The following is a 70,530-nucleotide window of genomic DNA, read 5'->3' on the forward strand; positions in this document are numbered from 1 at the left end:
TCCTCCAAACCATCGTAGCAGATATCTCCTGGTACTATCCCCAATCCTCCACTCTTGACTCCCTCTTGGAGTGGATGGATGATCTTTGCTGACAGGGCACACTCCAATACCTCCACCCTGATGAAGTCCTATTCTTTACTTTTATACTCACTCTTTTTTTTTTTTTTTTTTTTTTTGAGACGGAGTCTCGCTCTGTTGTTGCCCAGGCTGGAGTGCAGTGGCGCGATCTTGGCTCACTGCAAGCTCCGCCTCCCAGGTTCACGCCATTCTCCTGCCTCAGCCTCCTGAGTAGCTGGGACTACAGGCGCCTGCCACCACGCCCGGCTAATTTTTTGTATTTTTTTAGTAGAGATGGGGTTTCACCATGTTAGCCAGGATGGTCTTGATCTCCTGACCTCGTGATCCACCCGCCTCGGCCTCCCAAAGTGCTGGAATTACAGGCATGAGCCACCGCACCCTGCCTACTTTTATACTCACTTATTCTTATTCCTGTTCTTATGCCAACCTCTACTCTCCCCCAGCTATCGCCACCACACTATCAATCTCACTCACTCTCTCCTAGCCGTTTCTAATCCTTCTTTAACAAACAATTGCTGGCTTTGCCTTTCTCTTTCCTCCAAAATCACCGAGGCCTCGACTTACTCATTGCTAAAAAAAAGGGGACTGTATATTTTTAAATGAAGAGTGTTGTTTTTACCTAAATCACTCTGGCCTGGTGTATGACAACATAAAAAAACTCAAGGATAGAGCCCAAAAACTCACCAACCAAGCAAATAATTACACTGAACCCCCTTGGGCACTCTCTAATTGGATGTCCTGGGTCCTCCCAATTCTTAGTCCTTTAATACCTGTTTTTCTCCTTCTCTTATTCGGACTTTGTGTCTTCCGTTTAGTTTCTCAGTTCATACAAAACTGCATCCAGGCCATCACCAATCATTCTATATGACAAATGCTCCTTCCAACAACCCCACAATATCACCACTTACCCCAAAATCTTTATTCAGTTTAATCTCTCCCACTCTATGTTCCCATGCCGCCCCTAATCCCATTCGAAGCAGCCCTGAGAAACATTGCCCATTATCTTTCCATACCACCCCCAAAAAACGTTCACCACCCCAACACTTCACCACCATTTTGTTTTGTTTTTCATATTAATATAAGAAGACAGGAATGTCAGGCCTCTGAGCCCAAGCTAAGCCATCATATCCCCTGTGACCTGCACGTATACATCCATATGGCCTGAAGCAACTGAAGATCCACAAAACAAGTGAAAATAGCCAGTTCCTGCCTTAACTGATGACATTCCACCATTCCTGCCCCACCCTAACTGATCAATTGACTTTGTGACAATACAACCTCCCCGCCCTGTGATAATGTACTTGGTGATATTCCCCCACCCTTGTGAATGTACTTTGTAGATATACCCTCCCCACCCTTGAGAAGGTACTTTGTAATATGCTCCCCCGCCCTTAAGAAGGTACTTTGTAATATTCTCCCCACCCTTTGTACTTTGTAAGATCCACCCTCTGCCTGCAAAAAATTGCTCCTAACTCCACTGCCTATCCCAAACCTATAAGAACTAATGATAATCCCACCACCCTTTGCTGACTGCTTTTTGGACTCAGTTTGCCTACACCCAGGTGAAATAAACAGCCTTGTTGCTCACACAAAGCCTGTTTGTGGACTCTCTTCACAGGGACGCATGTGACAGTCAGGAGTTCGAGACTAGCCTGGCCAACATGGTGAAACCCCCTCTCTACTAAAATACAAAAATTAGCCGGGCATAGTGGCCTGTGCCTGTAATCCCAGCTACCTGGGAGGCTGAGGCAAGAGAATCACCGGAACCTGGGAGGCAGAGGCTGCAGTGAGCCAGGATCGCGCCACTGCATTCCAGCCTCAGAGACAGAGCAAGACTCCAGCCTCAGTGACAGAGCAAGACTCCATCTCAAAAACAAAAACAAAAACAAAAACAAAAAAAACGAGAGAGAGAAAATATATCATTTTTCTTGGGATGACAGTAATAGTACTAACATGATCATATTAACTTTTCAGGCCAGGCGCGGTGGCTCACGCCTGTAATCCCAGCACTTTGGGAGTCCGAAGTGGGCGGATCACGAGGTCAATAGACTGAGACCATCCTGGCTAACACAGTGAAACCCCATCTCTACTAAAAATACAGGACATTAGCCGGGCGTGGTGGTAGACGCCTGTATTCCCAGCTACTCTGGAGACTGAGGCAGGAGAATCTCTTGAACCCAGGAGGCGGAGGTTGCAGTGAGCTGAGATGACACCACTGCACTCCAGCCTGGGCAGCCTGGGTGACAGAGTGAGACTCCCTCTCAAAAAAAAAAAAAAAAAAAAAAAGCCGGGCACGGTGGCTCACGCCTGTAATCCCATCATTTTGGGAGGCTGAGGTGGGTGGGTGGCTTGAAACCAGGAGTTCGAAACCAGCCTGGCCAACATGTTGTAACCCTGTCTCTACAAAAAAATACAAAAATCAGCCAGGTGTGGTCATGCACGCCTGTAATCCCGGCTACTCGGGAGGCTGGGGCAGAGAATCCCTTGAACCTGGTAGGCGGAGGTTGCAGTGAGCAGTTGTGCCACTGCACTCCGGCCTGGGTGACAGAGCAAGATTCTGCCTCAAAAAAAACCGGGCTGGGCACAGTGGCTCACACCTGTAATCCCAGCACTTTGAGAGGCCGAGGCGGGCAAATCACAAGGTCAGGAGTTCAAGACCAGCCTGGCTAACATGGTGAAACCCCTGTCTACAAAAATACAAAAAAAAAAAAAAATTAGCTGGGCATGGTGGCTGGCGCCTGTAGTCCCAGCTTCTCGGAGGGCTGAGGTAGGAGAGTCACTTGAACCCGGGAGGCAGAGGTTGCCATGAGCCGAGATGGCACCACTGCACTCCAGCCAGGTGACAGAGCGAGACTCCATCTCAAAAAAGAAAAAAAAATCACCTGAGAAGAGGATAATATTTATCTTAGAAAAAAGAAATAAAAAAATAGGCCGGGCGCAGTGGCTTACACCTGTAATCCCAGCACATTGGGAGGTCAAGGCAGGCGGCTCACGAGGTCAGGAGTTCGAGACCAGCCTGACCAACATCGTGAAACCCCATCTCTACTAAAAATACAAAAATTAGCCAGGCGTGGTGGCCTGAGCCTGTAACCCCAGCTACTCAGGAGGCTGAGGCAGGAGAATTGCTTGAACCCGGGAGCCACAGGTTGCAGTGAGCCAAGATCGCGCCATTGCACTCCAGCCTGGGCGACAGCAAGACTCCATCTCAAAAAAAAAAGAAATTAAAAAATAATAACGTATACAATTCAGTGGATTTTAGTATATTCACAGATATGTGTATACAATTCGGTGGATTTTAGTATATTCACAGATATGTTTAACCATTACCAGTCAATGCTACATTTTCATTACCTCAGAAAGAAGCCCTGTACCCTTTAGTTATCACCCCCATTTCCCATCCTGCCAGCCTTTTTCTTTTCTTTTTTGTTTTTTGTTTGTTTTTTTGTTTTGCCAATTGGGAAGTCTTTCGAGCCAGAGTAGGCTCGGATACTTATTTTTATTTATTTTTTAAATTTCACGTATTTATTTATTTTCCTCCCAGGCTTAAACAACCACCATGCTACTTTCTATCTCCATAGATTTGCTTATTTGGGACATTTCATATAAATAGAATCATATAATATGTGGTCTTTTGTGGTTGCCTTTGTTCACTTAGCATATTTTCAAGGTTCATCCACATTGTAGAATGTACCATTAGTTCATTCTTTTTGTGGCTGAATTATAGTCCATTGTATGGATAGACCATATTTTATTTATGCATTTATCAGTTGTACATCTGGGTTGTTTCCACCTTTTGGCTATTATTAATAATGCTGCTATAAACATTTGTGTACAAGTTTTTGTGCGAACATATATTTTCAGTTTTCTTGGGTAGATAACTGAGAGTGGAAACGCTGGGTCACATGCTATATTCAATTGTTTGAGGAACTGCCAGACTGTCTTCCAAAATAGCTGTACCATTTTACATTCCCACTAGGAAGGTTTCAATTTCTTCACATCCTCGTCCACACTTGCTACTATGTGACTTTGATTCTAGCCATCCTAGTGGTTGTGAAGTAGTATCTCATTGTAGGTTTGATTTGCATTTCTCTGATGACTAATAATGTTGAGCATCTTTTCATGTACCTTGAACCTTTTGTATATCTTCCTTGGAGAAATGTATATTTAAAATTTTGTCCATTTTTGAATTGGGCTAGTGGTCTTTTTTTTTTTTTTTTTTGAGACGGAGTTTCACTCTTGTCACCCAGGCTGGAGTGCAATGGCGCAATCTTGGCTCACTGCAACCTCCACCTCCCAGGTTTGAGTGATTCTCCTGCCTCAGCCTCCCAAGTAGCTGGGACTACAGGTGCACGCCACCATGCCCGGCTAATTTTTGTGTTTTTAGTAGAGACGGGGTTTCACCATGTTGGCCAGGCTAGTCTCGAACTCCTGACCTCAGGTGATCTGCCCGCCTCGGCCTCCCAAAGTGCTAGGATTACAGGCATAAGCCACCAGGCCCAGCTTATTTGTCTTTTTATTATTGAGTTGTAAGAGTCCTTTGTATATCCTGGATACAAGCCCCTTATCAGATGTATGATTTACAAATATTTTTTCCCATTCGGTGTTGAAATTTTCATTTTCTTAATAATGTAATTTGAAGCATAAAAGTTTTAATTTTTTTAGGACACCCCCCTAAAAAAGTTTTCATTTTGATGTGGTCCAAGTTATCTATTTTTTCTTTTGATGTCTTTGCTTTGGGTGTTATATTTAAGAATTCATTGCCAAATTCAAGGTCATGAAGATTTATCTCTATGTTTTCTTCTAATAGTTTTATAGTCCAGGCGCGGTGGCTCACACCTGTAATCCCAGCACTTTGGGAGGCAGAGGTGGGTGGATCACTTGAGGTCAAGAGTTCGAGACCAGTCTGGCCAACATGGTGAAACCCCATCTCTACTAAAAATACAAAAATTAGCCGAGAGTTGTGGTGCATGCCTGTAATCCCAGCTACTCAGGACTCCATCTCAAAAAAAAAAAAAAAAATAGAAAATGTGAGTCCTTGGCCTGACAAGAGCTGTTAAAAAAAAAAAAGAGAGAGAGAGAAAGAGAAAAAAAAAGAAAGTGTGAGTCCTCCAATTTTGCTCTTCTTTTATCAAAGTTGTTTTGGCTAATCTGGGTCCCTGGGAATTCCATATGAATTTTAGAATCAGCTTGTCAAATTCTACAAATAACTTAGGATTCTGATTGGGATTGCATTGAATTTGTTGGTTAACTTGGGGAATATTGTCATTTTAACAACATTAGGCCTTCTGATCCACAATCATCAGGTGTTCTCCCATTTACTTAGATCCTTTCCTTTACCCCTAAAAAAAAAAAAGACCGGGCGCGGTGGCTCACGCCTGTAATCCCAGCACTTTGGGAGGCCAAGGGGGCAGATCACAAGGTCAGGAGTTTGAGACCAGCCTGGCCAACATCGTGAAACCTTGTCTCTACTAAAGATACAAAAATTAGCTGGGCGTGGTGGTGCATGCCTGTAATCCTAGCTACTTGGGAGGCTGAGGCAGGACAATTGCTTGAACCCAGGAGGTGGAGGTTGCAGGGAGGTGGAGGTTGCAGTGAGCCGAGATTACACCACTGCTCTCCAGCCTGGGCAACACAGCAAGACTCTGACTCTGGCGGAAAATTAAAGAAAAGAAAAAAATGGCCTCTCAAAGCCTTGCTTGGACCTTCTTTCTCTGTTGCTTTGGCTGGCTCCTCTCCATCACCTGCCTCTTAACTGTAGATGTTTTGCAGGCTTCTGTCCTAGGTTTTTTGTTTTTTTTTTTTGAGATGGAGTCTTGCTCTCGCCCAGGCTGGAGTGCAGTGACGCTATCTTGGCTCACTGCAAGCTCCACCTCCCAGGTTCACGCCATTCTCCTGCCTCAGCCTCCCGAGTAGCTGGGACTACAGGCACCCGCTACCATGCCCGGCTAATTTTTTTGTATTTTTAGTAGAGACGGGGTTTCACCATGTTAGCCAGGATGGTCTCGATCTCCTGACCTCGTGATCCGCCCACCTCAGCCTCCCAAAGTGCTGGGATTACAGGCGTGAGCCACGGCACCTGGCGGTCTTTTTTTTTTTTTAACTTTAGTTTTCTCATTCCCTTATGCCCTCAGCTTCCACTACCAACATTAGGTTGACAACTCACACATTGTCTATGTCGATAATCCAGACCTCTATTTTGACATTTAGACCTACATTTCAATTGGCTTATAGCCAATTACATGTTATCTCCACCTGGACATTCTGCATACACTTAAACTCAACATGACCAAAACTGCACTGATTGACTTTCACCAAATCTTGCTCTTCTGCCTCTATTTACTATCCTGGTTAGTGGCACAACCAGACTTCCAGGCACCCAAATCAGAAACCTGGGAATCATTCTAGTCTTCTTCCATTCCTTACCCCCTACATTTAACTGGTTATTAAGTTCCCTTGATCCTACCTTCTAAATATCTGAATCTGGTTTCCTTTTCTTTACCCCTACAACCACTGCCGTAGTTCAGTACTTCCTGGTCTCTTACCTGAATTATCATCATTGTATCCTAATTGGTGTCCCTATCTCCTAGCATATCTCCTCCAATCTATTCTACACTCTGTTCCCAGGGTTATATCCATGTCCTCTTCCCTGGAACCTATCAGTGTTAATTTATATGGCAGAAAAGAAGGACTTTGCAGATATGATTAAGTTAAGGATCTTGAGATAGAGAGATTATCCAAGTGGGCCCTAAATGCAATGACAAACGTCCTGATAAGAGAGAGAGAAATTTGACACACAGAGACGAGGAGAGGGCCATGTGATGATGGAGGCAGAGACTGGAGTGAAAGGGCCACAAGCCAAGGAATGCCAGCAGCCACCAGAAACTGGAAGAGACAAGAAACAGATTCTGCCCTAGAGCCTCTAGAAGGAGTATACCCCTACCAACACCTTGATTTCATCTCAGTGATAATGATTTCAGACTTCTGTCCTCCAGAACTGTGAGAAAATACATTTATCTTGTTTTAAGCCACCAAATTTGTGGTAATTTGTTACAACAGCCTCAGGAAACTAACACAGTGATTTTCTAAAATTCAATCCTATCACAGATGGAAAAAAATGACTTTCTCTGTCTCTATGTCTCTGTCTCTATATATCTATCATTCTATCTATGTATTTATGTATCTATATATGTATGTATGTATGTATGTATGTATCTATCTATCTATGTGTGTGTATACCTGGAAGAAAAAATACCAAAATGTTAAAAATTATTTCTGGACAGTGGGATTATGATGATTTTTATTCTTCTGTGCATTTTCCAATTTTTCCCTCAAAAAGCATATATTACTTTTATAATCCAGAAAAAGCAATATAAATTATTTTTTAAAACCCTTCCATGGCTCCCCATCACTTACAGATTAAAGTACAAACTTCTAAGCATAGCACAGGGCCTTAATTTTTTGGTCTTTGCCTATTTCTCTAGCCTAATTTCCTATCACTCAGCCTCCCCACTTCTCTTCAGCCATGAAAAACTACCCAAAACATATATCATTCTGCCTCTGACACTTTGCACATTGACCTTTTTGACTTCATCCTCTTGGTCAAGAACCAATTCATATCAGGCAAGGTGGCTCATGCCTGTAATCCCAGCACTTTAGGAGGCTGAGGCAGGAGGATGGCTTGAGCTCAGGAGTTTAAGACCAGCCTGGGCAACATGGCAAAAGCAAGTTTCTACAAACAAACAAACAAATTAGCCGAGTGTGGTCGTGAGTGTCTGTAGTCCCAGCCACTTGGAGGCTGAGGTAGGAGGATTGCTTGAGCCCAGGAGGTCAAGGCTGCAGTGAATCGTGTTCATGCCACTGCTCTCCAGCCTGGGTGACAGCCAGATCTTGTGTCAAAATAAATAAATAAATAAATAAATAAACCAATTCAAGGGTGTTCTTTCCTGCGAAGCCATTCCTGATCTACTCAAGCAGATCCATGTTACCCTTTACTGCTACTGTACCTCCAATATGCTACTATTATTTTATTTGTGTAAGGTATTGCAATTATTGGTTTACATGAACATCTTTACACTTATTTTATTAACAACGCATAAATTCATTAAAATTTTATTGAATCCATAGTGCTTTTTTGTAATTATGTATTTTCTCACTCAGCAGATACTAAAAACTATCATGTGGCAATCTGTAAAATGTTTGATATTAAAAAGTAGTCCTGGCGAGGCACAGTGGCTCACGCTTGTAATCCTAGCACTTTAGGAGGCCGAGGTGGGCGGATCACTTGAGGTAGGAGCTTGAGACCAGCCTGGCCAACATGGGGAAACCCTGTCTCTACTAAAAATACAAAAGTTAGCCGGGCGTGCTGGCAGGTGCCTGTAGTCCCAGCTACTCGGGAGGCTGAGGCAGGAGAATGGCGTGAACCCGGGAGGCGGAGCTTGCAGTGAGCTGAGATCGCGCCACTGCACTCCAACCCGGGCAACAGAGCAAGAATCTGTCTCAAAAAAAAAAAAAAAAAAAAAAAATTGGCTGGGCATAGGCACGGTGGCAGGCACCTGTAAGCCCAGCTAGTCAGGAGGCTGAGGCAGGAGAATCGCTTGAACCTGGGAGGCAGAGGCTGCAGTGAGCCGAGATCACACCATTGCACTCCAGTCTGGGCGACAGAGCGAGACTCCGTCCCCCCGCCAAAAAAAAAAAGTGGTCCTCCACTGGGTGCCCTGGCTCATGCCTGTAATCCCGGCACTTTGCCAAGCGGAGGCGGGATTCCTTACACCCAGGAGTTTAAGACCAGTCTGGGCAATATGGTGAAACCCTGTCTCTACAAAACATACAAACCCCCCAGGGCGTAGTTGTGCAGTCCTGTAGTCCCAGCTACTGAGGAAGCTGAGGTGGGAGAATCGCTAGAACCTGAAAGGCAGAGGTTGCAGTGAGCTGTGTTTGTGCCACTGCACTCCAGCCTGGGTGACAGAGTAAGACTGTCTCTAAGTAAATAAATATAAACAGTACATACATAGAAAATAGAAACGCAAGAAAGTGGTCATAATTGCTATCTCTAGAGAATGAACAGAGCGGGAGACTTTTCTTTTTTTTTGAGACAGAGTCTCACTCATCGCCCAGGCTGGAGTGCAGTGGTGCAATCTCGGCTCACTGCAAGCTCCACCTCCTGGGTTCACGCCGTTCTCCTGCCTCAGCCTCCCAAGTAGCTGGGACTACAGGCGCTCGCCACCACGCCGGCTAATTTTTTTTTGTATTTTTAGTAGAGACGGGGTTTCACCGTGTTAGCCAGGATGGTCTTGATCTCCTAACCTGGTGATCCTCCCGCCTCAGCCTCCCAAAGTGCTGGGATTACAGGCGTGAGCCACCGCACCCGGCCAAGACTTTTTATACTGTTGGGTATTGTTTGATTTTTCTTTTCTTTTCCATGAGTATTAGTTTTCTTCTTCTTTTTAATTGAGACGGGGTCTCACTCTGTCACGCAGGCTGGAGTGCAGTGGCACGATCTCCACTCATTGCAGCCTCTGCTTCCCGAGCTCAAGCTATCCTCCCACCTTAACCTTGACCTCCTGAGTAGGTGGGACTACAGGGACACTCCACCACGACCGGCTAATTTTTGCTTTTTTTTGGAGATGGAGTTTCGCCATGTTACCCAGGCTGGTCTCGAACTCCTGGGCTTAAGCGATCCTCCCGTCTCGGCCTCTCAAAGTACTGGGATTATAAGCATGAGCACTGCACCTAGCCAGAATTAAAAATTCAGGTTCTCAGTTGCATTAGTCATATTTCAATGGCCACTTATAGTTAGTAGCTGCCATATTGAACACAGCAGACATAGGACCTTTCCATCATTGCACACAGTTCTATTGAACAGCCCAAGTCTAGATCATTGTGTCCCCACATAAGGTGGTGCCCATTGGGATACCCTGCAACCCTGAGTGTGAATTAATTATTGGGAATTAACAACACATACTTATCAATTGATCCTTGGTTCACCACGGGGGCGGGGCGAGTTAGGCATTACTGAAACAATGAAGGTTAGTTACTGATAGGCCTCCTATGGACTATACAGTCTGATCTAGAGGCCTACAATATATCCATGGCAATGATGACACCTGTTGAATCTCTCAGTAAATCATAGGAACAATAGTGATGTTTGGACTGCTAGGTTTTCTGGTTACCATGGAAATGAGGGTGCTGGTTACAATTCTGTGTAATCACGCAGAGACTAAGGTATGATGCACCCCCTCCTCCCCCACCCCGTCTGTAACCATGACCAAAGAGTTGACTATTTCAGTTGCGTTTCCCGAGTAGCCCCAGCAACAGGAGAAGCATCTAGAAATATGATTAAGTATGGGGTGTCAGGATGCAAGCCCTAACAAGGAAGTGTGAAAAAAGAAACATGGCGGGGCATTTTTTTCAGTAGGAAAAGGCCAAATCTATTACATTGAATACAATGACATTGTTACTCTTGCTTCTTGCACAGGCGCAGTGCAGGACTGCTCCGAGCACGCCTACGCGCGCATTTTCTCCCCTTCCTCTCCCTCTTTCCACTTTTCTCTCCCTTTTTCTCCTCTCCTTTCCCCCTCCCACCACTTGGTCTTTCAGTTAGTTCTTTTAGGTCTCTCCTTCCGACCCCCACCCCCAGCTCCTCTCCCTTTCCTTTTCCCCCTCCCCCTTTCCTTTCCCGTCTCACGCGCCAGGCCGCTTGCACATGCGCATTAGGTGCAAAGCCTCGCTCTTTGTCCCCATCTGTCGTTCACACGAACTCAAGCCTTTGGCATTCGGCAGCCAATAGAATCTAAGAAATGGCGGAAAAATGATTCCGCCTCGGGAGCTAAACCTTGATTGGCAGTTCAGCTAACCAATCGAGAACGCCATTTTGTACCCCTTGGGAGGCACCGAGCTCCGTCGTCTCGTTTCCGGCGGTCGCGCGCTCTTTTCTCGGGACGGGAGAGGCCGTGTAGCGTCGCCGTTACTGCGAGGAGAGACCAGTCGGTAGAGGGTGAGTTTTGGGACGGCTTGGTTCTTGTTTGGGAGGATAGTGGGATTTCTTGGAACAATCAGCGAAGGAAGAGGCTAGGGCGAAACTAGGTTTTGAAGGTGGATGGCGCTTCCGAGGCCCCTTGAGGCCTTGTCTCTGCCGCCACACTGTCTTCTCAGCCCACCCGCGGGGGCCCACCTCTCTCAACTCGCTTCGCTTCGGGCTTTCCCCGTTTTCGTTCCCGCCCTGTTTCTTTGTGCAACTCATCTCCGAATCTTACCCGCGTCAGTAAGTTGCCGGCCTCTGAGCCGCCCTGGGCCCGAGGGTGTGGGGTCTATTATGAGAGATCGCTGAAGTCGTGGTTGGTTGGAGGAGGAGGCGCTTTGTCGGGCGCTCCTCCTCTCGGCCCCGCGAGGCCATTAATTCAGAATGGGCAAGTGGGGCCCCTCAAGCGATATTTCTTTGTCAAAACTCTTAGCTGGAAAGTTCCTCTGCATATCCAGAGCGCACCGCTTTCGTAGTCAGATTTCTGTATGCCCTTTTCCTAAGTCTTAGCCGCCTACCTCCTTGACGCATTTATATAGCCTCACTTTTTAAAATGAAACAAATTTATGGATTTCGCATCGAGTATTTTATTTTCCAGTTTGAGAAACTCTTACCATAACCTGACACGTTTCTTTGTGTTTTTAACAGAGAAGTCGAGGTTAGAGGGAACTGGGAGGCACTTTGCTGTCTTCAATCGAAGTTGAGGTAGGTGTAAGGGGATAGGGTTGCCAGACAAAACACGGGGCACCCAGTTGAATTAGAATTTCACCTACACAACCAATTATTTTTAAGTATATGTTGCGTAGTTTCAATTAAATTTCAAATTTAATTGTGGGTTGTGTATTTTATTTGCTAAATCTGGCAACTGTAGTGGGGGGGGCCCTGGCTATATTTATACTGTGTCTTTGTCCACCTTCCTTGTTATTAAATGAAAAGCCCTAAGAAACTCTTAGAGAAGGACCTTAGTTCATTTTACAGCTTTCAGGCTGGCCATCCAGGCGGCCATCTCAGTCTTGTAAATTTATATCAGATTTAGATTTCAGATATGTGTGATGTAGTGTTTGGTCCTCTACCTAAACATTTGTTTAACTGTAGCATGCCCAGTGGTTAGAGTCTTTCTCAACCAGCAATAAGTATTTTCTCTCAAAATTCTTCATCAGGATTATTAGTCTCAGGGACACAAGTAGACAGTAATCTTTGCTGCCGATCTTCGCGCTGTGTTCTCTTTTCAGAGGCCCAGTATTTAGGCGACAGTGAATTTATTACTCTGAAGAGGGTTCTCCACATATTTCCAAATTATATTGGTGGTCATCAAAAGTAGGTGATAGGAAGAAATACTTCTCAAGGTACTTGCTACTTGGTGGGCACTGTTATAGGTGCTTTATTATGACAGTCTTCACTAGTGCATTCCATCCTGGGCCTCTCCGGGGCCAGGGGAAGAGAGATGTTTAATACCTGGAACCCAAATAGGAAAAGATTTGATTCTGATGCCCACCTTGCCCCATCCCCAACTATTTCCAGGGTGAACTTTAGATTTTGTATGTTTTAACTTCCTGCTTTTATATCTTATTTTTTAAAACACTATTTCCTTTTTTTGTTTTGTTTTGTTTTTAAGGTATCTCATTTGCCTTGAAACTGCTACACCTGTTCATGGCATTTAAAATCCTTACAACTTTCTGAGAAAACGATGTTGCACTATGTGGCAAGAGTCACAGGATAAATTCTATTTTTAAGAATTTATCCTATGGAAATAATTAAATGGAAATAAAGCTGAAAGCCAGAAGACATTTACTGCAGCGTTATAATAGGAAAAGCCAAAAACAACCACCTAAATGTCTTATAGTAGGGAGTAGTTTAGTAAAGTAGTACATCCTGGTGAACTTTATATAGTCATTAAAAATTACAATTATGTTGACATTAGCAGAAATGAGGAAACTCTGAATATACAAGGGTGCATTATCAGTTACTGAAATGATAATGTATATCTAAATAAGCAAGAATGGAAAATTGTGGGAGGAATATTTAATCATAGATATGTCCAAAGATTTAGCTATGAGCATTGATTATAATGGTGAAAAATTAGAAACAACCCAGGTGTCCAACACAATAGGGACTTGGTTGATAACTGAATGCTGTGTCCATTAACGTAAAAGATTTAATAACATGAAAGCTGTTTATGATACGTCATAAAGTGGAAGAAACAGGTTACAAAATAGTTTTTATCATATCTCATTTCAAATACATAAATTAATGACTAAAAGGATATACCAACATGTTAACAGTGACTATATTTAGTGGCAGGTCTATGGATTTTTGTATTTGTATTTTTATTTATTTTGGTTCTTCTAAATTTTCTATATTACATTTTGTAATAAGTATCTGATTGTAATTTCTGTTTAAAAATTTTTAAATAAAATTTTAAGTTGTAATTTCTGATACCTTATAACATTAATGATAAAATTGATTAAATGATATAAATGTGAAAATTTAAATCTTGGCTGAAATGTCAAATGTGAGGTTTACCATCTGCCTCCTTCTACTCCCTATCCACTTTACCTTCCTCCCCCATTTTTATTTATTTTTCCATAGCACTTACCTCTTAAGTACTATATAATTTACTTATATATAGTCTCTCACTAGAAGCAAGTTCTGTAGGCAAGAATCTGCTTTGTTCACTAATCCACTCTAACCATCTAGAATAGTGCCTAGCAAATGGTAGGCATTCACTGAATATTTTTTGAATGAAATCATGAATTGAAAAATTATCAGTAACCTAAAAGCAATGCAGTTGTTTTCGTTTTTGCCTACCTTCTGTTCCTTGTCTATATTCACATCTTTACAATTTGAAAAAACCCTTTCCCCGTTAGAATATCAGACATCCTTGTGTTTATGTGGTCTTCATAATTTTTAATGCTGCGAACATTCTGTTGTATAGATGTACCATACTTTCATGAAAACCATTCCCCTAATTTTAGAAATTTAAGTCATTTTTATTGTTTTCTTACCATAAAGGCCATTACAATGAACATTTTCACGGGTGTAGTTTTTAATTTTAAAATTATTAGGATACATTTCCAGGAGTAGAATTTCCAAATTAAAGACTATGAATTAACATCTTGATAGCTCTTGTTACCTGTTTTCTTACTAAACTTTTGGATACAGAATTTGGTAATTGCATTGATGTTTTCAGTTTTGGTGGGATGTGACATAAAACGGATTAGGAATGTTTTTATACACATGAAAGTATTCCCATATACTCATCATCAAAATCAATAGTTACCAAGCCTTTGTCGCATTTCTTTCATCTGAGAAATATAATTTTCTGTGTTTATAATTATTTTTTGAGACAGACTCTCACTTTGTTGCCCAGGCTGGAGTGCAGTGGCACTGTCTTGGCCTACTGCAACCTCCGCCTCTCAGGTTCAAGTGATGCTCCTGCCTCATCCTCCTGAGTAACTGGGATTACAGATGCCCACCACCATGCCCAGCTAATTTTTGTGTTTTCGTTAGTGACGGGGTTTCACCATGTTGGTCAGGCTGGTCTTGAACTCCTGACCTCAAGCAATCCACCCTCCTTGGCCTCCCAAAGTGCTGGGATTACCAGTGTGAGCCACCATGCCCGGCCAATTTTATTTTTTGTTTTTTTGTTTTTTTGTTTTGTTTTGTTTTGTTTTTGTTTTTGAGACAGTCTCAATCTGTCGCCCAGGCTGGAGTGCAGTGGTGTGATCTCAGCTCACTGCAACCTCTGTCTCCCAGGTTCAAGTGATCCTCCCACTTCAGCCTCCCAAGTAGCTGGGATTACAGGTGCACACCACCACACCTGGCTAATTGTTGTTGTTTGTTTGTTTGTTTGTTTTGAGACGGAGTCTAGATCTGTCGCCCAGGCTGGAGTGCAGTGGCACAATCTCGGCTCACTGCAACCTCCACCTCCCAGGTTCAAGTGATTCTCCTGCCTCAGCCTCACGAGTAGTTGGGATTACAGGCGCCCACAACCACGCCCAGCTAATTTTTGTATTTTTAGTAGAGACGGGGTTTCACTGTGTTGGCCAGGCCGGTCTCGAACTCCTGACCTCATGATCCGCTCACCTCGGCCTCCCAAAGTGCTGGGATTACAAGCGTGAGCCACTGTGCCCAGCCTAATTTTTGTATTTTTAGTAGAAATGGGGTTTCACTATGTTGGCAAGGCTGGTCTTGAACTCCTGACCTCAAAATGATCCACTCACTTCTGCCTCCCAAAGTGCTGAGATTACAGGCGTGAGCCACTGTGTCCTACCTAATTTTTTTTTTTTTTTTTTTTTTTTTTTTTGAGATGGAGTCTCGCTCTGTTGCCCAGGCTGGAGTGCAGTGGTGCGATCTCAGCTCACTGCAGCCTCCACCTCCTGGGTTCAAGTGATTCTCCTGCCTCGGCCTCCTGAGTAGCTGGGACTACAGGCGCCCACCACCACGCCCGGCTAATTTTTGTATTTTTAGTATAGACGAGGTTTCACCATGTTGGCCAGGCTGGTCTTGAGCTCTTGATCTTTGTGATCCGCCTGCCTCAGCCTCCCAAAGTGCTGGGATTACAGGTGTGAGCCACCGCACCCAGCCAATTTTCTCTATTTCGAAGGAAGCATATAGTATTAATAATACGATGCTCATAAAAAGGTCCTTTTCTGCATCTTTCCTTCAGCTAAATTATTACTACAGGGTCTTGTGTTTGAGGGAATGGATTTAGGTTTGATGTCCTTTTAATTTCTGGAGAACTGTCCTTGAACAAGGAAGACTGTCCTCAGTTTGTTAACCTGATCAATTTGAAAAATTTTCATTTTAAAACTCACCTTTTGAATTCAGTCTGGATTATACCAATAATCTTGTTTTTATTTATTTATTTTTATTTATTTATTTTGAGATGGAGTTTCGCTCCTGTTGCCCAGGCTAGAGTGCAATGGCCACGATCTCGGCCCACCGCAACCTCCGCCTCCCGGGTTCAAGCGATTCTCCTGCCTCAGCCTCCCAAGTAGCTGGGACTATAGGTGCATGCTACCACACCCGGCTAATTTTTTGTATTTTTAGTAGAGACAGGGTTTTCCCATGTTGGCCAGGCTGGTCTCGAACTTCTGACCTCAGGTGATCTGGCCTGCCTTAGTCCCCCGAAGTGCTGGGATTACAGGCATGAACCACTGCACCCAGCCTATTTTTTTTCTCTATTTTTTTTGAGACAGGGTCTCATTCTGTTGCCTAGGCTGGAGTGCAGTGTTATGATTTGCCTCACAGCAACCTCCTCTTCCTGGGCTCAAGTGATTCTCTAGCCTCAGCCTCCCGAGTAGCTGGGACTACAGGCATGAGCCACTGCACCTGGCCTCCCCTCCCCCCTACTTTTTTTTTTTTTTTTTCTTTAATAAAGACTGAGTCTTGCTATGTTGCCCAGGCTGGTCTCAAACTCCTGGGTTCAAGCCATCTTCCCGCCTCAGCCTCCCAAAGTGCTGGGATTACAGGCCTGAGCCACCATGCTGGCTTCATTTGGTTTTTTTTTTTTTATTTCAACGTTTGGGAGCACAGAGCACTTGTTTTCTTTTTAATCTTATGTTGATTTTTAAATGATAGAATTTAACATTTTATTATTTTTATCTTTTTTTTTTTTTTTTTTTTTCCTCTTGAGACAGGATCTCATTCTCCCTGCCCAGGCTGGAATACAATGGTGTGATCACAGTTCACTGCAGCCTCAGCCTCTCAAGTAGCTGGGACTACATGAGTGTGCTATCATGCCTGGCTAATTTTTTTTTATACATATTTTTTGTAGAGGTGGGGCTCACTATGTTGCCCAGGCTGGTCTCTAACTACTGGGCCCAAGCAGTCCTCCTGCCTAGATCTCCCAAATTGCTGGGATTACAGATGTGAGCCACTGTGCCCAGCCTATTTATCTTTTCTTTTCTTTTTTTTTTTTGAGACAGAGTTTCGCTCTTGTGCAATGGCGCAATCTCGGCTCACGGCAACCTCCGCCTCCCAGGTTCAAGTGATTCTCCTGGCTCAGCCTCCTGAGTAACTGGGATTACAGGCATGTGCCACCACACCCCACTAATTTTTGTATTTTTAGTAGAGATGGAGTTTCACCATGTTGGTCAGGCTGTTCTTGCACTCTTGACCTCAGCTAATCCACTGGCCTCAGCCTCCCAAAGTGCTGGGATTACAGGCGTGAGCTGTCTCGCCTGGCCTGTCTTTTTATGTTTGCTTTTATTGCTTTAGTAGTCATTTGTCTTTCCACTGTAATTAATAAATATTTAGAGTGTATACTGTATGCCGGTAGTGAGCCAGCATTTTCACGTGTTTATTCTCATAGCCACTTTAAGAGACAGGTATTTTTATCATCCCCCTTAGAACAGCTGAAGAAACAGGTACAGAATAATTTACTAGTAAGTAGTACACAATTGAGGAACACAATTCAAACCTAAGGATGCCTAACCTCACAGCCCATACTAGTACCACTGTTATTTCTACAGTGTGTACTGTGGGCTAGGATTGGTAGGTACCAGAGAAGATAAGACTTTACTAGTCTTTGTCCTTGTGATAACCAGAATCTATTTCAATCATTTTGTTTTTAAAATGTGCTTAAATGTGTGATGGGGCGAGTTTTTAAGAGTAGATTCTTTTGGAAAAGTAATTTTCTATTAATGTGTAGTATCGAACTGGGAAGTTCCTCAAGTGATTCTAGTGCAAACAGTTCTCATCCAGTACTCATTTAGTTTTTAGGTGCAGTATAACTGTTGATGCCTCGTTGTTTTTAGATTTTTATTTTATTTTTAATTTTTTTGATTTTTTTAATTTTTAATTTAATTTTATTTTTGAGACAGAGTATAGCTGTGTTGCCCAGGCTAGAGTGCAGTGGTGCAGTCTCGGCTCACTGCCAGCTCCGCCTCCCGAGTTCACGCCATTCTCTTGCCTCAGCCCCCCGAGTAGCCAGGACTATAGGTGCCGGCCACCACGCCCGGCTAATTTTTTGTATTTTTAGTAGAGACGGGGTTTCACCGTGTTAGCCAGGATGGTCTTGATCTCCTGACCTCGTGATCTGCCCACCTCGGCCTCCCAAAGTGCTGGGATTACAGGCGTGAGCCACTGTGCCTGGCCAGATTTTTATTTTTATTTATTTATTTATTTATTTTTTTGAGATAGGGTCTTTCTTGGTTGCCGAGGCTGGAGTGCAGTGGCACAGTCATGGCTTACTACAGCCTCTAACTCATGGGCTCAAGTGAACCTCCAGCCCCAGCCTCCTGAGTAGCTGGGACTACGGCGTCACTATGCCTGGGTAGTGTTTTTTTGTTTTGTTTTGTTTTTTGGAGACGGAGTCTCACTCCGTCACCAGGCTGGAGTACAGTGGCACGATCTCGGCTCACTGCAGCCTCCACCTCCCAGGTTCAAGTGATTCTCCTGTCTCAGCCTCCCACGTAACTGAGATTACAGGCACCTGCTACCATTCCTGGCTAGTTGTTGTATTTTTAGTATAGATGTGGTTTCACCATGTTGGCCAGGCTTGTCTCGAACCCCTGACCTGGTGATCCACCCACCTCGGCCTCCCAAAGTGCTAGGATTACAGGCTTGAGCCGCATGCCCAACCTGCCTGGGTCATTTTTAAATGTTTTTGTAGAGATGGGGTCTCATGGTGTTGTCTAGGCTGGTCTTGAACTCCTGGGCTCAAGTGATCCTCCCATCTCAGCCTCCCAAGTACCTGGAACCACAGGCGTGTGCCACCACACCCAGCCAATTTTTGTATTTTTTTTGGTAGAGGTGAGGTTTCGCCATGTTGCCCAGGCTGGTCTCAAGCTCCTGGACTCAAGCAGTCCTCCCACCTCTGCCTCCCAAAGTGTTGGGATTACAGGTGTGAGCCACTGCACCCAGCCTTTTTATTTATTTTTTATTTTTTTCGTTTTTTGATTTTTACTATATTTTGTAACCTCCAGAACGCAAGATTTTTTTTTTTTTTAACATAGTTTCCATATACAACACTGATAGATTTTCAAATTGTTCTTTGTCGTGGTTGTTCAAAGTAACCAATTGTTTGCCTCTGGCAAAAGCCAGAGCACCAAAGGTGACGAATTACATGTAAGTCATCAGGAAGGTGGCTGATTGTGTTATTAGTACTGAATTTATTTATTAGTCTACTTTTTCTTCGTAGGGTGCAAAAATGCAGAGTAATAAAACTTTTAACTTGGAGAAGCAAAACCATACTCCAAGAAAGCATCATCAACATCACCACCAGCAGCAGCACCACCAGCAGCAACAGCAGCAGCCGCCACCACCGCCAATACCTGCAAATGGGCAACAGGCCAGCAGCCAAAGTGTGTATATACTAGGTGATGGAGTAGAAATGGATTCCCTCTGGGAATGGTTTCTTGGTTTTTAGATTAGTTTCTCGGGCTTATAAGGGAATAGGCCTTTATGGCACACCTTTGTTCTTTTTTCTCTTTACCTCTTAACACTTATGACGGAAAAGGCTGATTCTCCGAAACCAAGGAGCAAACATGTATGACAGCAGTTGAATACAGGTTGCTCTGCTGTGTTGGCACATTCTACTGCTAAACAGATGTCTGCATGTTTTACCTCAGCTTGGTTCTTAGAGGTAGTCATCAGATGACTGGTAGTTAAAAAGAATATAGAAGAGTCTTTAAGGCTTAAATGGAGAAGTCTGGTACTGAATACTGTACTTTTAGTCTTGAGCCTGTACCAGCTCATTGTAAAAAGTCTTTAAGTGTATGTTCTTGTTTGAGTACCAATTGTGTGCCTCTAAGACTAGAACCAATCCCAACTTTCTTTATTTCCAGAGATTACTATAAAGAATTGCTCTTTCCTAACTCATTTCATTTTGTTGCCCCCAGCCTGAAAGAATGGGAACTGTTAAGGTTATGAAAATTGGTGAGAGATTAGGAAAATGGAACAGTTACTTTGTTGTTTTTATTTTATTTTATTTTATTTTTTGGTTTATTCTCATCTGAAGGTACGTTTTGAATGGTAAAATCTGATGCCTTGTAACATAGGGCTCCTTCCTTGAACTGCTTAATTTTTCTCTTTGGCCGGTAGCGCCTATATTTTTGTCTCTCTTGCTTAGTCCAACTTGGCTTCTGGCCCGTCGTAGAGCTGTTCAGATGTCCTCTGCATACTGCTTTCACATTCTAAGGTGCAATTTACTCATAAGTGGTTAGGTTGCCTTGGGAAATTGTGTTTGCATTCTCTACAACGATTAATGTTTCCTCATCTATCAGTGGTTATAGGTCTTTGAGGATACGACTGTAATTCTGTTTCCCCAGTCTTTTAAGTGACTGTGTGTCTTCTTTCAGATGAAGGCTTGACTATTGACCTGAAGAATTTTAGAAAACCAGGAGAGAAGACCTTCACCCAACGAAGCCGTCTTTTTGTGGGAAATCTTCCTCCCGACATCACTGAGGAAGAAATGAGGAAACTATTTGAGAAATATGGAAAGGCAGGCGAAGTCTTCATTCATAAGGATAAAGGATTTGGCTTTATCCGCTTGGTGAGCAACTGTTGGCTTTTGAGGCATGTGCTCTAAAGGTGGGGAAGCTGGAGAATAATAGATGTGCAAAAATAGGCAGTGGAAATAATTCTCAGATGATTTGTTCATTGAAAGCTTGATGAAACAGAACCACAAAAATGGCACATTTTAATTTTTCCTCGTAAGTTTTGTTTCAAGGATAACAAGATTTTTGCCTAGGATACTGGAGCTGAAGTATGCCCTTTGGAACTTTTTTTTTTTTTTTTTGAGACGGAGTATCACTCTTGTGGCCCAGGCTGGCGTGCAGTGGCGTGGTCTCGGCTCACTGCAACCTCCACCTCCCGGGTTCAAGTGATTCTCCTGCCTCAGCCTCCTGAGTAGCTGGGATTACAGGCTGTCACCACACCCGGCTAATTTTTGTGTTTTTGGTAGAGACGGGGTTTCACTGTTTTGGCCAGGCTGGTCTCGAGCTCCTGACCTCAGGTGATCCACCCACCTTGGCCTCCCAAAGTACTGGGATTACAGACGTGAGCCACTGCACCTGGCTGGAACTTTTTTGTTTTAATTAGGAAATTTCAAACATATAGAAGTAGACAGAATAATAATGAACCTGCACATATGCATTGCATAGCTTCAGTAATTATCAAGTTGTGGTTAATTTTGTTTTATCTGTACCCTTCCCCTATTTGGTCCCCCCATGATCAAGAGATGGGTATCTCACCATGTTGCCTTGGCTAGACTTGAATTCCTGAGCTTAAGCAATTCTCTGTCCTCAGCCTCCTGAGTAGCTGGGACAATAGACAACGCACCACGGTGCCTGGTTTATTTGTATCTTTAAAAAATTATTTTAAATTGAATTAGCCAGGTATGGTGTACGTCTGTAGTCCTAACTACTCAACTAGGCTAAGATGATAGGGTTGATTGAGCCTAGGAGTTTGAGGTTACAGTGAGCTATGCTCATAGCACTGCACTTCAGCCTGGGTGATAGAGTGAGACCCAGTCTCTTAAAAAAAAAAACTAATGATGGTAAAACATACATAACATAAAATTTACTCTCTTAACCGTTTGTAAGTGTAGACATTATTTTAAAATCTGGTTCGATTTAGGGAAAGTTTATGAGAGGAAAACATTTCTATACATTACCTCCATAAATGGAAGAGAATAATGTGACAGCAGGATCACTGGATGGGGTGGTCAGAAGTGATTTTCATTCCAATCTGCCAAGTCATTTTCTCTGGGTATCAGGTTTCTCTTTAGTAATATGAAAGGGATCCCGTCAAGGTTCCTGGTTCCAAAGAGGCTTCTTGGAGGATATTCGTGATTCTGGTACATACCTAGCAAAAATTAGACTGAGCATGGTGGCTCATGCCTATAATCCCAGCACTTTGGGAGGCCAAGGTGGGCGGATCACTTGAGGTCAGGAGTTTGAGACCAGCCTGGCCAACATGGTTAAACCCTGTCTCTATTAAAACTACAAAAATTAGCTGGACATGGTGGTAAGTGCCTGTAATCCCACCTGCTCAGGAGGCTGAGGCAGGAGAATCACCTGAACCTGGGAAGCGGAGGTTGCAGTGAGCTCAGATTGCTCCACTGCACTCCAGTCTGGGTGACACAGCAAGACTCCGTCTCGAAAAAAAAAAACTAAAATATTCTAGGTGGTTTTAGGGTGGTCTTTTGTGTTTTTGTTTTTTTGAGACGGAGTTTTGCTCTGTTGCCCGTGCTGGAGTGCAGTGGCATGGTCTTGGCTCACTGCAACCTCCGCCTCCCAGGTTCAGGCAATTCTTCTGCCTCAGCCTCTGGAGTAGCTGGAACTACTGGTGCGTGCCACTGCGCCTGGCTAATTTTTTGTATTTTAGTAGAGACTGGGTTTCACCCTGTTGGCCAGGATGGTCTCGATCTCCTGACCTCGTTATCCACCCGCCTCGGCCTCCCAAAATTCTGGGATTACAGTTGTGAGCCACCATACCCGGCCAATGGTCTTTGTTTTCTAGATGATCTGTTGTCAATTGGGAGAATAATACCTATGAAATTGATGACCACCTAAGTGTTATTGACTTCTAGAACTACATGTGATTTATTGCAAGGTCATCAGAAGCAAACTAGGGTGGCCAAAGAGCACACAGTTAAGTTCTTTCACTTCTGTTTCTTTGTATGGTTTAGTTTTTCCAGGGAGATATTTTGTTATTGAACTATACGGCTTTAGACTGTTGATGGCTGCTAAGGTGTTCTTTGTCAAACTGAGTTATTCTAATTTTCCTCTGCTTCCTAGGAAACACGAACCTTAGCGGAGATTGCCAAAGTGGAGCTGGACAATATGCCACTCCGTGGAAAGCAGCTGCGTGTGCGCTTTGCCTGCCATAGTGCATCCCTTACAGTTCGAAACCTTCCTCAGTATGTGTCCAACGAACTGCTGGAAGAAGCCTTTTCTGTGTTTGGCCAGGTAGAGAGGGCTGTAGTCATTGTGGATGATCGAGGAAGGCCCTCAGGAAAAGGCATTGTTGAGTTCTCAGGGAAGCCAGCTGCTCGGAAAGCTCTGGACAGATGCAGTGAAGGCTCCTTCCTGCTAACCACGTAAGTGAGGGTCATTTTCAGACATAGACCTTAGATTGCTAATTCCTTCCATGGTCTGGAGAGTTAGCCTCTAGTAACCACTTTTCTATGTTTAAAGACTTTTGGTCAGCCTGGCATGGTGGCTGACTCCTGTAATCCCAGCACTTTGGGAGGCCGAGGCAGGCGGATCACCCAAGGTCAGGAGTTCGAGACCAGCCTGAACAACATGGTGAAACCCCATCTCTACTAAAAATACGAAAAATTAGCCGGGCATGGTGGCATGTGCCTGTAGTCCCAGCTACTTGGGAGGCTGAGGCAGGAGAATTGCTTGAACCCAGGAGGCAGAGGTTGCAGCGAGCTGAGATCACGCCACTGCACTCCAGCCTGGGCAACAGAGTGAAACTGCCTCAAAAAAATAAATAAAAGGCTGGATGCAGCGGCTCACACCTGTAATCCCAGCAATTTGGGAGGCCGAGGCGGGTGGATCATGAGGTGAGGAGATCAAGACCATCCTGGCCAACATGGTGAAAGCCCGTCTCTACTAAAATTACAAATAAATAAAATAAAAATACAAAAATTAGCGCACCTGTAGTCCCAGCAACTTGGGAGGCTGAGGCAAGAGAATCACTTGAACCTGGAAGGTGGAGGTTGCAGTGAGCCGAGATTGCGCCATTGCACTCCAGCCTGGTAATAGAGCAAGACTCTGTCTCAAAAAAAAAAAAAGAAAAAGACTTCTGGTTCAGGTGGGACGGATCACGAGGTCAGGAGATCGAGACCATCCTGGCTAACACGGTGAAACCCCGTCTCTACTAAAAAATACAACAAATTAGCCGGGTGTGGTGGTGGGCGCCTGTAGTCCCAGCTACTCCGGAGGCTGAGGCAGGAGAATGGTGTGAACCTGGGAGGTGGAGCTTGCAGTGAGCCGAGATTGCGCCACTGCACTCCAGCCTGGGTGACAGAACAAGACTCCGTCTCCAAAAAAAGAAAGAAAAAAAAAAGACTTTTGGTATTAGAGTGGGCGTGGTGGCTCACGCCTGTAATCCCAACACTTAGGAGGCTGAGGCGGGTGGTGAATCACGAGGTCTTGAGTTTGAGACCAGCCTGGCCAATGTGGTGAAACCCCGTCTCTACTAAAAATACAAAAATTAGCTGGACACGGTGGTGGGTGCCTGTGATCCCAGCTACTCGGGAGGCTGAGGCAGGAGAATCACTTGAACCCCGGAGGCAGAGGTTGCAGTGAGCCGAGATTGCACCACTACACTCTAGCCTGGGCGACAGAGGAAGACTCCGTTTCCAAAAAAAAAGACTTAGTAAGCTTTCTCATATGATTTTTGCTATAATCTTACATTAATAGAAGTGGGATGACGATTATGAAAAATAACTTTTTAGTCATTCGGTAGGTTGTCATTTAATCAGTGTTAAGTCTCTGAAGTTTTAGAGCTCTGAAAAGTTGATTTGTGCATGCAGTATCTCTGTTTATCACAAGTCATTTCTCAGTGTCTGTAGATGTTTAGGCTGTACTTAAGTAGTGCACCTACCTACTTGGAATATCTTTTTGAGACTGTATTCAGAGATCTAAGTCCTCATTTCGTCCAGTCAACCCCAGATTTTCTTTTTTCTTTTTCTTTTTCTTTTCTTTCTTTTTTTTTTTTTAAAGACAGAGTCTCACTCTGTAGCCCGGGCTGGAGTGGTGCAGTGGCGCAATCTCGGCTCCTTTCAACCTCTGTCTCCCGGGTCCAAGCGATTCTCCTGCCTCAGCCTCCCAAGTAGCTCGGATTACAGACGTCTGTAGAGTCAGGGTTTCACCATGTTGGCCATGCTTGTCTTGAACTCCTGACCTCGTGATTCACCCGCCTCGTCCTCCGAAAGTGCTGGGATTACAGGCGTGAGCCACCACCCCCGGCCCGACCGCAAATTTTTTATAATGTCATTAGGTATAAAAACTCCTTCAGAGGTGTTTGTCCAATCCTGAGCCCTAGCTAATTCATTGTGCCAGTGACGTGTAGAGAAGAAGCCTGGTGGGGAATGATTTGATTAACACTGAACTTTGTTCTTTCTTCCAGATTTCCTCGTCCTGTGACTGTGGAGCCCATGGACCAGTTAGATGATGAAGAGGGACTTCCAGAGAAGCTGGTTATAAAAAACCAGCAATTTCACAAGTATGCAGTGTTGATAGATTTCCCTATTAGGTGTTTCCTTCTTAAGGAAGCTTATAAAGGGATATGTAAAAGAGGCAGGTCTTTGCTGCACATGTTCACTGGCAGCCATTATCTTGGTCCTCACAAGGAATGCAATTCTTAGCTGGGGTAATTCTGGACAAAGTTAGTAACCTAGGAACCTTGCCTATAGGGAACGAGAGCAGCCACCCAGATTTGCACAGCCTGGCTCCTTTGAGTATGAATATGCCATGCGCTGGAAGGCGCTCATTGAGATGGAGAAGCAGCAGCAGGACCAAGTGGACCGCAACATCAAGGAGGCTCGTGAGAAGCTGGAGATGGAGATGGAGGCTGCACGCCATGAGCACCAGGTCATGCTAATGAGACAGGGTGAGTCTAGGCCTGTAAGTCTTACAGCTGAAAGGACAAAATGACATTTTTAAATGGGTTTCTTTGTATCAATTAGCAGAAAGGCCTAAATCTCTGCTTTTATACTTAGAAATATTTTGCGTTGATTTTGGTAGATAAATAGGCTTGGAGATGTGGCAGAGATACTGGATTCTGTGGAGAAGGAAATGATAGGTTTAACTTCATTTTGGAATCTGGACACCACAGGTGGTTCCAAAGGAATTAGATCCTCTTTGCTTTCTGGATCTTTATTTGAAGAAAGTCATTAGATCTATATGAACACAATGAGGAATATTCTTAGTCTGTTGTTTTTTTAGATTTGATGAGGCGCCAAGAAGAACTTCGGAGGATGGAAGAGCTGCACAACCAAGAGGTGCAAAAACGAAAGCAACTGGAGCTCAGGTAACTTTTCTCGAACACTTTTTCCCTGACAACTCTAAAAGATAATGTCTCACTCCTCTTTCCTACTGCCATGCTACCTCATGTATTTATAAATGTGTTGGCAAATATTTCCTGGCTGCTTCTCAGGTTCTTTCTTTGGATTGGAGATGTTTTAGCTGCCCATGGTCCTAGAAGTTACCTGCTAAAAAGAAAGCAGCTGAATGCTGGTCTCATGAGGTTTCTTTGGGGGTTGCCTCAGGGCTGGGCACACTTAACAGTGAGTTTCCTGGTGAACTGATAGTTTTCAGTAGGCCAGTCTCCTTGGTTGAGTCCCCTGTTAACCTGCTCAAGTTCTGAAATGCCTCTGTCTTAAATACATTGGTGACTCTCTGTAGGCAGGAGGAAGAGCGCAGGCGCCGTGAAGAAGAGATGCGGCGGCAGCAAGAAGAAATGATGCGGCGACAGCAGGAAGGATTCAAGGGAACCTTCCCTGATGCGGTATATCTCCCATGTGCCCATGATGTACCAGACCAGTCGTGATAAGACAAACTCACCATGAATTGTCTGCTAGGTTACCGGTTATGACCAATTTTCCCGTGTTGTGAAATAACCCTTTAGAAAAAGGAATTCATAAGAAGGAGAGGTAAGGTTTGAAGAGGAGTTCTTGCCTCACAAGCAATATAGGATGAAAAACTGGGTCTGCTGTATTCTGTTTAGACTCAGTGACTATAGGAAGAGATATGCAACCTTGGCTAGTCCTCTGCTGTCCTTGCAGTTGTACAGGTTGGAGCTTCAGAAGCAATCTCTTCCCCCTTTCACCTCTCTGTTGCTAATAGGAGGCTCTGGCTTATGTCCTAGTAGCTCTGTGACCTTGAATTTGTTGCACAACTAGCAAGGGTTGTGCTCCTCAGCTTTCTCAGTGCTGTTTGGACGTGTTATCACTCTGTCTACTTCCCTTAGTGTGTGGTCCTTGATGGATTGTGGTAGAATGCACTGCTGTCTTGGACTGTCTTGAGTATTTTTTGTTTTTCAGAGAGAGCAGGAGATTCGGATGGGTCAGATGGCTATGGGAGGTAAGGACTTAGGAAGTTAATGGCTCTGATTTCCTTTTTTGTTTGGTCTTTGGTGAACTATGTAGCTTCTGCTACCTACTTTAAGGGGATGACATGCATGTCTTTCTTAGCCCAGAGGTCTTGTTGAGTTGTTTCCTTTGGCATAGAAAGAGACTAACAATCTTTATCCCTTGTACTGATCACACTACTCTGCCTTAGGTGCTATGGGCATAAACAACAGAGGTGCCATGCCCCCTGCTCCTGTGCCAGCTGGTACCCCAGCTCCTCCAGGACCTGCCACTATGATGCCAGATGGAACTTTGGGATTGGTAATAAAACTGCAGGGCCTTAACAGTAATTCTGAATGGTGGTAGGAGGAGAACAGGCATTGCTTTCACAGCCCCTGGGGGCCTACCTCAGTTTGCTATAGATAGCAGTCTTTTTTTTTTTTTTTTTTTTTTGGAGACAGTTTCCCTCTTGTTGCCCAGGCTAGAGTGCAATGGCATGGTCTTGGCTCACTGCAACCTCCACCTCCTGGGTTCAATCGATTCACCTGCCTCGGCCTCCCAAGTAGCTGGGACTACAGGTGCTTGCCACCACGCCCGGCTAATTTTTGTATTTTTAGTAGAGACAGGGTTACACCATGTTGGCCAGGCTGGTCTCGAACTCCTCACCTCAGGTGATCCGCCAGCCTCGGCCTCCCAATTTTGTATTTTTATTAGAGACTGAGTTTGACCACGTTGGTCAGGCTGTTCTTGAACTCCTGACCTCAGATAATCTGCCCGTCTCGATCTCCCAAAGTGCTGGGATTACTGGCGTGAGCCACCAAGCCCGGCCCAGATAGCAGTCTTTAGAACTGCTGGTATCCATTAAATGTAACCTCAAGGTCTTTATTTTTGAATCTTGAGCAAACTCAGTCTCTATACTTAATCTAGGAGTTAAGTAAATGCCACCATCTGACTGGCCAGTCTGATTGACTATGTTTGTTGGAGGGAAGTCAATGAAGGCTAAGCATTATCACATAAAATAGTTGTGAATCCAAATAACTTCATGGCTCATGCAATCCTGGGGTTGTTTTGGTTATGGTGTTAAAATGCCAAAACTGGATAGTTTGGTTGTTTTTGTTTTTGTTTTTGTTTTTTCTTTTTCTTTTTGAGACAGAGTTTTGCTCTTGTCGCCCAGGCTGGAGTGCAGTGGTGCAATCTTGGCTCACGGCAACCTCCGCCTCCCAGGTTCAAGCGATTCTCCTGCCTCAGCCTCCTGAGTAGCTGGGATTACAGGCATGCGCCACCACTTCTGGGGTTATCCGCTAGAGTTCTAAACAGACTTAATCACCCACTCCTACCTACCATCAGGAGCCTTGAATAGTTGAATGGAAATAGCCTCCAGTGGAGGGACTACAGATGGGTGGGAAGCTTCCAACAATGGTTCTGTTACAATGTTGCTCTCTTTTTCTCTTTAAGACCCCACCAACAACTGAACGCTTTGGTCAGGCTGCTACAATGGAAGGAATTGGGGCAATTGGTGGAACTCCTCCTGCATTCAACCGTGCAGCTCCTGGAGCTGAATTTGCCCCAAACAAACGTCGCCGATACTAATAAGTTGCAGTGTCTAGTTTCTCAAAACCCTTAAAAGAAGGACCGTTTTTGGACTAGCCAGAATTCTACCCTGGAAAAATGTTAGGGATTCCTTCCAATAGTTAGATCTACCCTGCCTGTACTACTCTAGGGAGTATGCTGGAGGCAGAGAGGGCAAGGGAGGGGTGGTATTAAACAAGTCAATTCTGTGTGGTATATTGTTTAATCAGTTCTGTGTGGTGCATTCCTGAAGTCTCTAATGTGATTGTTGAGAGCCTGGGGAAACCATGGCAAAGTGGATCCAGTTAGAGCCCATTAATCTTGATCATTCCGTTTTTTTTTTTGTTTGTTTTTTTTTTTTTTTGTCCATCTTGTTTCATTTGCTTGCTCCGCGCCCGAGATGGAGTCTTACTCTGTCGCCCAGGCTGGAGTGTAGTGGCACGATCTCGGCTCACTGCAATCTCTGCCTCCCGGGTTCAAGCTTGTCCAGGCTGATCTTGAACTCCTGACCTCATGATCCACCCTCCTCAGCCTCCCAAAATGCTGGGATTACAGGGGTGAGCCACCGTGCCCAACCTCACTTGCTTTCTTATCCTTACACTCCCCCAGTCCCAGAGAAACTGCCACATACACCACAAAAACCAAACATCCCCCAATGACCTTAGCCCCATTGCTCCATTGACTCCCAGGTGAGAATTCAGGCAAACGTCCACAAAGGTCACAGGCAGCGTACATACGGTTCTGTTATACCCCATATATTACCCCTTCATGTCCTAAAGAAGACATTTTCTCTTAGAGATTTTCATTTTAGTATATCTTTAAAAAAAAAATCTTGTGTTAACTTGCCTCCATCTTTTTCTTGGGTGAGGACACCCAGGAATGACCCTTTTGTGTCTATGATGTTGCTGTTCACAGCTTTTCTTGATAGGCCTAGTACAATCTTGGGAACAGGGTTACTGTATACTGAAGGTCTGACGGTAGCTCTTAGACTCGCCTATCTTAGATAGTCATGCTGTGCATTTTTTTTTCATTGGTGTACTGTGTTTGATTTGTCTCATATTTGGAGTTTTTCTGAGAAATGGAGCAGTAATGCAGCATCAACCTATTAAAATACATTTTAAGCCTTTTAATTTTCTGTGGTGTTTTTGAAGGGGAAAGGAGGGAGGGGAGTTGTCTTAGGAGATGAGCAGTAGGCTCTATAAAGGTAATCCTTTATGACCTTTTGATTACAGTATTGATCTAGACAAACGTGGGGAGGAGGTGGGGATGAGATGCATCAAATGGCTGAAGGGGTTGGCAAGGATTAGCGCTATTGACACTACATGGAAATGATGGAGGAAAGCTGCCCCTCTGAAAGAGAAAGAAAATGGGCTTAATCCTTATCGAGCTGGGGGCGGGGGAGGTCTCAAAATTGGTATTTGTTTCTTAGCAGCTGCTGCCATGTCCAAGGCTTGGAATTGCCGTGGTGAATCTAAAACTGTCTCAATAGTGATGAGCTGACCTCACCCAAGTTCCAAGCCTTACTCTGCCTGATCCTTTTTTCCTGAGCCTCAGAGCTAAAATGCCCCTGAGCTCTTTCCTATTGGCTGGAAAGACCAACTGAAGTTCCCTTGCCCATGTTAGGAGGTGTACGCCTCCTGAACTAAAGATAGAAACAGCTGGCCCTTCCAGGCAGCTAAAAGCTTCCAGACTAAGAGGTGTTCCCCATTCGGCAGCCAGACTCCTTGAAATACCCTTTCAGTAATCATTCAACCAACGCTTCCATGTCTCTACTCTGTCGTAACAAAGGCTGTGGGCAGCACTTTGACCCTAATACCAACCTTCCTGGTGAGTAAATCCTGACCTGGCCAGGGGCTCTGTGTGGGTGCTGGGGACTGGTCAGCTGGGGGGCTGTGTGTTTGAGGAGTGGGGAAAGAAACTACCTGCCCTAGTTTAATTGGTCTGAGTGATCTTAACAGCCTTTGCTGGCTTTTTTTTTTTTTATTTTCTTCACATTATATGGGAAGAAACCATAAATACAAACCCGGGGAAGAGGTGAAAAATGATACTTGGTATAGTTATCTTCCCTTCCTTGATAACTTGTACTGATGTCCACAGATTCCTGTTGCCATCACCCTGGGGTCCCAATCTTCCATGATGCACTTAAGGTGAGGAGTAGGTGAGGGGGGTTAGCAAGAGCATTTCCTAGAAGAGATAATACCCAGGAAGCTAAGCTGATCTGGGTCTCTTGTTATCAGGGTTGGTCCTGCTGCCGAAAGCGAACTGTAGATTTCTCTGAGTTTTTAAACATCAAGGTAAATTATTTATGTACTTGGATTCTGCCCCCAATAGAAGGATTCTATCCCTAATCCTTATCTCCTTATCTATACTAGGGCTGTACTATGGGACCACACTGTGCTGAGAAGCTTCCTGAGGCCCCTCAACCTGAAGGCCCTGCTACAAGCAGTTCACTTCAGGAGCAAAAACCTCTGAATGTGATTCCAAAGTCAGCAGAGACCTTGCGCCGGGAGAGGCCCAAGTAAAGAGGAGGAGGCCCCTGGACTTTTCTTATTTTCATGTAGCTTCCTAGGAGTGATTAATGGGTCATTGAGGACTGGGAACTAGGGACCAGGGATGTGAGGAGGGCCAGATGTCAGGGTTTGAATGGTGTATATCCTGTGCCTTAGGGGAAATTTGTGTCTGGAAATAACACCCTTTTCTCTAAGGTGGTATGGGATGATGGGATAGATACCTGAATCAACAGAGTAGATAGCCCCTCACAAGTAACACAAAAGGGATTGTTGAGAATGACTTCTCTTTCTAGAAAAGAACTTTAAGATAAATCTCATATCAATGTATTGTATTATTGGCAGCCAGGAGACTTCCCAAATTTTGTGGGAATAATAAGAGCAACAGAAGGAAGTCATATTAGGTCCACAATTAGATAAAGAGGAAGAGGATATGACTCAGTTCTGCAGAGAAAAGTGGTTAGGTTTAGAGCAACTGAGTAGATGGGTAAGAGAAGTGCTGGGGATTTCTCTAGGGTTCAGGTATTTGGGATGTCCACAGAGATGAAAACTGGCAATGGAGTTGCTACCCAACCTCTCCAACTCTGCCTCACTTTCAGCAGGCTTCTTTAATTCCATTACCATCGGTGGGAGTGTTGGAGCTAGCAATCATAGCTAATGGGTCAGAACTAAATCACCACCCATAACCCCTAGGTCAGAGTTGCCTCTGAAGCTGCTGCCGCTAAATATATCCCAAGCCCTGGAAATGGCATTGGAACAGAAGGAATTAGACCAGGAACCTGGGGCAGGTAGGTGGGTCTTTAGTAGGATCAACTTCATAGACTGGAATTTAGTGGAAGTGGCAATTGAGTGAGGGTATGGATAAGTTCCTGACTCTGTTTCCCTTGCCCAGGACTTGACAGTAGTCTGATCCGGACTGGTTCCAGCTGCCAGAACCCAGGATGTGATGCTGTGAGTGAGAGTTTTGAGGGGCTCAAGCATATGGCTGAGGGATGACTGGGTATAGATAGGCTGAGTAGGATATACCTTAGAATGACCTGGTTCTACTTTATCCTTCTTAGGTTTACCAAGGCCCTGAGAGTGATGCTACTCCATGTACCTACCACCCAGGAGCACCCCGATTCCATGAGGGGTGAGGGAGGGGAGTGGGTGGGCTATGAGACAGGTTTCTCCTAATATTTGGTCATAAGATAATACTGGGGGTGAGAGAATTCAGTTGAATTATCTTCCTACTTCAGGATGAAGTCTTGGAGCTGTTGTGGCATCCAGACCCTGGATTTTGGGGCATTCTTGGCACAGCCAGGGTGCAGAGTTGGTAGACATGACTGGGGGAAGCAGGTAAGCCCCAGCTTTCCTGAACTCTTGATTAGAACCCAATCTCAGAGGTAAATTCTCCTCCCTCTCTGTACCACATAGCCAAGCTCCCTGTCTTCTCCCTTTAGTGCAGACCAAATAAGATTCTGCTCCTTATCCCTCAACAGCCCAGAGGCTTTGCAATATAAGGTTGTGTTAATCTTTTTGAGACTCTCTGTCTCTTCTCCACATGCATCATGAGAACTCCCCTTTGGTTAAGAATTTATTCTTACCACCTGCATTTCACATCTTCTCTTTAGCTCCCAGCATCTTGCCGCCATGATTGGCACCAGACAGATTCCTTAGTAGTGGTGACTGTATATGGCCAGATTCCACTTCCTGCGTTTAACTGGGTGAAGGCCAGTCAAACTGAGGTGAGCAATGATCTGATGTTGGATGGGAGGATAGTGAATTGGGTGATACTACAATCTCACAGGCAGAGTTGCCATTTGCTGTTAACCTGTAGGCTCCATAGTACCCTCAGAGGAAAGGAGAGTTATTAGGTCAGGGCTGTCTGGCCAACCTGTGGATCACACCTCTGACCTGGTTATCTGTCGTAATGACCTATTCTAACCTTCTGGGTTTGTTACTACCCCTGTAATTCTTTTCTCTCAGCTTCATGTCCACATTGTCTTTGATGGTAACCGTGTGTTCCAAGCACAGATGAAGCTCTGGGGGGTAAGTGAAGACCAGGGGACACAAAAGCGGGAGGCAGATGGGTGAAAGAGTGGCTAGACTGGAATAGAGGGTGTCTTGAGGGAAGGAGTTGTACCAGGAAAATGGAGGTTTTCTCTTCATTTGCTTTCATTTTCTCTCTCTCTCCTGCTCTTCCTATTTCCCTCTTTCCCTCCCCTCTTCCTTCTCCCTTTTCATCTCTCATTTCTTTCCTCTCTCTCCCTTATTGTCTTATTCCTCTCTTACCTTTTTTCTCACCTTATTTATTGAAATTTTCTCTCTCTCATTTGTCACCACTCCACCCTGACCCCAATGCCTTTGATTTCCTCATTCTCTCTTTCTTCTGTTTTCCTTTGCTCCTCCTCAGGTCATAAACGTGGAGCAGAGCTCTGTCTCCTTGATGCCATCTCGGGTTGAAATCTCCCTGGTCAAGGCTGACCCAGGATCCTGGGCCCAGCTGGAGCACCCTGATGCACTAGCTAAGAAGGCTAGGGCAGGGGTTGTGTTAGAGATGGATGAGGAAGAATCTGACGATTCAGATGATGATCTGAGCTGGACAGAGGAGGAGGAAGAGGAGGAAGCAATGGGGGAATAGTGACACCAGACAGTTGATGTCTAGATAGGACCTCAATGATTCCCTTAGAATCTTAGAGACCAGGATATTGTTGGCCATGTGGTGTCATTGAGCAGCAGGAGGCTGAAGGAGGGGAGAACAAAATTGTCCAAACCATGCTGTTTTTTCCCTTAAATAAATCTTGTATTCTTCAGTTTCACATAGTGTCATTCTCTCACCTCACTATCTAAGATTGTATTTATTACCCCCAACTGTGTGTTCAACACACGTTGTAAAAACAAGCACATGCACATTCAATCTATTTCTCACAACCACCAGGTATTTACTGAGTACTCCCTATGTGCCTAGTTATGTGCCCAGTTATGGTTTAGAAATACCTGAGAAACAGAAGACTTACTCATTTCTGTCAACAAAGTAACAACCTGGCTGACAAGACCAATCTACATGAAATAATAATAAACATTATCAGGTAGTTTAACTGAGTGCTAAATTGTGCAGTACAGTTTTTAAGAGCTATAGTTGAAAGAATGGAAAAGTTAATGTGGACAGTAGTAAAAAGGGAAGACTCCGTGGTGGAAGAAGTCCTTTTTTTTTTTTTTTTTTTTTTTTTTTAGAGACGGAGTCTTGCTTTGTCACCCAGGCTGGAGTGCAGTGGTGTAATCTCAGCTCACTGCAACCTCCGCCTCCTGGGTTCAAGCGATTCTCCTGCCGAGTAGCTAAAACTACAGGCGCTTGCCACCATGCCCAGCTAATTTGAAATACAGTTTATTTTTTTCTTTGGTTGCTTATGCTTTTGATGTCATATCTAAGAAACCATTACCTAATCCAAGGTCATGAACATTTGTCCCTACGTTTTTTTCTTTTTTTTTTTCTTTTTTTTTTTGAGACGGAGTCTCGCTCTGTCACGCAGGCTGGAGTGCAGTGGCGCAATCTCGGCTCACTGCAAGCTCCACCTCCCAGGTTCACGCCATTCTCCTGCCTCAGCCTCTTGAGTAGCTGGGACTACAGGCGCCTGCCACCTCGCCTGGCTAATTTTTTGTATTTTTAGTGGAGACGGGGTTTCACCATGTTAGCCAGGATGGTCTCGATCTCCTGACCTCGTGATCTGCCCGTCTTGGCCTCCCAAAGTGTTGGGATTACAGGCGTGAGCCACCGTGCCTGGCCCCTATGTTTTTTTCTAAGAGTTATACAGGGCTGGGCGCGGTGGCTCACACCTGTAATCCCTGCACTTTGGGAGGCTGAGGCAGGTGGATCACCTGAGGTAGGGAGTTCGAGACCAGCCTGGCCAACATGATGAAACCTCGTCTCTACTAAAAATACAAAAAATTAGTTGAGTGTTGTGGCACATGCCTGTAATCCCAGCTACTCAGGAGGCTGAGGCAGGAGAATCACTTGAAGCTGGGAGGCAGAGATTGCAGTGAGCTGAGATGGCAGCTGGGCAACAAGAGCAAAAACTCCATCTCCAAAAAAAAAAGAGTGATATAGTTTTTTAGCTCTTACATTTAGGTCATTGATTCATTTTCAATTAATTTTTGTATGTGATGTGAAGTAGGGGTCCAACTTTATGCTTTTGCATGTGGATGTCCAGTTGTCTCAGTACCATTTGTTGAAAAGACTATTCTTTTTCCCATTGAATTGTCTTGGTTCCCTAGTTGAAAATTAACTAACCATAAATGTGAAGGTTAAGAAGTCCAGTTGACCCTTGAACAATACAAGGTTGGGGAACTGACTCCCCACACATTTGACTTCTTTTTTAAAATTTTTATTAATTTATTTATTTATTGAGACAGAGTCTCACTCTGTTGCCTAGGCTGGAATGCAGTGGCATGATCTTCGCTCACTCAAACCTCCGCCTCCTAAGTTCCAGCGATTCTCATGCTTCAGCCTCCTAAGTAGCTGGGATTACAGGCATGCGCCACCATACCTGGCTAATTTTTTTTATTTTTAGTAGAGATGGGATTCCACTATGTTTCCCAGGCTGGTCTCAAACTCCTGACCTCAAGTGATCCTCCCACTTCTGCCTACCAAAGTGCTGGGATTACAGGTGTGAGCTACCACACCCAGCCACCACATAGTGGACTTTTTTTTTTTTTTTTGAGACAGAGTCTAGCTCTGTAGCTCAGGCTGGAGTGCAGTGGGGCGATCTCGGCCCACTGCAACCTCCGCCTCCTGGTTTCAAGCAATTCTCCTGCCTCAGTCTTCTGAGTAGCTGGGATTACAGGCGCCCGCCATCACGACCAGCTAATTTTTGTAGTTTTAGTATATACGGGGTTTCACTGTGTTGGCCAGGTTGGTCTTGAACTCCTGACCTCGTGATCCGCCCGCCTTGGTCTCCCAAAGTGTTGGGATTACAGGCATGAGCCACTGCCCCCAACCCATAGTCGACTTTTGACTTCCCAAAAACTTAACTACTAATAGCCTACTGTTGACCAGAAGCCTTACTGATAACATATAGAGTCAATTAACACATATGTTGAATGTTATACGTATTATATACTACATTCTTACAATAAAGTGGGCTAGAGAAAAGAAAATGTTATTAAGAAAATCTGCCGGGCGCGGTGGCTCACGCCTGTAATCCCAGCACTTTGGGAGGCCGAGACGGGGGGATCATGAGGTCAGGAGATCGAGACCATCCTGGCTAACACGGTGAAACCCCGTCTCTACTAAAATACAAAAAAAAAAAAAAAAAAACAAATTAGCTGGGCGTAGTGGCGGGCGCCTGTAGTCCCAGCTACTCAGCAGGCTGAGGCAGGAGAATGGCGTGAACCCGGGAGGCGGAGCTTGCAGTGAGCCGAGATTGCGCCACTGCACTCCAGCCTGGGTGACAGAACAAGACTGCGTCTCAAAAAAAAAAAAAGGAAAATCATAAGGGGCTGGGCGAGGTGGCTCATGCCTGTAATCCTAGCACTTTGGGTGGCCGAGGTGGGCAGATTACTTGTGCCCAGTTCAAGACCAGCCTGTACAACATGACAAAACCCCCTCTCTAAACATACAAAAAAATTATCCAGTCATGGTGGCGCACACCTGTAGTCCCAGCTACTTGGGAAGGTAAGGTGGGAGGATCACCTGAGCCCAGGAGATCGAAGCTGCAGTAAGCCATGATTGTCGCAATGCACTCCAGCCTGGGCAACAGAGTGAGGCCTTGTCTAAAAAAAATAAAAATAAAAAAATAAGGAAGGGAAAATACATTTATTATTCATTAAGTGGAAGTGGGTTATCATAAAGTTCTTCATCATTGTCTTCATATTGAGTAGGCTGTGGAGGAGGAGGAGGAGGAAGATGAGGGGTTGGTCTTGCTATCTCAGGGGTAGCAGAGGCAGAAGAAAATCAATATATAAGTGGACCCATGCAGTTAAAACCCTTGTTCAAGTGTCACCTGTATATTTGAATGGAAATCTGAATAATGAGAAATTAATTTTGATGGGTATGAAAGATTAGGGAGAGTGATACTAGGGCAAAAGTTGTTTTAATTTTTTTTATTGTGTTTCATTTTAAATTCCAAAAGTCGTACATTATCACTGTAAAAAAATTAAATGCAGAAGTATGTAGAGTAAAAGGTAAATGCTTCTCTTCAGAGTCTCTCCAAGCTTAGTCCTCTTGCTATTTGTAAGCACTGGTAACATATCAGAGGTGATGTTGAAGAAAGAAGATGAAAAAGTTAAATGGAGTGTGGCTAGATTAACAGGAGCCTAAATTTCTAGGTCAAGGATTTTGAAAATGATTTAAAAAGAGAGTTAAAAGGGCATTATAGGCATTTAAAAAAAAAAAAAGAATGTTGATTCTCTCTTTTTTTTTTAAAGACAGGGTCTCGCTCTGTCTACCAGGCACACAGTGGCTGCAGTCTTGGGTCACTGCAACCTCTGCCTCCCAGGTTCAAGCGATTCTCTGCCTCACCCTCACGATTAGCTGGGACTACAGGCATGCACCACCACGCCTGGCTAATTTTTATATTTTTAGTAGAGACGGGGTTTTGCCATGTTGGTCAGGCTAGTCTCAAACTCCTAGCCTCAAGTGATCTGCCCACCTCAGTCTCCCAAAGTGTTGGGATTATAGGTGTGAGCCACCATGCCCAGCCAATTCTTTTCTTTTTTTTTTTTTTGAAGCAGAGTTTTACTCTGTCACCCAGGCTGGAGTGCAGTAGCGTGATCATGGCTCACTGCAGCTGCGACCTCCCAGGCTCAAGCAATCCTCCCACCTCAGCCTCCTGAGAAGCTGGGACTACAGGCATGCGCCACCATGCCCAGCTAATTTTTTGTATTTTTAGTAGAGGCCAGATTTTGCTGTTTCCCAGGCTGGTCTCAAACTTCTGGCCTCAAGCAATCCTCCCAGCTCAGCCTCCCAAAGTACTGGGATTACAGGTGTGAGCCATTGCACCCGGCCAAATGTAGATTCTATCTATCTATCTATCTATCTATCTATCTAGCTATCTATCTAGCTATCTATCTATGAGACGGAGTTTCACTCTTGTTGCCCAGGCTGGAGTGCAATGGTGCAATCTCAGCTCACCGCAACCTCTACCTCCCGGGTTCAAGTGATTCTCCTACCTCAGTCTCCCGAGTAGCTGGGATTACAGGCACCCGCCACCAAACCCGAGTAATTTTTTGTATTTTTAGTAGAGACGGGGTTTCACCAGCTTGGCCGGGCTGCTCTTGAACTCCTGATCTTGTGATCCACCCACCTTGGCCTCCTAAAGTGCTGGGATTACAAGTGTGAGCCACAGCACCCTGCCTCAAATGTACATTCTTAATCAGAGGAGGAGGGAGGAGTGAGGAGTGATCTCTCTTTCTTTTTTTTTTTTTTGTTGTTGTTGAAGTGGTATCTTGCTCTATCATCCAGTCTGGAGTGCAGTGGTGCCATCTTGGTTCACTGCAACATTCATCTCCCAGACTCAAGTGATCCTCCCACCTCAGCCTCCCAAGTAGCTGGGACCACAGGCACACGCCACCACAACTGCCTAACTTTTGTATTTTTTGTAGAGACGGGGTTTTGCCATGTTGGCCAGACTGGTCTTGAACTCCTGGACTCAAGCGATCTGCCCGCCTCAGCATCCCAAAGTGCTGGGTTTACAGGCACATGCAACAACGACCAGCTAATTTTTGTATTTTTAGTAGAGATGAGGTTTCACCATGTTGGCCAGACTGGTCTTGAACTCCTGACCTCAAGTAATTCGCCTGCCTTGGCCTCCCAAAGTGCTGGGGTTACAGGTGTGACTCACTGCACCCGGCCCATTAATCTTAAATGTACAACTTTTTTCTATCTTCTTATCAAAATCAGGGAACCAGCAAATATCCAGAAGTTCTGAAGAGAACAGAGGTGAGGAATCAAAAGTTCAAGTAACCCTTGGCCAGGCATGGTGACTCACGCCTATAATCCCAGCACTTTGGGAGGCTGAGGCAGGTGGATCACGAGGTCAGGAAATCGTGACCATCCTGGCTAACACGGTGAAACCCCATCTCTACTGAAAATACAAAAACAAAAATTAGTTGGGCGTGGTGGCGGGTACCTGTAGTCCCAGCTACTCGGGAGGCTGAGGCAGGAGAATGGCGTGAACCTGGGAGGCGGAGCTTGCAGCGAGCCAAGATCATGCCACTGCACTGCAGCCTGGGCAACAGAGCGAGACTCCGTCTCCAAAAAAATAAATAAATAAATAAATAAATAAATAAAAATTAAAAACAAAAAAGTTCAAGTAACCCTCGTTGTATATAAATTCAATATATAAAATTTGAAAGCAAGTGCAGTGGCTCTCACTTGTAATCCCAGCACTTTGGGAGGCCAAGGTGGGCAGATCACTTGAGGCCAGGAGTTCGAGACCAGCCTGGCCAACATGGTGAAACCTCTCCTCTAGTAAAAATACAAAATTTAGCCAGGCGAAATTGTGGGCACCTGTAATCCCAGCTACTCAGGAGGCTGAGGCAGGAGAATCACCTGAAACCAGGAAGTGGAGGTTGCAGTGAGCCAAGATCGTGCCACTGCACTCCAGCCTGGGCGACAGAGCTAGACTCTGTCTCAAAAAAATAAAAATTGAAATTTATAGCATTAATAAAGTAGGGTACTAGCTCATTTCACATGGACAAAGCCTAAAAGGTGAGAAATTTTCAAGCAGGTGTATGACATGAAAAACAACAACAATAGCCATAGTTACCATTTCTGATACAAACTAACTGTGCCAGGTATTATGCTAAGTGCTTTGCATGCATTATCTCATTTAACCCCCCCATTTCCCACCATCAAATCTACATATTTGCTCACATTAGAACAAATCCTCTCCCTACCTCCTTTTATACTTCTCATTTCTTCCTACTGTGTGCTATCCCCTCACACCTTCCCAGAAACCTTCCACTATTAATTATCCCTTCTCTCTCCTGTTTATTCAACATTTCCCTCTCATTGAGATTTTTTTTTTTTTTTTTTTTTTGAGATGGAGTTTTTCTCTTGTTGCCCAGGCTGGAGTGCAATGGCAGGATCTCGGCTCACTGCAACCTCCACCTCCTGGGTTCAAGCGATTCTCCTGCCTCAGCCTCCCGAGTAGCTGGGATTACAGGTGCCCACCACCATACCCAGCTAATTTTTGTATTTTTAGTAGAGACGAAGTTTCACCACGTTGGCCAGGCTGTTCTTGAACTCCTGACCTCAAGTGATCCACCCGCTCAAAGTGCTGGGATTACAGGTGTGAGCCACTGCATCTGGCCTCATTGACATATTTTTATTGACATTTAAATATGCTCTAGTCTCTCCAGTCTTAGAAAAATAATTTTCCTTGAGTTCACATCCCTCTCTAGCTACCACCTAACACCCTTCTATCTGTTATAGCCAAACTTCTTGACATAACTATTCTTTTTCCATTTCCTTCTTCTTACTCCCTTATTAATATAACACACTCTAATCTGACTTCCTCAGTTTGTGGTGTAAGGTCACCAATGACTATCAAATCACTAAATCCAGTGGATAATTTTAGTCCTCATCTCACTTGACCTGTCAAGCAAAATATGACAAGAAATACTCCTTGAAATACTTTGATACATTGGCTTCTGTGACCCATCATGCCTCTTCTTTGTCCTACTTCTCTGGCCATTCCTTTCAATCTCATTTTTATTTTTATTTATTTATTTATTTTTTCAAATAAATATTTTTAATATATTTTTTTTCTTGGGATGACAGCAATAGTATTACTATGATAGTATTAACTTTTCTTATTTTTATTGCTTTTACTAGTTAAAAGGTAATAAATGGGTGTTCTTTCAAAGTTAATATAGAAATATACAAAGTAGAAAATTAAAGACTCTTGGCCAGGCGCGGTGGCTCATGCCTGTAATCCCAGCACTTTGGGAGGCGGAGGCAGGCGGATCACGAGGTCAGGAGATCGAGACCATCCTGGCTAACACGGTGAAACCCCGTCTCTACTAAAAATACAACAAATTAGCCGGGTGTGGTGGCGGGTGCCTGTAGTCCCAGCTATTCGGGAGCCTGAGGCATGAGAATGGCGGGAGCCTGGGAGGCAGAGCTTGCAGTGAGCTGAGATTGCGCCACTGCACTCCAGCCTGGGCAACAGAGCGAGACTCCTCAAAAAAAGAAAAACAAAGAAAGTTAAAGACTCTCTAATCCCATTCCCATATAACTACCTGCAACAGAATGGGAAGATTTAGTCATAAATACAAAGAAGATACATAGAAAAAAATAGACAATTATTAACTCTAGAAAAAATATAATCATAGCATACTCCTCAGCTCAGAAGTGAAAAGTATTTACACGGTCATTAAGAAAAATACATATGCATTTTCCCCCAATTTTTTATTTATTTATTTATTTTTATTTTTTTGAGAAGGAGTCTCGCTCTGTCCCCCAGGCTGGATTGAAGTGGCATGATCTTGGCTCACTGCAAGCTCCACCTTCCGGGTTCAGGCCATTCTCCCACCTCAGCCTCCCGAGTAGCTGGGACTACAGGCGCCCACCACCACACCTGGCTAATTTTGTTTTTGTGTTTTTAGTAGAGACGGGGTTTCACCGTGTTAGCCAGGATGGTCTCGATCTCCTGACCTCGTGATCCGCCCACCTCGGCCTCCCAAAGTGCTGGAATTACAGGTGTGAGCCACCATGCGCGGCCTCCATAATGAACTTTTCAAATAATTTTTCTTTTTTTTTTTTTTAATGGAGTCTCTCTCTGTTGCCCAGGCTGGAGTGCAGTCATGTGATCTCGGCTCACTGCAATCTCTGCCTCCCGGGTTCAAGTGATTCTGCTGCCTCAGCCTCCTGAGTAGCTGGGATTACAGCTGGGATTACAGGTGCCCGCCACCGTGCCCATGCCCAGCCAATTTTTTTTTTTTTTTTGAGACAGAGTCTTGCTCTGTCGCCCAGGCTGGAGTGCGGTGGCGCGATCTCAGCTCACTGCAAGCTCACCTCCCGGGTTCACGCCATTCTCCTGCCTCAGCCTCCCGAGTAGCTGGGACTATAGGCGTCTGCCACCATGCCCGGCTAATTTTTTTCTATTTTTAGTAGAAACATGGTTTCACCGTGTTGGCCAGGATGGTCTCGATCTCCTGACCTCGTGATCCGCCCGCCTTGGCCTCCCAAAGTGCTGGGATTAAAGGTGTGAGCCACCGCTCCCAGCCAATTTTTTGTATTTTTAGTAGAGACGGTGTTTCACTATGTTGGCCAGGCTGGTCTCGAACTTCTGACCTCGTGATCTGCCCACCTCGGCCTTCCAAAGTGCTGGGATTACGGGCGTGAGCCACTGCGCCCGGCCTCAAATAAATTTTTAAAATATCTTTTTTCAGCCAGGCGTGATGGCTCACGCCTGTAATCCTAGCACTTTGGGAGGCTGAGGCAGGCAGATCACCTGAAGTCAGGAGTTCCAAGACCAGCCTGGTCAACATGGTGAAAGCCTGTCTCTACTAAAAATACAAAAATTTGCCAGGTGTAGTGGCGTGTGCCTGTAGTCCCAGCTACCTGGGAGGCTGAGGCAGGAGAATCGCTGGAACCTGGGAGGAGGCAGAGGCTGCAGTGAGCTGGGGTCACACCACTGCACTCCAGCCTGGGGGACAGAGTGAGACTCCATCTTAAAAAAAAAAAAGAGAAAATATATCATTTTTCTTGGGATGACAGTAATAGTAATAACATGATAGTATTAACTTCTTATTTTTATTAAAATTAAATCGTCAAGATTGTTACTAACAAATCTTGATTTTTATTACTGTCCTAGGGCAAGATTTTAATCACTAAGTTCTTCTCATCACGGAAATATGTGCTTTTCTTCATCCTTGGGCGTCTTGAATCATCTGATGAGGGGCCTCCTGAACTGGGTTTCCATTTTTTTTGTTCTTCAGTTTTGGCTTGCTAGAATGCTATGGCCTGACTGAGGCTGTCAAGAGCAGGATTCTCCCCTTCATCTTCACTTTCTGCTTCCTCAATTTCTTCTGGTTCAGGAGCTTTCTTTTTTTTCTTTTTTCTTTCTTCTTTGGAGGCTCACATTCTCCAAGCATATTTTTCGGACAGGCATAACTTAAGTGTCCATTTTCCCCACATTCATAACACTTGGATTTGCCAAAGTAGTTTCGCCTTCAGATGAACACAGCTGCTCCTCCATTGTCAATAGCAATGCTTCCTCTTTTTTTGGGTTTTTTTTTTTTTTTTTGAGACGGAGTCTTGCTCTGTCGCCTAGGCTGGAGTGCAGTGGCATGATCTCCACTCACTGCAACTTCTGCCTTCCAGGTTCAAGTGATTCTCCTGTCTCACCTCCCTAGTAGCTGGGATTACAGGCGTGCCACCACCCCCAACTAGTTTTTATATTTTTAGTAGAGATGGAGTCTCACCATGTTGGCCAGGCTGGTCTTGAACTCCTGGGCTCAAGTGATCTACCCACCTCGGCCTCCCAAAGTGCCGGGATTACAGGCCTGAGCCACCGCACCCAGCCAATGCTTGCTTTTATCACTCTACCAAATAACTGTTTGTTGTTTATTGCCCTGGTACAGTTTTGTGCAGTCTTTATCCAAAACTACAATAAATGCAACCCCTTTACTCTTCCTGATATCTTTATCTTTCATTATGGTAACCTTTACAACTTTGCCATAGTTGGAAAATATTCGGTACAAGTCATTGTCAGGGAAAAGGGCAAGCTGGATACATACACTGTGCTCTTACTTGGAGCCAATCCACCACTCATTTCTTCAGGTGGGGCGGTCCTGGGAGACCAGAAGAGTGCGAGCCCTCAGCTCAGCTGGGGCTCAACCCCGATTCTTCATAGCCGCTCGCAGCGGCCTTGGCATCATGAGTCCTGGGACTCATTTTTGCACTCCTCCTTTTCTTCCTGGCCATTCAGTGATTCAGTTCCTTAGGACTCAGTCCCAGGATTGCTCTCTTCTCATATAACTCTTCCAGACACCCTCAGTTATGTACGTGACTTCAAATATCACCCCCATGCAGATGACTCACATTTTAATCTCTAGGCCATATCATTCCACTGAGGCTCAAATCCAGTAAGCATGTGTTTGCTATTATTATTACTGCTGCTACTATTCTTTTTCTTCACTGAAAGTTTTTTTACCTCGGCATGTTAGGAAAGTTAGATGATTTTTTTATGGAAGGGGTGCGGACACATCTCCAATATCCAATTGTATAATGTTTCATTAAGAAAATAGGATTTTCTTGACAGGTTTTACTCCTCTATAAAGTGATAGCATATTTACCACACAATTGCATCAGCTTCAGGATTAAGGGAGACTGTATTCACCTGATGAGGGAGTACAGTATTTTGTATAGAATGCCACTGTGCTAGGCACATCTACCCACATTATTTTATTTAATCCTCACACTTGCTCTGTGAGGTAGGTATTATTATCACAACTTCTTATAGATGAGGAAACTAGGGAACAAAATAGAAAATAGCTTGCCTGGGGTCATACAGCTACTGATTAAAACCTCAGGCATTGCAAAGAGCTGTCCTAGAGTCATTTGAAAACATCTAAAACCTAAAAACCTAAAAGGGATCTTGGAAGAGGATCTTGATATGACACCCCTCTAGCCTAGCAGAGTCCCTTTGACAAGACTAACTGGGGAACAGGGAGGCTCTTGGTTGATCAGTGATATCTTACATTGATGTAAGGCTTTTCCAAATAACTTCTACATCTCTGATCACCTGCTCTCTAACCTCACTGAGATGCCTAGGTAATCCACCTCTCAATTCATCCAGATGAAGTAATTATCTCCCAGTTATAGTAGTTTTCTCTCCCACACTCCATGAACTGCCACTCCAATGTTACTGTCTCTGAGACCCCTGCCTCCATTATCCTCTTTTTTCCTTTCTGCTCCCAAAGTCCCAGAAACTGCTAGAGGGAGAACCAAGTAGACAAATATAAATTCATGCTGTCCAATTTCAACTTGGCCCTTGCAGCTGCTCAGCAACCCTTTTATTTGTCTCATACATTCCCTGGCACTCTCCCACAGAGGCTGTTCCAGACCTTCCTCTTAAATTCCAGCTCCTCCTGTTCCACTCCTTCAGACTAATCTGTGCACTTTCATCAGATGCTTGAGAATTCAATAACATTGTTTTAAGATTTTTTAATAAAGAATTTATAACATGTATAAAAGTAGACAGACTAGTATAATGAAAGTATTTCAGTATATATCTCTAAAAAGTAAGAATTATTTTTTAAAAAATCATATTAGCACACATAAACAATAATTCCTTCATATCAGATACCAAGAAGATACCTTCATATCATCAAATACAAAGTATTTATATATATATATATATATGTTTTTTTTTTTTTTTTTTTGAGACGGAGTCCCGCTCTATCACCCAGGCTAGAGCTCACTGTACCCTCCACCTCCCGGGTTCAAGCCATTCTCTGCCTCAGCCTCCCAAGTAGCTGGGATTACAGGTGCCCACCACCACACCCAGCTACTTTTTGTATTTTTAGTAGAGACGGGGTTTCACCACGTTGGCTAGGCTGGTCTCGAACTCCTGACCTCAGGTGATCCACCCGCCTCGGCCTCTTAAAGTGCTGGGATTACAGGCATGAGGCACCACGCCCGTTCTCTCTCTCTCTCTCTATGTATATATATGTGTATGTATATATATATATGTGTGTGTAGTATATATGTGTGTGTGTGTATGTGTATATATATGTGTATATATATGTGTGTATATATGTGTGTGTATATACGTGTGTATATATACGTGTATATATGTGTGTATATATATACGTGTATATATATGTGTGTGTATATATATACGTGTATATATATGTGTGCGTATATATACGTGTATATATGTGTGTATATACGTGTATATATATGTGTGTATATATATATACGTGTATATATGTGTGTGTGTATATATATGTGTGTGTATATATATACGTGTATATATGTGTGTGTATATATACGTGTATATATGTGTGTGTATATATATACGTGTATATATATATATATTTAGACAGAGTTTCGCTCTTGTCTCCTAGACGGGAGTGCAGTGGTGCAATCTCGGCTCACTGCAACTGCCGCCTCCCAGGGTCAAGCGATTCTCCTGCCTCAGCCTCCCAAGTAGCTGGGATTACAGGCACCTGTCAGCATGCCCAGCTAACTTTTATATTTTTAGTAGAGACGAGATTTCATCGTGTTGGCCAGGCTGGTCTCAAACTCATGACCTCAGGTGAGCCACCACACCCAGCATTTTTTTTTTTTTTTTTTTTATACAGAGCCTCACTGTGTCGCCTAGGCTGGAGTGCACTGGCATGGTCTCTGCTTACTGCAACCTCCACCTCCCACGTTCAAGTGATTCTCATGCCTCAGCCTCCCAAGTAGCTGGGACTACAGGTGCACACCACCACATCCAGCTAATTTTTTTTTTTTTTTTTGACTCTGAGTATCGCTCTGTTGCCCAGTCTGGAGTACAGTGGCAGAATCTCATCTCACTGCAACCTTCGCCTCCCGGGTTCAAGCAATTCTCCTGCCTCAGCCTCCTGAGTAGCTGGGATTACAGACATGTGCCACCACGCCCAGCTAATTTTTGTATTTTTAGAAAGACAGGGTTTCATCATGTTGGCCAGGCTGGTCTCAAACTCCTGACCTCAAATGATCTGCCCGCCTCGGCCTCCCAAAGTGCTGGGATTACTGGCATGAGCCAGCATGCCCAGACAATTTTTGTATTTTTGGTAGAGACGGGGATTCACCATATTAGTCAGGCTGGTCTCAAACTCCTGACCTCAAGTGATCCACCCACCTTGGCCTCCCAAAGTGCTGGGATTACAGGTGTGAGCCACCATGCCCAGCACAGGAACCCTTAATTTAAAAGTGACATATACTGGGGCTGGACGCAGTGGCTCAGGTCTGTAATCCCAGCACTTTGAGAGGCCCAGGCGGGCAGATCACTTGAGGTCAGGAGTTCGAGACCAGCCCAACCAATATGGTGAAACCCTGTCTCCACTAAAATCACAAAAATTAGCTGGGTGTGGTGGTGGGCGCCTGTAGTTCCAGCTACTTGGGAGCCTGAGGCAGGAGAATCACTTCAACCCGGGGTGGGGGGGGCTTGGGGGGAGGTTGCAGTGAGCCGATATCATACCACTGCACTCCAGCCTGGGTGACAGAGGGAGATCTCCCTCTGAAAAAAAAAAATTAAAAATTAAAGGTTATCTTTATCTCATTTTTTCCTTGCAATTTTTTCACTGAAGGAATTGGATTATTTTTTAGTAGAGTTTCACACAGTCTGGGTTTTGCTGATTGCAATTTTGTCGCATAATTTCATGTTTCCTTGACCTGTATGTTGTATATATTGATATAAAATCAATAACATCTTGGCTGGACCCAGTGGCTCACACCTGTAATCCCAGCACTTTGGGAGGCTGAGGCGGGCGGATCACAACATCAGGAGTTCCATACCAGCCTGGCCAATATGGTGAAACCCCATCTCTACAAAAAATACAAAAATTAGCCGGACGTGGTGGTGGGCACCTATAGTCCCAGCTACTTGGGAGGCTGAGGCAGGAGAAGCACTTGAACCCAGAAGGTAGTGGTTGCAGTGAGCGGAGACCGTGCTGCTGCACTCCAGCCTGGGCCATAGAGTAAGACTCCCTCTCAAAAAAAAAATCAATAACATCTTTTTTTTTTTTTTTTTTTTGAGACAGAGCCTTGCTCTGTGGCCCAGGCTGGAGTGCAGTGGCACGATCTCGGCTAACTGCAACCTCCGCCTCCCAGGTTCAAGCGATTCTCCTGCCTCAGCCTCCCGAGTAGCTGGGACTACAGGTGCCCGCCACCACACCCGGCTAATTTTTGTATTTTTAGTAGAGACGGGGTTTCACCATGTTGGCCAGGCTTGTCTCAAACTCCTGACCTCAAGTGATCCGCCCGCCTCGACCTCCCAAAGTGTTGGGATTATTGGCGTAAGCCACCATGCCTGGCCTACATTGCATCTTTTATATTAATTGTCCCAGGTTTTTTTTTTTTTTTTTTTGAGATGGAGTTTCACTCTTGTTGCCCAGGCTGGAGTGCGGTGGAACAATCTCAGCTCACTACAACCTCCACCTTCCGTTTTCAAATGATTCTGCCTCAGCCTCCCGAGTAGCTGGGATTACAGGTGCCCACTACCATGCCTGGCTAATTTTTGTATTTTTAGTAGATACTGAGTTTCACCATGTTGGCCAGGCTGGTCTCAAACTCCTGACCTTGTGATCCGCCCACCTCAAGCCCTCAAAGTGATGGAATTACAGATGTGAGCTACTGCGCCCGGCCTCATTGTCCTGTTTTTAATGGTGACCAAGGAAATGGAAGATGTCTGGCTAGGAAAGTGACTTAGGAAGGAGCTGGGACCTCTTTAACAAGACTGAAACACATGGTTGGCATGAAAGCTTAATAAATAGTAACGAAGGTCCAGGCAAGATAGGACGGGTGAGGGGCCATGTAGTGTCATATTTCTACTCAGCTGGTATGTAGAACATGTCAGGCAGGGAAGCAATTGGGCTGAAGACAGAACTGGAAAAGGAGAAGTAGCAATTGAGGAAGCAGCTGGGATTATTTCTCAGGGGATTACTCTACACTATACCGTTTTCTAAATATATCTTATTAATTCCCACCTCTGTGCCTTTTCCCAGGATGTTTGTCCTGGTTGGAATATTATCTCCTTTCTCTTCACCTATCCAAATCCTAATTACCTTTTTTTTTTTTTTTTTGGAGACAGAGTCTAGCTCTGTTGCCCAGGCTGGAGTACAGTGGTGCAATCTCAGCTCACTGCAACCTCCACCTCCTGGGTTCAAGTGATTCTCTGTCTCAGCCTCCCGAGTAACTGAGATTACAGGTGTGTGCCACCACGCCCGGCTAATTTTTTGTCTTTTTAGTAGAGATGGGGTTTCACCATGTTGGCCAGGCTGGTCTCGAACTCCTGACCTCAAGTGATCCACCCACCTCGGCCTCCCAAAGTGTTGGGATTACAGGCATGAGCCACCACGCCCGGCTTTTTTTTTTTTTTTTTTTTTTTTTGAGACAGAGAGTCTGCTCTGTCATCCAGGCTGGAGTGCAGTGGTGTGACCATGGCTCACCACAGCCTCAACCTCCTGGGCTCAAGTGATCCTCCCATCTCAGCCTCTTGGGTACCTGGTACTACAGGCATGCACCACCATGCCCAACTAATTTTTAAATTTTTTGTAGAGACAAGGTCTTACTATGTTGTCCACGCTGGTCTCAAACTCCTGGACTCAAGTGATTCTAGCGAGTCTGTCGCCCAGGCTGGAGTGCAGTGGCACGATCTCAGCTCACTGGAAGCTCTGCCTCCCGGGTTCAAGCAATTCTCCTGCCTCAGCCTCCCAAGTAGCTGGCACTACAGGCGCCCGCCACCATGCCCGACTAATTTTTTTGTATTTTTAGTAGAGACAGGGTTTCACCGTGTTAGCCAGGATGTCTCAATCTCCTGAGCTTGAGTCTAGGAGTTTGAGGCTAAGTCCAGCACTTAGCCTCCCAAAGTGCTGGAATTACAGGCTAGAGCCACTCCACTCGGCCTCCAAATCCTATTTATTTGTTTTAAAATTTATTTTTGGGCCGGGCATGGTGGCTCACGCCTGTAAACCCAGCACTTTGGGAGGCCGAGGCGGGTGGATCACGAGGTCAGGAGATTGAGACCAGCCTGGCCAACACGGTGAAACCCCGTCTCTACTAAAAATACAAAAAAATTAGTCGGGTGTGGTGGCAGGCGCCTGTAGTCCCAGCTACTTGGGAGGCTGAGGCAGAAGAATGGTGTGAACCCGGGAGGTGGAGCTTGCAGTGAGTTGAGATCATGCCACTGCACTCCAGTGACAGAGCGAGACTCCGTCTCAAGAAAAAAATTTATTTTTGTAATTATTTTTTTGAGATTGGATCTTCCTCTGTTGCCCAAGCTGGAGGGTAATGGTAGGATCATGGCTCACTGCAACCTCGACCTCCTGGACTCAAGTGATCCTCTCAACTCAGCCTCCCAGTAGCTGGGACCACAGGCATGTGCCACCAGGCCTGGCTAATTTTTAATGTTTTTTTTTTTTTTTTTTGAGACGGAATCTTGCTCTGTCGCCCACGCTGGAGTGCAGTGGCACGATCTCAGCTCACTGGAAGCTGTGCCTCCCGGGTTCAAGCAATTCTCCTGCCTCAGCCTCCCGAGTAGCTGGCACTACAGGTGCCCGCCACCACGCCCAACTAATTTTTTTGTATTTTTAGTAGAGACAGGGTTTCACCGTGTTAGCCAGGATGTCTCAATCTCCTGACCTCGCAATCTGCCCGCTTGGGCCTCCAAAAGTGCTGGGATTACAGACGTGAGCCACCACGCCCAGCCTAATTTTTAATTTTTATAGAGACGTGGTCTCGCCATGTTGTCCAGGCTTATCTCGAACTCCTGAGCTCAACTGATCCTCCCACCTCGGCTTCCCAAAGTGCTGGAATTACAGGTGTGAGCCACCGCACCCGCCCAATCCTACTTATCTTTAAAAGGCAGTGCAAATTCCTTCTTTTCCACATTTTTGCTTATAGAGTCATAAAATATCTCTGGAAAGATAAATAAGAGATAAATAACATTTATTGCTTTCCCAGGAATGGAACTGGATGTCTAGAGGATTGAGCTGGGAGGGAGAAAGATACTGATTTGTTGCAGGAGGGATAGTTAATGTAATGAAACTGTCTAATATGAAGTTTTTGGGAGTAGAAGGAGGGAGACTGGAATTTGTAGTTTGAAGAGAAAGAGGAAGGTCTGGAACAGCCTCTGTGGGAGAGTGCCAGGGAATGTATGAGACAAATAAAAGGGTTGCTGAGCAGCTGCAAGGGCCAAATTGAAATTGGACAGCATGAATTTATATTTGTCTACTTGGTTCTCCCTCTAGCAGTTTCTGGGACTTTGGGAGCAGAAGAGAAAAAAGAGGATAATGGAGGCAGGGGTCTCAGAGACAGTAACATTGGAGTGGCAGTTCATGGAGTGTGGGAGAGAAAACTACTATAACTGGGAGATAATTACTTCATCTGGATGAATTGAGAGGTGGATTACCTAGGCATCTCAGTGAGGTTAGAGAGCAGGTGATCAGAGATGCAAAAGTTATTTGGGGCCCAGTGCGGTGGTTCACACCTATAATCCCAGCACTTTGGGAGGCTGAAGCAGGCAGATCACCTGAGGTCAGGAGTTCAAAAACAGCCTGGCCAACATGACAAAACCTCGTCTCTACTAAAAATACAAAAATTAGCCAGACGTGGTGGCATGCACCTGTGGTTCCAGCTACTCGGGAGGCTGAGGCAGGAGAATCACTTGAACCCAGGATGTGGAGGTTGTGTTGGCCAGGCTGGTCTTGAACTCCTGACCTCAGGTGATCCACCCACCTCAGTCTCCCAAAGTGCTGGGATTACAAGCATGAGCCACCGCGCCTGGCCTATTACTATTTTTTTTAATAGATGAGGAAACAATCCCTGGGATGTTATATGATTTTCCTTAGGTCACACAGCTGGCAAGTGTCAGAGCAGGGACTTAAATCCAGGTCTGACTACAAAACCCATATTCTTTTTTTTTTTTTTTTACTTCATGTCATTAAATTCAAAGCCTATATTCTTTGATGTCCAGCAATACTTTTTCAGCAAACACTCCCCTCTATTAAATGAATCTTATTTTGCCAGTGACATCTGTTGTAAAATTATAAATGCATTCTCACCAAAGAAACTATACAGAGTTAAAAGCTTTCGGTGACAAAGGGGTTAACTGGGTAGGGTGGGAGAGAAGCTTGGAGGCACTGAAATGAGTTGAAGGTAATTGCAGTGGTCCAAGGGAGAAAGATGAGACTCCAGATTAACAGTATGGTAGGAAAAATGGAAAAGGGGGGTAATGGATTTAAGAGATAGTTCCAAAGGTAGGAGAGAAAGTAATGTGGCCATGCTGGTCTTCTGTATTCCCTGAACATATACAGCTCACTCCTTCCTCAGTTCGTCTGTACTATCTGATACTCCTGCCTGGAATTCTCTCTCTCTCTCTCTCTCTTTGTTTTTTTGACAGGTTCGCGCTCTGTTACCGTGGCTGGAGTGCAGTGGCGATCTCAGCTCACTGTAGCCTCCACCTCCCGGACACAGGCGATCCTCCCACCTCAGCCTCCCAAGTAGCTGAGACCACAGATGCACGCCACCATGCCCAGCTAATTTTTTGTAGAGACATGGTTTTGCCATGTTGGCCAAGCTGGTCTTGGAACTCCTGGGCTCAAGCAATTTGCCTACCTCAGCCTCTCAGTGTTGGGATTACAGGCGTGAGCCACTGTGCCCAGCTGGAATTCTCTATTTTTTTTTTTTTTGAGACGGAGTTTTGCTCTTGTTGCCCAGGCTAGAGTGCAATGGTGCGATCTCGGCTCACTGCAACCTCCACCTCCTGGGTTCAAGCTACTCTCGTGCCTCAGCCTCCTGAGTAGCTGGGATTACAGGCAAGTGCCACCATGCCCGACTAATTTTGTATTTTTAGTAGAAACGGGGTTTCTCCATGTTGGTCAGGCTGGTCTCGAAATCTTGATCTTAGGTGATCTGCCCACCTCGACCTCCCAAAGTGCTGGGATTATAGGCATGAGCCACCATGCCCGGACTTCCAGCTGGAATTCTGTTACTCCAGATCTTTTTTTTTTGAGAAGGAGTTTTGCTCTGTCCCCCAGGCTGGAGTGCAGTGGCACAATCCCAGCTCACTGCAACCTCCACCTCCCTGGTTCAAGTGATTCTCCTGCCTCATCCTCCCAAGTAGCTGGGATTACAGGTGCCTGCCACCACGCCCAGCTAATTTCTGTATTTTTTGTAGAGACAGAGTTTCGCCACATTGCCCAGGCTGGTCTCAAACTCCTGAGCTCAAGCAATCTGCCCACCTCGGCCTCCCAAAGTGCTAGGATTACAGGCACGAGCCACCACCCCTGGCCTCTTCCTCCAGATATTTGAATAGCTGGCTCCTCATTCAGGTCTTAGCTCAAACATCATCTCTCATGATGGGAACTGATTAATTATCTTGAAAACTGGTCAATGAAGGGGAAAAAAATCAAGCATGTATCCTGCCTTTCCTAGGTAAACTGGGTAACAAAGTAGTAGATGAGAGGACATGTCGTTACACAACTATTCCAATGAATAAAAAGAAAAATAATAGAATATAACAAATTTTAATTCTCAATAAATAGATATAGGTAGTGAGCATTAACAACTTTTTTTTTGTTTTTGTTTTTTGGTTTTTTTTTGAGATGGATTCTCACTCTGTCGCCCAGGCTGGAGTTCAGTGGTGCGATCTCAGCTCACTGCAACCTCCGCCTCCCGGGTTCAAGCAATTCTGCCTCAGCCTCCTGAGTACCTGGGACTACAGGCGTGTGCCACCATGCCTAGCTAATTTTTGTATTTTTAGTAGAGATGGGGTTTCACCATGTTGGCCAGGCTGGTCTTGAACTCCTGACCTCAAGTGATCTGCCTGCCTCGACCTCCCAAAGTGCTGGGATTACACGCATGAGCCACCATGCCCAGCCTAAAATGATTTTTTTTTTTTTTAAGACGGAGTTTCGCTCTTGTTGTCCAGGCTGGAGTGCAGTGGCCTGATCTTGTCTCACTGCAACCTCTGCCTCCTGGGTTCAAGTGATTCTCCTGCCTCAGCCTCCTGAGTAGCTGGGATTACAGGCACCCGCCACCATGCCCAGCTAATTTTTTGTATTTTTAGTAGAGATGGGGTTTCACCATGTTGGCCAGGCTGGTCTTGAACTCTTGACTTCAGGTGATCCACCTACCTCGGCCTCCCAAAGTGCTGGGATTACAGATGTGAGCCACCGCCTCTGGCCATTATTTTTTAAAATTAAAAAAAAAAAAAAAGGCCAGGTGTGGTGGTACACACCTGTAATTTCAACACTTTGTGAGGCTGAGGCAGGAGGATCCCTTGAGTCCAGGAGTTTGAGACCAGCCTGAGGAACATGGCAAAAACCTGTCTCTACAAAAAAATACAAAAATCAGCCAGGTATGATAGTGTGCACCTGTAGTCCCAGCTACTCAGGGGGCTGAGGCAGGAGGATCGCTTGAGCCCGGGGCATGGAAGCTATAGGGAGCCAAGATGGCGCCACTGCACTACAGTCTGGGCAACAGAGTGAGAACCTGTCTGTAAGTAAATAAATAGGGCTGGGCGTGATGGCTCATGCCTGTAATCCCAGCACTTTGGGAGGCCAAGGCAGGCAGATCACCTGAGGTTGGAAGTTCGAGACCAGCCTGACCAACGTGGAGAAATCCCATCTCTACTAAAAATACAAAATGAGCCAGGCATGGTGGTGCATGCCTGTAATCCCAGGTACTCGGGAGGCTGAGGCAGGAGAATCTCTTGAACCAGGGAGGTAGAGGTTGCAGTGAACCGAGACTGTGTCATTGCACTCCAGCCTGGGCAACAAGAGCGAAACTCCGTCTCAAAAAAATATGTAATAATAATAAATAAAATCTCTCAGAAATGCCTTTTTTGACCATCTTCTTGTTATAAGTAAAATGTTTATTCAGAAACAGAATGCCTGTTCCTCGGTACAGCAAGGAAAAATTAGCATTCAGACAAAAAGTTTTCTCAGCAAGGCAATTTTACTTTCTGCAGAAAGTAAAATTTCTGCATTGTTCCATCTGTGAGGAGCAACCCTTTCTGCAGAAAGTAAAATTGCCTTGTCTGCGAAAACTTTTTGTCTAAATGCTGATTTTTCCTTGCAGTACTGAGGAATAAGCATTCTGTTTCTGAATAAACATTTTACTTATAAGATTCTCTAAATTAGCACCTATTGTCTCAGTGACTATCACATTACCCTGTTTGATTTTTTCCATAGCCCTTACTGACTGAAGTTTCCTTACATGAGAAGCAATAGAACATGATTGTTGAAAGGGCAAACTGTAGCATCAGGATGCCTGGATTTAAATTTTGTCTCTCTACTTACTAGCTATATGATCTTCAACTACTTAAGAGCTATATGCTTCAGTTTCCCCAATTGTAAAATGGGGATGATAACAGTGCTTATATCGTGGAGTCATTAGGAGTATTAAATGAGTTAACACATCCAAAGCCCTTAGCCCAATGCCTGGTACAGGGTAAACATATGTTAGCAATTGTATTGCATAATTACTTGTTTACGTGTACATTGTTTCTCTTTCACTAGAATATAAGTCTATCTTAGTGCACTCTTCCCAGCAACTAAAATTGCCTAGCATGTGTGATTAATAAATATTTGTTGAATGCAGGACCTAAATTGGAATGGCAAAGAACAGATAGGAGAGAGGCTGGGTGCAGTGGCTCACACCTGTAATCTCAGCACTTTGGGAGGCCGAGTCTGGTGGATTGCCTGAGCTCAGGAGTTTGAGACCAGCCTGGCCAACATGGGGAATCCCCATCTCTACTAAAAATACAAAAAATTAGCTGGACGTGGTGGCAAGTGCCTGTAGTTTCAGCTACTCGGGAGGCTGAGGCAAGAGAATCACTTGAACCCGGCAGGTGGAGGTTGCAGTGAGCCGAGATTGTGCCACTGTACTCCAGCTTGGGTGACAGAGCAAGACTTTGTCTGAAAAAAAAACAAAAAACAAACAAACAAAAAATAGGAGAGAGACATGTAAAATATTATTAAAAAGAAGAAGAAAACCCTGAACTTAATTTTTTTTTTTTTCTGATGAGGAGGGAAGGGTATAAGATGACTCCAAGGCTTCAAGCTTAAATAACAACTGGAAAGCTAGTGCTTTTAACAAAAATAGGAAAACCATGAACTGGAACTAATTATTTGAATATTATTTTGATAATGAATTTTATTTTAGGTATGAGTTTGAAGTAATGGCAAAACATGCCAGTGGACGTGCTAGCAGGCAGTTAATTGTAAATGCAGAATAGGAGTTGATGAGAAAAGTCTGCACTGAAGATAGGTTTGAATATCACCTGTGTCATTGTGACACTTAAATATTCAACATTCTGATATGAGCTTCCTTCATCTCTAAAAATCAACAAACTTGCAGAAGTGAATACAATGGAAAATAAAAGACTTGAACCCTCCAATTTATTCTTCAGAGAAAGTCACTATTAGCAATAGTGAGCCGAGATCACACCACTGCACTCTAGCCTCGGCGACAGAGCGAGACTCCGTCTCAAAAAAAAAAAAAAATTAGCCAGGTATGGTGGCACATGCCTGTAGTCATGGCTTCCCTGGAGACTGAGGCAGAAAGATTGCTTGAGCTCAGGAGTTCAAGGATATGGTGAGCTATGATGGTGCCACTGCACTCCAGCCTGGGTGATAGCGAGACCCTGTCTCAAAAAAATAATAAGGCCAGGTGCGGTGGCTCACGCCTGTAATCTCAGCACTTTGGGAGGCCAAGGCGGGTGGATCACCTGAGGTCAGGAGTTTGAGACCAGCCTGACCAAAATGGTGAAACCCTGGCTCTACTAAAAATGCAAAAAATTAGCCGGGCATGGTGGCAGGCGCCTGTAATCCCAGCTACTCGGGAGGCTGAGGCAGGAGAATCCCTTGAACCCTGGAGGAGGATGTTGCAGTGAGCTGAGGTCGCACCATTGCACTCCAGCCTGGGCAACAAGAGCAAAACTCCGTGTCAAAAAAAAAAAAAAGTCTTCATACCTATAGCCTTCAGTAAAATTTTGTCGTTTTACTCATATAAATGTTTTGTATATCTCATGTTAGGTTTATTCCCCTACCATTTTTCTTCATCACTGGAATGGCATATGGGATTTTTTTTTTTTTGAGACAGAGTCTCACTTTGTAGCCCAGGCTGGAGTGCAGTGGCGCAATCTTGGCTCACTGCAAGCTCCGCCTCCCGGGTTCACGCCATTCTCTTGCCTCAGCCTCCCGAGTAGCTGGGACCACAGGCGCCCACCACCATGCCTGGCTAATTTTTTTTGTATTTTTAGTAGAGACGGGGTTTCACCGTGTTAGCCAGGATGATCTAGATCTCCTGACCTCGTGATCTGCCCGCCCCGGCCTCCCAAAGTGCTGGGATTACAGGCGTGAGCCACCGCGCCGTGCCTTTTTTTTTTTTTTTTTTTTTTTTTTTTTAGAGATGAGATCTCACTATTTTGACCAGGCTGGTCTTGAACTCCTGGTCTCTAATGAGCCTTCTACCTCAGCCTCTCAAATTGTTGGCATTAAAATGTAAGCCACCACGCCTGGCCTCTCATATTTTCTAACTGAATGTTGTTTTTAAATAGGGGAAGTTATTCCTGTAATGTGGGAGCAGGTAAAAAATTTTAAAAGGATAAAAAGAGAAAAGAAATAAATAGGGAAGTTATTGATTTAAAACTTATCAAACTTTTTTCTAATTCTAATAGGATCTCTTGATTCTCTTAGAGTGTTTATGTATCATATATAAACAGGGACATATAACTCTCTTTACAATATTTCTTTTTTTTTTTTTTTTGAGATGGAGTCTTGCTCTGTCGCCCAGGATGGAGTGCAGTGGCGCAATCTCGGCTCACTGCAAGCTCCGCCTCCTGGGTTCACGCCATTCTCCTGCCTCAGCCTCCCGAGTAGCTGGGACCACAGGCGCCCACCACCACGCCCGGCTAATTTTTTGTATTCTTTTAGTAGACACGGGGTTTCACCGTGTTAGCCAGGATGGTCTCCATCTCCTGACCTCGTGATCCGCCCGCTTCGGCCTCCCAAAGTGCTGGGATTACAGGCAAGAGCCACCGCGCCCAGCCTCTCTTTACAATATTTCTAATGTTTATCTTCTTTTTTTTATTTTTATTTTTTTTTAAGAAATGGGGTTTTGCCATGTTGCCCAGGCTGGTCTCGAAATCCTGAGCTCAAGTGATCCACCCACCGCACCCTCCTAAAGTGCTGGGATTACAAGCGTGAGCCACTGTGCCCAGCTATAAATTTTATCTTCTTTTGTCTTAATGTTTTCACTAGAATCTGCAGAGCAATACTTACTAATATTTGTAAGAGGTGAATATTCTTGTCTTGTTCTGACTTTGAACAGATGACACTAGTATTTCACTATTTTTGTTTGTTTGTTTGTTTTGAGATGGAGTCTCGCTCAGTTGCCCAGGCTGGAGTGCAGTGGCACAATCTTGGCTCACTGCAAGCTCTGCCTCCTGGGTTTACGCCATTCTCCTGCCTCAGCCTCCGGAGTAGCTGGGACCACAGGCACCCGCCACCATGCCCGGCTAATTTTTTTTGTATTTTTAGTAGAGATGGGATTTCACCGTGTTAGCCAGGATGGTCTCAATCTCCTGACCTCGTGATCTGCCCACCTCGGCCTCCCAAAGTGCTGGGATTACAGGCATGAGCAACCACGCCCGGCCATATTTTACTATTGAGTATGATGATTGCAATTGTTTTCTCATAGATAACTCTTTATCAAATTGTGAATTTCCACAGTTTCTAGCCTATTGAGAATTTGTTTGTTTGTTTGTTTGTTTGTTTTTTGAAACAGGGTCTTGCTCTGTCATCCAGTGCAGCGGGGCAATCATGGCTCACTGCAGCTTTGACCTCCTGGACTCAAGTGATCCTCTCACCTCAGCCTCCCAAGTAGATGGGACTACAAGCAGACACCACCACACTCAACTAATTTAGTTTTATTGTTTGTAGAGATGGAGTCTCCCTATGTTGCCTAGGCTGGTCTCGAACTCCTAGGCTCAAGCAGTAGTACTGCCTTGGCCTCCCAAAGTGGTGGGATTACAGGCATGAGCCATGGTTCCTGGCTGAGAACATATTTTTAAGATACTATAAGAACAAAGTAAATAATTCAAATAGTAGAAAAAGATATGTGAAGAGTTGCCCATCTCTGTTCCCCTGTTTCCAAATTTCCTTGCTGACAGGCAATTCCTGTTCATTTTTATATCTCCTACCAGAGATCAGTTGATCCAAATATAAGCACATATATGAATGCTATTTTGTACACAAATAATAGAATAATATATACACTGTTCTAAGCCTTGATTTTTTTTTTTTTTTTTTTTTTGAGACGGAGCCTCTCTCTGTCTCCCAGGCTGGAGTGCAGTGGCGTGATCTCGGCTCACTGCAACCTCCACCTCCTGGGTTCAAGCAGTTCTCTGCCACAACCTCCTGAGTAGCTGACATTACAGGCACCCGCCACCATGTCCAGCTAATTTTTTGTATTTTTAGTAGAGATGAGGTTTCACCATCTTGGCCAGGCTAGTCTTGAACTCCTGACCTTGTGATCCACCCACCTCAGACTCCCAAACTGCTGAGATTACAGGCGTGAGCCACCACACCCAGCCTAAGCCCTGATTTTTTAAGTCGAGCTGTGAGTAATTTCTTCTTTTCTTTTCTTTCTTTCTTTCTTTCTTTTTTTTTTTTTTTTTTTTTTTTTTTTGAGACAGAGTCTTATTCTGTTGCCCAGGCTGGAGTGCAGTGGCATGATCTAGGTTCACTGCAACCTCCGCCTCCTGGGTTCAAGCAATTCTCCTGCCTCAGCCTCCCAAGTAGCTGGGACTACAGGTGCTCACCACCACGCCCGGCTAATTTTTTATTTTTAGTAGAGATGGGATTACACCATGTTGGCCAGGCTGGTCTCCAAACAAACAAAAAAACAAAAATTAGCCGGGCATGGTGGCACATACCTGTAATCCCAACTACTTGGATGGCTGAGGCAGGAGAATCGCCTGAACCCGGGAGGCGGAGGTTGTAGTGAGCCGAGATGGTGTCACTGCACTCCAGTCTGGGCAACAGAGCAAGACTCTGTCTCAAAAAAAAAAAGGTATAAGGTAAGGTAAGGGTTCAACTGCATTCTTTAGCATCTTGATATACAGTTTTCTCTGCACCATTTGTTGAAGAGACTCTCTTTTTCCCCATTGAATATTGTTGGTACCCCCTTGTCAAAATCAATTGAGAATATGTAATGTTTGCCTTTCCATGCCTGGCTTATTTCACTTGGCCTTACGTTCTCCAGTTCCATCTATGTTATCACAAATGACAAAATTTCCTTGTTTTTTATGGATGAATAGTATTCAGTTGCATATATATACCACATTTTTTTTATTCAGTCATCTGTTGATGGACATTTAGGGTGATTCCATAACAGGGCTATTGTGAATAGTGCTGCAAATACTGTTCTCACTCATACGTGGAATCTAAAACAAACTCAAAGAAGCAGAAAATAGAATGGTGTTTAACAGAGGCTGAGGGGTGGAGGAAATGGGGAGATGATGGTCAAAGGGTACAAAGCCTCAATTAGGAGAGATACTTTTTTTAAAATTTGAGATAGAAGGCTGGGCGCGGTGACTTACGCCTGTAATCTCAGCACTTTGGGAGGCTGAGGCAGGTGGATCACCTGAGGTTAGGAGTTCCAGACCAGCCTGGCCAACATGGCGAAACCCCGTCTCTACTAAAAATACAAAAATTAGCCGGGCATGGTGGCATGTGCCTATAATTCTAGCTACTTCGGAGGCTGAGGCAGGAGAATTGCTTGAACGCAGGAGGCGGAGGTTGCAGTGAGCTGAGGTCACGCCACTGCACTCCAGCCTGGGCAACAAGAGCAAAACTCTATCTCAAAAAAAAAAAAAAATTGAGATATATTGCACAGTGTAGTGAATATAGTAAATAATAATGCATTGTACGTTTCAAAATTGCTAAGAGAAGCCAAGTGTGCTGGCTCACACCTGTAATCTCAACACTTTGGAAGGCTGAAGTGGGAGGAGGATCCCTTTAGGCCAGGAGTTTGAGGTTTGAGACCAGCCTGGGCAACATAGAGAGATTGCGTCTCTACAAAACATAATAAAACAAAATGAAACAACAAAAATCACTAAGAGAGTAAATTTCAAATGTTCTTACCACAAAAATGGTGAGTATCTGAGGTGCTGAATGTGTTCATTAGCCTGATTTAATTATTCTGCTTGTATTCATGAGTCATAGCATCACTTTGTACCCCATAAATATTTACAACTATAACTTGTCAATTTATAATTTAAAATACAAAAACTAAAAAAGATCAATTGACCATATATGTGAGGATTTATTTCTGGGCTCTCTAGTCTATTCCATTGGTCCATATGTGTGTCTTTATGCCAGTATCACACTCTTTTGATTACTGTAGATTTGTAGTACGTTTTCAAATCTGGAAGTGTAAGTCCTCCAACTTTTTTTTCTTCTTTTTAAAGACTGTTTTAGATAATTGAAGTCCCTTCAGATTCTACATGATTTTTTTTTTTTTTTTTTGAGACTGAATCTCACTCTGTTGCCCATGCTGGAGTGCAGTGGTGTGATCTCAGCTTACTGCAACTCTGCCTCCCATGTTCGAGCGATTCTCCTGCCACAGCCTCCCAAGTAGCTGGGATAACAGGCACGGGTCACCACGCCTGGCTAATTTTTTTTTTTTTTTTAGTATTTTTATTAAAGACAGGGTAATGTTGGTCCGGCCATGTTGGTCAGGCTGATCTCAAACTCCTGACCTCGTGATCCGCCCGCCTAGGCCTCCCAAAGTGCTGGGATTACAGGCGTAAGCCACTGCGCCCAGACCAGAAGAGTATTTTTATCATAACAATATGAGGAGTAATTCATCATATAATGTCTTCCAATCCATGAAGACAGGATATCTTTCAATTTATTTATGTCTTCTTTAATTTCACTCAGCAATGTTTTGTAGTTTTCATTGCTAGTGTATGGAAATTCAATTAATTTTTGTGTGTTGATTTTGTATACTACAGCTTTGCTCAATTCACTTATTAGCTATAATCATTTTTTTGTGTAATCTTTAGGGTTTTGTACATATATACCATCATGTCATCTGTGAAAAGAGACAATCTTGCTTCTCCCTTTCCAATCTAGTTGACTTTTATTTCTTTTTCTTGCTTAATTACTGGCTAAAACTTCTGCTACTATGTTTAATAGGAGTGGTGAAGGTAGCCGGACGCGGTGGCTCACGTCTGTAATCCCAGCACTTTGGGAGGCCGAGGCGGGCAGATCACCTGAGGTCATGAGTTCAAGACTAGCCTGACCAACTTGGAGAAACCCCGTTTCTATTAAAAATACGAAATTAGCTAGACATGGTGGTGCATGCCTGTAATCCCAGCTACTCAGGAGGCTGAGGCAGGAGGATTGCTTGAACCTGGGAGGCGGAGGTTGCAGTGAGCCGAGATTGCACCATGGCGCTCCAGCCTGGCAACAAGAGTGAAACTCCATCTCAAAAAAAGAAAAAAAGAAGTGGTGAAGGCAATATCTTACCTTATGAAGAAAGCTTTCAATCTTTCACCATTGTGTATGATGTTACGTATGAGTGTTTCATATAGGGACTTTTTATCATGTTGAGGAAGTTCTCTTCTATTCCTAGTTTACTGTTTGCTTTTTATCATGACAGGATGTTGGATTTTGTCAAATACTTTTTCTGCATCAACTGAGATGATCATGTGGTTTTTTCCTTCATTCTATTAATGTAGTCATATTCATTGATTGATTTTCCTACGTTTAACCATTCTTGCATTCTAGGAATAAATCTCAGTTGATTATGGTCTATTACCTTTTAATATGCTGCTGAATTTGGTTTGCTAGCATTTTGTTAAAGTTTTTGCATCAATATTCATAAAGGATATTGGTCTGTAGTTTTCTTTTCACATAGTGTCTTTCTCTGGCTTTGGTATCAGTGTAATGCTGACTTCATAGAATGAGCTAGGAAGTGTTCTTTCCTCTTCAAATTTTCAGAAGACTATCAGAAAGATTAGTGTTAATTCTTGGCCAGGCACAGTGGCTCACGCCTGTAATCTCAGCACTTTGGGAGGCCGAGGCGGGTGGATCACGCAGTAAAGAGTTCGAGACCAGCCTGGCCGACATGGTGAAACCCATCTCTACTAAAAATAGAAAAATTAGCTGGGTATGGTGGTGCGCGCCTGTAATTCCAGCTACTTGGGAGGCTGAAGCAGGAGAATTGCTTGAACCCGGGAGGTAGAGGTTGCAGTGAGCCGAGATCTCACCACTGCACTCCAACCTGGGAGACAGAGCAAGAATCTTGTCTCGGTAAAAAGAAAAAAAAGGCCGGGCGCAGTGGCTCACACCTGTGATTCCAGCACTTTGGAAGTCCGAGGCGGGTGGATCACGAGGTCAGGAGATGGGGACCATCCTGGCTAACACAGTGAAACCCCGTCTCTACTAAAAAATAGAAAAAATTAGCCGGGCATGGTGGTGGGTGCCTGTAGTCCCAGCTACTCGGGAGGCTGAGGCAGGAGAATGGCGTGAACCCGGGAGGCGGAGCTTGCAATGAGCCAAGATCGTGCCACTGCACTCCAGCCTGGGCAACAGAGTGAGACTCCGTCTCAAAAAAAAAATGATTAGTGTTAATTCTTCATTAAATTTTTGGCAGAATTCACCAGTGAATCAATATGATCCTGGGCTTTTCTTTGTTGGGAGGTTTTTTATTACTGATTCAATCTCCTTACTAATTATAGAGCTTTTCAGGATTTCTAGTTCTTTATGGGTTGGTCTGGATAGATTATGTGTTTTTAGGAATTTACACATTTCAACTAGGTTATACAATTTGTTGGTGTACAGTTGTTGATAGTATTCTGTTATAATATTTTACAGTTATTATTATTTATATTTGAGATAGGGTCTCACACTGTTGCCCAGGCTGGAGTGCAGTGGGGCAATCTCAGCTCACTGCAACTTCTACCTCCTGGGTTAAAGCAATTCTCCTGCCTCAGCCTCCTGAATAGCTGGGATTACTGGCACACACCACCATGCCTGGCTAATTTTTGTATTTTTAGTAGAGACAGGGTTTCACCATGTTGGCCAGGCTGGTCTCGAACTCCTGACCTCAAGTGATCCGCCCCGTATTGGCTTCCCAAAGTGTTGGGATTACAGGCGTGAGACACCACACCTGGCTTACTTTACAGTTCTTTACAATTGTAACTGCCCAAGGGTTTTACCTTGCCGGCTGCCTAGACAGAACCGATTTATCAAGACAGGGGGCTTGCAATAGAGAAAGAGTAATTCTTGCAGAGCCAGCTGTGGAGGAGACCGAAGTTTTATTATTACTCAAATCAGTCTCCCAGAGCATCCTAGGAGCAGGGTTTTTTTTTTTTTTTTTTTTGAGACAGAGTCTTGCTCTGTCACCCAGGCTGGAGTGCAGTGGCGCCATCTTGGCTCACTGCAAGCTCCGCCTCCCGGGTTCACGCCATTCGGCTTATTTTTTGTATTTTTAGTAGAGACGGGGTTTCACTGTGTTAGCCAGGATGGTCTGGATCTCCTGACTCCGTGATCCGCCCACCTCGGCCTCCCAAAGTGCTGGGATTACAGGCGTGACAAGCACAGATTTTAGGAGCAGTTTAGGTGGGTCAGAATCTTGTAGCCTCCAGCTGCATGACTCCTAAACTGTAAATTCTAATCTTGTGGCTAATGTTAGTCCTACAAAGGCAATCTAGCCCCCAGGCAAAAAGGAGGTCTGCTTTGGGAAAGGGCTGTTACCGTCTTTGTTTAAACTATAAAGTATAAATAAGCTTTTCCCAAAGTTAGTTCAGCCTGCGCCCAGGAATGAACAAGGACACGTTGGAGGTTAGAAGCAAGATGGAGTCAGTTAAGTTAGATCGCTTTCATTGTCTCAGTCATAATTTTGCAAAGGCAGTTTCAATCCCTCCCTCTGGGTTTTTAAACACCTTAATCTTAAAATGTAGGCTATGAAAAGTCGGTTTGGTAATAATGTTCCCATCTTCATTTCTGATTTTAATTATTTGGGTCTTCTCTATATTTCTTTTTCTTTTCTCTTTTCTTTCTTTTTTTAACAGACAGGGTCTTACTCTGTTACCCAAGCTGGTCTTGAACTCCTGGACTCAAGCAGTCCTCCTGCCTCAGTTTCCCAAAGGTTGCTCTTTTTTTCCTTATTCCTTAAGGTATATATTTAGGTTATTAATTGGAGACTTTTTTTTTTTTTTTTTTTGAGATGGAGTGTCACTCTGTTGCCTAGGCTGGAGTGCAGTTGCACAATCTCGGCTCATTGCAACCTCTGCCCCGCTGGTTCAAGCCTCCTACCTCCTACCTCAGCCTCCCGAGTAGCTAGGATTACAGGCACTCCCTACCACGCCCAGCTAAGTTTTTGTATTTTTAATGGAAACAGCGTTTCATCGTGTTGGCCAGGCTGGTCTCGAACTCCTGACCTCAAGTGATCTGCCCACCTCGGCCTCCCAAAGTGCTGGGATTAGAGGCATGAGCCACTGCACCTGGCTGAGACATTTCTTTTTTAATGTATGTATTTACAACTACACATTTCCCTCTTCCCACTGCTTTCACTGCATCCTGTAAGTTTTAGTATTTTGTGTTTTCATTTTAATTTGTCTCAAAGTATTTTCTCATTTCACTTGTGATTTCTTCTATTACCCACTGGTTGTTTTAGAATGTGTTGTTTAATTTCCACATACTTGTGAATTTTCCAGTTTTAATTATGTTGCTTTCTAGTTTCATTTCATTGTGATCAGATCACAAAAGATTATTTCAATCTGTTTCAATTTATTGAGGCTTGTTTTGTGGCCTAACATATGGTCTTTCCTCAAAATATTCCATGTGTACTTGTCAAGAATTTGTATTCTGCTATTGTTAGGTGGAGTGTTCTGCATATGTCTGTTAGGTCTAATTGGTTTATAGTTTTGTTCAAATCTTCCATTTCTACATTGACCCTTTGTCTGGTTGTATTGGCCATTATTGAAAGTGGGGTATTGAGTCTCCAACTATTATTGTGGAAGTATTTTTCCCCTTCATTTCTGTCAATTTTTGGCTTATATATTTTGGAACTCTGTTATTAGGTGCTCCTGTGATTTGGTCCCCACCAACACTCATGTTGAAATTTGATCCTCAGTGTGGCCATGTTGGGAGGTGGGGCCTAGTGTTTGGCTCATGGAGGGGGATGGAGATCCCTCTTGAATGGCTTAGTATCATTCTTATGATAGTGAGTGAGTTCCTGCTCTGGTGAGACTGGATTAGTTCTGCTGGAATGGATTAATTTCCATGAAAATGGATTGTTATAAAATCAGGATGCCCCTCAAGTTTTGTTTGTTCACAGGTGTCTGTTTCCACTTTGACCTTCTCTGCCATGTTATGATGTAGCATGAAACTCCTTGCCAGAAGCCAGGGCCATGCCCTTAAACTTCCCAGCCTACAAAACTGTGAGCTAAATACCTTTTTTATTTATAAATTACTCAGTCTTGAGTATTCTGTTATAGCAACTCAAAATGGACTAAGACAGGTGTATATATGTTTATAATTGTTATATCTTCTTGCTGTATAAACCTTTTATCAATATTTAATGTCCTTTGTCTAACCTTTTTTGGTGTAAGGCCTATTTTGTCTGACAATAATGTAGTCACCACAGTTCTCTTTTGATTACTATTTGCATGCAGTATCTTTCCCAATCTTTTTACTTTCAATCTCTTTGTGTCTTTATATCTAACATGAGACTCTTATGAACAGTATATAGATGGATCTTTTTAAAAATCTAACCTGCTAATTTCTGCCTTTTACTAGGAGAGTTTAATCCATTTATATGTAATGTGAATACTGATAAAGAGGGATTTACTTTTGCCATTTATCTATTTGTTTCTTTTTCTTTTTGAGACAGAGTCTCGCTCTGTCACCCAGGCTGGAGTGCAGTGGTGCGGTCTCCGCTCACTGCAAGCTCCACCTCCTGGGTTCACTCCATTCTCCTGCCTCAGCCTCCCGAGTAGCTGGGACCACAGGTGCCCGCCACCATGCCTGGCTAATTTTTTGTATTTTTAGTAGAGACGGGGTTTCACCGTGTTAGCCAGGATGGTCTCTGTCTCCTGACCTCGTGATCCGCCCACCTCAGCCTCCCAAAGTGCTGGGATTACAGGCGTGAGCCACCGTGCCCGGCCATCTATTTGTTTCTTTATGTCTTGTATGGGTTTCATTCCTTAGTTCTTCCATTACTGCCTTTTAAAAATTTAGTTGATTTTTTTGGTGGTGTACCATTTTGATTCCCTTCTTCTTTCCTTCTCTGTATGTTAAGTTTTTTTCTTAGTGGTTATTTCCGGCCTAGTGGCTCGCACTCATAATCTCAGCACTTCGGGAGGCTGAGGTGGGAGGATCACTTGAGGCCAGCAGTTTAAGACCAGCCTGGGCAATATCATAGTGAGAACTGTCTCTAAAAAAAAATTAAAAATATCCCTTTGTCTTTGGGTTTCAACAATTTGACTGTAATGTATCTTGATGTGGATCTCTTTGAGTTTATCCTGCTTGGAGTTTAACTGTTGAACATGTATATTCATGTCTTTTCTCAGATTTGAGAAGTTTTTGGCCATTATTTCTTCAAGTATTTTTTCTGGCTAGGTGTGGTGGTTCATGCCTATAATCCCAACACTTTGGGAGGCCAATGCAGGAGGATTGCTTGAGGTCAGGAGTTCAAGACCAGCCTGGCCAACATAGTAAGGCCCCATCCCTACAAAAAATTTAAAAATTATGGCCGGGCGTGGTGGCTCATGCTTGTAATCACAGCACTTTGGGAGGCCGAGGCAGGTGGATCACCTGAGGTCAGGAGTTCACGACCAGCCTGGCCAACATGGTGAAACCCCATCTCTACTAAAAATACAAAAAAAAAAATTAGCTGGGCGTGGTGGCAGGTGCCTGTAATCACAGCTGCTCAGGAGGCTGAGGTAGGAGAACTTGAACCTGGGAGGCGGAGGTTGCAGTGAGCCAAGATCGTGCCATTGCACTCCAGCCGGGCAACAAGAGCGAAACTCCATCTCAAAAAAAAAAAAAATTAAAAAATTAGATATGGTGGCATACGCCTGTAGTCTCAGCTACTCAGGAGGCTGAGGCAGGAGGATCATTTTGAGCCACGGAGTTCGAGGTTGCAGTGAGCTATGATTGTACCACTGCACTCCAGCCTGGGTGACAGAGTGAGACCCTGTCTCTAAAACTATATACATATACCTTCCTTCTTTTGAAACTGTATACCTATATACATATACCTACCTTCTTTTGAAACTACATGTGTATATATAGTTTTAGATATAATTAAATATATGTAGATATATTTCTTTTTTTTTTTTTCTTTTTGAGACGGAGTCTCACTCTGTCGCCCAGGCTGGAGTGCAGTGGCATGATCTCGGCTCACTGCAACCTCCGCCCTCCAAATTCAAGCGATTCTCCTGCCTCAGCCTCCCAAGTAGTTGGGATTACAGGCGCCTGCCACCGTGCCTGGCTAATTTTTTATATTTTTAGTAGAGACGGGGTTTCACCATCTTGGCCAGGCTAGTCTTGAACTCCTGACCTCGTGATCCACCCGCCTTGGCCTCCCAAAGTGCTGGGATTATAGGCATGAGCCACTGCGCCCGGCCTGTATATGTATATTTCTATACATATAAATAAATATTTGTATATGTATTTCTGTCTTTTTCTTTCTCTCTTCTCCTTTTGATACTCCTAAAATGCATATGTTGGTATGTCTGATGATGTTCTATAGGTCGCTCAGGTTCTGTTTATTTTTCTTCATTCTTTTGCCTCGATCTTTAGAATGGATAATTTCAATTGACTCATCTTCAAGTCTGTGATCCTTTCTTCTGCCTGCTCTAATTTCTATCTCTTTATCAATATTCTCATTTTTTCATACATTATTTCACTGATTTACTTTAATTTTTTGTACATGGTTTCCTTTAGCTCACTGAACATATTTAAGACAGGTGATTAAGCCGGGCACGGTGGCTCACGCCTGTAATCCCAGCACTTTGGGAGGCCGAGGCGGGCGGATCACGAGGTCAGGAGATCGAGACCATCCTTGCTAACACGGTGAAACCCCATCTCTACTAAAAATACAAAAAATTAGCCAAGCATGGTGGTGGGCGCCTGTAGTCCCAGCTACTCGGGAGGCTGAGACAGGAGAATGGCATGAACCCGGGAGGCGGAGCTTGCAGTGAGCCGAGATTGCGACTCCAGCCTGGGCGACAGAGTGAGACTGTGTCTCAAAAAAAACAAAAAAAGACAGGTGATTAATGTCTTTGACTAGTAATTCCAATTTCTGAGCCTCCTCTGGGACGGTTTCTGTCAAATTCTGTTTTTCCTGTGGTTGGGCCATACTTTCTTTCTTTTTTTTTTTTTTCTTTGAGACGGAGTCTTGCTCTGTATGTAGCCCAGGCTGGAGTGCAGTGGCACAATCTTGGCTCACTGCAGCCTCTGCCTCCCAGGCTCAAGCAATTCTTCTGCCTCAGCCTCCTGAGTAGCTGGGATTACAGGCATGTGCCATCATGTCCGGCTAATTTTTGTATTTTTAGTAGAGACGGGGTTTCACCATGTTGGTCAGGCTGGTCTCGAACTTCTGACCTCGTGATCCACCCACCTCGGCCTCCCAAAGTGCTGGGATTACAGGCGTGAGCCACCGCGCCCAGCCTTACTTTCTTGTTTATTTGTATGTTTTATAATTCATTTGAGAACTGGACATTTTAAGTATTATTTTGTAATAACTCTGGAGATCTAATTCTCTTCTCAGGGATTGCTGAATCTTGCTTGTTGAAGGCCGGAGCCATCTGTTTGTGACTTCCGCAAACTAATTTTTGCAAATTGTATATTCCTTGTTGTGTGTGGCCACTAAAGTTTCTGTTCTGTTATCTCTGAGGTCAGTCGATGACCTGACAAAGATTTCCTTAAATTTCTGGCGCTCCTTATAAGGCTACCTTCTTTTGAAAAAAGAAAAGAAAAAAAAATAAATAAAATTTCTGGCTTCTCAGAAGGGAAATGGCTATCAAGCTATGAAAAGACATGAAGGAAGCTTAAATGCAATTACTAACTGAAAGAAGCCAATCTGAAAAGGCTACATACTGGATGATTTCAACCATATGACATCCTGGAAAGGGCAAAACTATGGAGATGGTAAAAAGATCTGTTGGTTGCCAGGGGTTGGGGGGAAGAGGGATGAATAAGTGGAGTACAGAGGATTTTTAAGACAGGGAAACTATTCTGTGTGATACCATAATAGTGAAAACATGTCATTATACATTTGTCAAAACCCATAGAATGTATAATATCAAGAGTGAACCTTAAAATAAACTACAGACTTTTGAATGATAGTAATGTGTCAATGTAGGCTCAACAATTATTTATTCACTTATTTATTTTAATTTAATTTAATTTTATTTTATTTTCTGAGACAGAGTCTTGCTATGTCACCCAGGCTGGAGTGCAGTGGCACGATCTCGGCTCACTGCAAGCTCCGCCTCCCGGGTTCACGCCATTCTGCTGCCTCAGCCTCCCCAGCAGCCGGGACTACAGGCGCCTGCCACCACGCCCGGCTAATTTTTTTGTATTTTTAGTAGAGACAGGGTTTCACCGTGTTAGCCAGG

At 44.2% G+C, this 70,530-nt stretch overlaps 2 protein-coding genes and 1 pseudogene across 5 annotated transcripts; 2 read left to right on the forward strand and 1 right to left on the reverse strand.

Moving 5' to 3' along the window:
* The first annotated feature begins 10,548 nt into the window (after positions 1-10,548).
* NONO (non-POU domain containing octamer binding) lies at positions 10,549-29,827 on the forward strand. Of its 3 annotated transcripts, none has more exons than XM_054470798.2 (12): positions 10,549-11,071; positions 11,744-11,800; positions 19,242-19,404; positions 20,401-20,594; positions 22,843-23,144; positions 25,187-25,282; positions 25,473-25,669; positions 26,005-26,089; positions 26,464-26,566; positions 27,102-27,141; positions 27,340-27,449; positions 28,584-29,827. In XM_054470798.2, the coding sequence occupies exons 3-12, from the start codon at positions 19,251-19,253 to the stop codon at positions 28,716-28,718; spliced, it is 1,416 nt and encodes a 471-aa protein (XP_054326773.1). In that variant the 5' UTR covers positions 10,549-11,071; positions 11,744-11,800; positions 19,242-19,250; the 3' UTR covers positions 28,719-29,827. The 3 variants fall into 3 exon arrangements, with proteins under 3 accessions (XP_054326773.1, XP_054326772.1, XP_063516617.1); XM_063660547.1 differs by having other exon boundaries at positions 11,049-11,338; XM_054470797.2 differs by lacking the exon at positions 11,744-11,800 and having other exon boundaries at positions 10,944-11,071.
* Positions 29,828-29,895: 68 nt separating this feature from the next.
* ITGB1BP2 (integrin subunit beta 1 binding protein 2) lies at positions 29,896-34,005 on the forward strand. 2 transcript variants are annotated; one of them, XM_054470799.2, is made up of 11 exons: positions 29,896-30,524; positions 30,795-30,844; positions 30,935-30,991; positions 31,070-31,215; positions 31,898-31,992; positions 32,097-32,155; positions 32,266-32,336; positions 32,443-32,542; positions 32,818-32,931; positions 33,173-33,235; positions 33,600-34,005. In XM_054470799.2, the coding sequence occupies exons 1-11, from the start codon at positions 30,461-30,463 to the stop codon at positions 33,825-33,827; spliced, it is 1,047 nt and encodes a 348-aa protein (XP_054326774.1). In that variant the 5' UTR covers positions 29,896-30,460; the 3' UTR covers positions 33,828-34,005. The 2 variants fall into 2 exon arrangements, with proteins under 2 accessions (XP_054326774.1, XP_054326775.1); XM_054470800.2 differs by lacking the exons at positions 30,795-30,844; positions 30,935-30,991; positions 31,070-31,215 and having other exon boundaries at positions 30,494-30,524.
* A 9,142-nt stretch (positions 34,006-43,147) lies between these two features.
* LOC129024116 (zinc finger CCHC-type and RNA-binding motif-containing protein 1-like) lies at positions 43,148-44,054 on the reverse strand (annotated as a pseudogene).
* Positions 44,055-70,530: the final 26,476 nt, after the last annotated feature.

This window comes from Pongo pygmaeus, chromosome X (genome assembly GCF_028885625.2).
Source record: "Pongo pygmaeus isolate AG05252 chromosome X, NHGRI_mPonPyg2-v2.0_pri, whole genome shotgun sequence".
In the NCBI taxonomy this organism is placed as follows: Eukaryota; Metazoa; Chordata; class Mammalia; order Primates; family Hominidae; genus Pongo; species Pongo pygmaeus.

Bases quoted from the DNA above. Each gene is read 5' to 3' on its own strand.
- NONO (XM_054470798.2), top strand. From the start codon at position 19,251: ATGCAGAGTAATAAAACTTTTAACTTGGAGAAGCAAAACCATACTCCA. The intron at 20,595-22,842 runs GTGAGCAACTGT...TCTGCTTCCTAG, and splicing joins GATTTGGCTTTATCCGCTTG to GAAACACGAACCTTAGCGGA. The intron at 25,283-25,472 runs GTATGCAGTGTT...CCTTGCCTATAG, and splicing joins AAAAACCAGCAATTTCACAA to GGAACGAGAGCAGCCACCCA.
- ITGB1BP2 (XM_054470799.2), top strand. From the start codon at position 30,461: ATGTCTCTACTCTGTCGTAACAAAGGCTGTGGGCAGCACTTTGACCCT. The intron at 30,845-30,934 runs GTGAGGAGTAGG...TCTTGTTATCAG, and splicing joins TCTTCCATGATGCACTTAAG to GGTTGGTCCTGCTGCCGAAA. The intron at 33,236-33,599 runs GTAAGTGAAGAC...GCTCCTCCTCAG, and splicing joins CACAGATGAAGCTCTGGGGG to GTCATAAACGTGGAGCAGAG.